The following is a 72,089-nucleotide window of genomic DNA, read 5'->3' as shown; positions in this document are numbered from 1 at the left end:
TCCTCTGAAACTATTTTACATACATTTAGATTTTAATTTTTTTTTTAGACTGCATCAGAGATTTGAAATGTTTTTGATTTATTGACTCTAAGAAATATCCAGAATCCACTAGAGCAGATTCTGTGTCCCCAGGTTGAAAATCTTGCTGTATTTTGTAAATTAAAAGTAAATTATAGTCTTATAATGTGCTATGAAATTAAAAAACCTACATACAAAACCAGTTGTATTTCTTTAAGGAATGATGCTGTGGTTTTCACAGCAAGGAACAATTCCCAGTGTAATTAAAGTAACAAAGAAAACAATAAAAGAATGGTGGATGGCTATAAAGTACTTGCAGCTGAGGTATTTCCATTTGCTTGATGCAGACCTCTCATTCCAGATGCTGGCTGAGTCCTCACCCTCAGTCTCTGATCCTTTATGAGTGTGATTCATTAATTCACTTCTGTTCTCCACACTGTTAATGGAATTGCCATCCCTTGAACCAGTCTTTGTGTAACCAAGGTTCTCTATTTTCTTTTACTCTCTTAAAATGGCATTCAGCCAGTGATGAGTACACCTAGATTCTCCATCTCTCCACACCTTCTCTACTGTTCTTTACAAAAGGTATTGGTACTTGCTGTTTTGAAAAGACTGTAAAAAGAAAAAAAGAGGAAAAATTGAACAGAATCTGCTGACCAAATAGATTTCCTAAATCACCTTCATTTTGATTATTAAATATATTATAAATATAATATAGATTCTTAATAGATATCTTATATAATTATAAATATAATACAGATTTTCCTAAATAATGTTTCTTTTAAAGATGCTTTTCTTTTGTATATCACAGCACAGATTAAGTAGGTGCCCATTCCTCAAAATTATATTTTCCATGATATGGGAACCTTTGTTCTGAGGCTGTAATCTTTAGTATTAAAAACCTGATAATTAAGTAATGTTTGGTCCCTGATAGAGGTCTGAAAAAAAATAAATGACGGCTTTCTTTAAAGGAAATTATATTTTGAAATAATATACACAGATATACTGAATGTACATAGAAATACTGAAAAAATTAATTTTAAAAATAACATCATCAAGCTTTTTAATTTTGGTAGAAGAAGTCAGGGTAAAAAGAGCAAAATACTTATAGTTAAATTCTTTTTCTTGTCTTTTTGCCTGTCTTTTCTCCATGGAGTATATTTCTGAATTTCACATGTATAAAAACATCTTCTGCTGTAGTTTGGACAAGTCTGCTGAAGTTGTGGCTACGTGTGAGGAGGGCAAAGCCTTGTAAAAATATCCATGTTCATTTTAAATGAACTACTCTAGAGACTTGGTTCAGACGAGTTTCTTTAGTGAGATCCAACACTTTGGGAAAAAAACACATATTCCTCTCTTCCAGTAACATTTTAGCTCATTTAGGACTGGTTCTTATAGCTTAGCTGTGCACTGCCTACTCTGAGTTTACATTTAGTGAGTTTAATGCTTCAATGGACACCTCTTGTAGGACAATGTCTCATGGCTCAGTCCAAGCCTGCTCTGATGAATTTCAGTTCAGACTGTGAAAAGTTTGGACTGTGTCAAATTCCTTGATGAGATGACAGCTCATGGCACTTTCAATAGCACAGAAGGGAGGGCACTGCCTGTCCTGCAACCTGCTCAAGAAACTGCAGGAGCAGAGGGCAAAGAGACTGTCTGTGCTGACTCTGCTCTAACCTCATCCCCCAGCAGTGACAGGTTCATATCACACATACAGGTTTATGATTCCTCTGCCTCAGCTGCTGCCTTTAACCAGGATTCTGCAGCTAGACAGGCACAGGGATTTTCAGTTCAAGATTTTTCATATCATTATTTAAAGTAAGTGAATTTTAATTCAGCTACTGAATAAGTCAGGAGCAACGTAGCCAACCCCTTGATATTTTTGAGCAGTTGCAATGTTCTCACCACCTGCTGGGTCACAAATGTAAGTCTCTATCCAAGATACATCCACAAGGGTACATAGGTATATTAACTATTAATGTTTACTTCATAAGAAAATGGTAAATTTTTATTTTAAGTAACTGTTGTGTGTATCATGCTAACTTTATTCTTAATCTTTATCAATCCACATGCACAAATATTTGATGATCCTACTCAAGTATATGATTAAATCTCATATTTGTATTGAAGCATACAAATCAACATTTGATTCTCATTCACTGCAGAATTATTAAGGATCCTGAATACACAACATATACTATTCTTATCAGGAAAGGATACTATCCACTATCATGAGGAATGCCATACTTTGGAACACAGCTCTATCTCAATATCAAAAAACAAGATTTCAAATTCTATAAAATTGTAAATGGCATTCATCTCAACAAACTGCAGAAGGCAGGTACTACATTTGGGTTACTCAGCCAGATTCTTTTTATTGGAGAGCAAATGGCATTACTAAATCTTACATTCATTATGATATTTTAGGTCTGTTAATCAGGGTGAGATGAGGTGCTTCCTGGGAATAGCTGTTTCTAGTAGCAGTCTGAAAAAGGAGACTGGATTACCATTAGATATGGATTTCTGCAACACAGATACCTATACTAGAGACATTTTGAAAACTGCCATTGTTGTCTGACTGCAAAGGCACCTTCTGAAGCACAGCCAGAGAGAGCTATACTGGGGGGCTCTTAGGTACATTGGATAGTTAACTTTAATAATCTACTTACCCTGTGATTTACCTCAATTCACCCAACCTACCTCTTGGCCATATTTTTTCCTTATAATAATGCAAATCATATAATCATATTCCTCTTTCCTCTTTCCTCACATCATTAAAAAAAAAAAAAAAAGAAAAAGAAAAGAAAAAAAACCACAGTTGTATTTCCATATGCAAGAACTAAGCAGAAAAAACTAAATATAATGAATTCTGTGTAGCAGACATGTTCTATTAACATATGAGGGATAAATAGAAAGATACACAGATGAATAGATGAATGAACTTCTTGTATCCATTACCCTTCTCTGGTTGTAATATGTTGCTAGTGTAGCATTAACTTGTGATAAGAATGTCTGCTGCTCCAAGTAGATAGGAGTTGAAAAAGAAAATAAATTCATTTGATTTGCATTCTCAAGGCCAATTGCCAGCCCAAAATGCATTTTGCCCCCAGCCAATGGTATGTTAATTCAACAGAAACTTAGTCCAAAGACCTTTGCCTGTATATTTTCCCAGCTGCACAGCTAAATCATTCAAAACAAAATAAATAGGAGAATAGATCATAAAGGAATTACAGTCCCAAAGGTAATTGACTGAAGCTCAGATGCTCTTGGCAGCATGACAAATGGTGTGCATATGATCAACAAAAAGCATGGAAAAGATGCAAAGGATCATGACATATTTTGCTATTGTTTGTTTTTCATCTATTTTGTTCATTATGTACAAAATTAGAGGTAGAAGCCACAGCCAGAAATCTGCAGCACAACACGAAGTAAAACAGAATGCCTACCCAAATAACTGGATTAGATAAACTGGGAGCAGCACCAGGAGCAGCAACAACACAGAAGAGAGTCTGAGTCAGGAGAGAAAAAACCCAGACTCAACAAAAAAACAACAAAACAAAATAAAGAAAACCCTCATCTTTGTACCTTTTCAGACATGAAAACGTTGAGAAAATCATAATAAAACAAAAAGTATACCATTATTAAGTTTTATGTTCTCCTCTGAATTTAAACCCAGTCTGGACATATATCTATATATTTAACCTATATATCTATATATCTATATATCTATCTATATATCTATATATCTATATATCTATATATCTATCTATATATATATATATATATATATATATAGCTATATATTATCTACTCCCTCTCTATATATAGGTGAATATTCATATATATAATAGGTTTGTTGGCTCTTTCTACATGACCTTAGACAAATCAGTTTACAGTTTTCTGATTCAGTTTCCTCACCTGCATATTTTTCCTTTCTCTGATGCATTGATATCACAAGCTGGAATTGCATCATTGCCCATAGACCTATCACAGGAGTTTAGGAAGAAAATAGAATGGATGAGAGACTGAATCCCTGTGAAAATCCCTTAAAATAGCTTTGGTGGCTCTTCCAGTTTAGGAAAGGTTGCCCTGCTGGTGCTTATGGCATCCCTGCTGTGCATGTAAGGAGAGAAAATTGCTCTCTGGAACTGACAAAACCAAGAGCTATGGATTCACTACATAAACAGATAAAATGTTAAAACATGCTTCTCCTTTCTCTGTGCTGGTTGCACTTGCAGATTTTGTTTATCAGCTCAGTACTCTCTACACACAAAAATGGAAAATTCATGTGACTGTTAAAGACTTGGAGGTTAAAACCATAAATAAGCTACAGTCCATCAACAGGTATAATGTGCCCCATCTTTTTCTTTTATCAGCCAAGTGTGAAACACAGGCACAGACACTGAACACTGGTTTAATTGAATCACAGTTGCTTAAGTGCTCTCAAGAGGTGATAAATTAAAAAGTGTTTTATCGATGAAAGAAATGGGTTTTTGCAAGTTGGAGAAGCAATATGGCATGAATCTAGTAATAAATTGTTGGTTATCTACTAACACCAAATTGCTACCAATAAAAATTATCTGTGAGCTTTTTAACAAGGAAGGACCAATAAACAGAAGATTCCAGCCCAGACATTATTTTGTTTTCCCCTTTTTGGTCAAATTAATGTCAAGTTAAATGGAGAGTTGATCAAATTATTTCTGGAAGGCAATTATTTCAGTTAATCTGTTTTTTTTTCCCTGAATAAATGTTCCCCAAGGAATGCTGATTAGATGATTTTATGGCTGTTTTCCAACTTTTGAAACTATTCTGACCTTTTCTGCAAATTTCTTTTTCTGAAAAGCTCTTATTAATTTTTAAAATAGTTTGCTTTCCCAATTCATATTCTACTGGTTATGTAAAGTCCCCAAAAATGGCTTACTTGCAAAAATACTTTTTATATTTTAATACAAGTTTTTGTTTTATTTCCTTAGAAGTTACTAGATAAAATGCTAACTTATCTAAAGCTAGTTGATTTTAGCAAGGACAAGAAGCCATATTGAATGTTTCAGAAGTAACTAAAAATGCAGTGAAATAAAACAGAAAAGACATTTAAAAATAAATAAAAATTATGCTATCAGGTAAATATTTAAAATATTCCTTCCTTCCTTCCTTCCTTCCTTCCTTCCTTCCTTCCTTCCTTCCTTCCTTCCTTCCTTCCTTCCTTCCTTCCTTCCTTCCTTCATTTTTTTTTAGTCTACAGCTGATTCAGAAGTTCAAAATTTTTTTTCAGGATTTTCTAAACATGGAACAATATTATTGTTGGAAAAAAATTGTTAATCTCTTTTTCTATTCTGTATATTAAGAAACACTATAAGTTTTATTTCTTTATCTTGCTGGTAGTATAAAGTTATAAGAGTTTTACTGCACCAAAATATAATTCTCCCGTTCAGATTTACAAAATAAATATCTATCTGGTGGATCATTTTATAATAATTAAATATAATTATAAATATATTATATATAATATAAATAAATATAATTAAATACAGTAAATTAAATACAATACTGCTTCATGTTCTACAGCCTCACCTCTCAGGATTCAGAGTAAGACTGTATGTGTGAGGTCTTTGGGGAGTGTGTGATAAAAATTGTGCCTGTTTTCACATTTGTGTGCTTAAACAAAGTCTTTACAGTTCCACCCAGCTTAATGATGAAATCCTAGCTGTTGGAACCTCATACACAAATACATTTCTGAATGGGTGCTAGTGATGAAGTAGTTTCTCCATCAAGTGATCAGAGCAACACAAAGAAAAAGCCCAGGAGTGATTCTTGCCAACCAAGATGTTTCCCCAGGGCTGTGCCACGAGTACATTTTCCTGCCATTACAGAAACACAGACACTTCCAAAGGTGCACTCAAAGCACTCCTGCCAAGAGTTTCAGGAATGATAGGATGCAGTAAAAAATATTTACATTTCCTCTTTTAATTTGTATATTTTCTTATATTTTAGGTGGTTTTATGCTCAGCTGGTGAGGGGTTTGAATAACCTCTTCCATTAAGGAAGTATTAATGGGAGACTAAGAAATCTGTTGTGAGAAAACTGATTCCCTTTGGATAATGTTGGCTGCATAAAAGGGCAAAACCCTTTAGGTAATACAAAAAATCAAAAGTCAAACTAAAGCCAAATTTAGAAGTAACCACATTTTGAGTTAGTGCAGATTCATCTTGCAGCTGCAGAGCAAAGTCACCTCTGTCTGAGTTGTGAAATCATGAGGAGTGTGAAGAATCACAGGAAAAAAAGGAGCATTGGGTGCCCAAAGCTGGTCTTGAGGGGTGAAATAATTGAACTGAGGAACACTGCAGGCAGCTGTGAAGTTCTCTCTGCTTCCCAAAGGAATGACCCTTTTAAAGAATAACCTGCTTTTCCTGCTTGGCCTTTGCCCAAGTCAGGACAGACAGAAACAGAGACATTTCAGAAATGCCCAAGCATAGGAGCATGGTAGTCATTCCCACAGGAAACTTATAATTAAGCAATTATAAACTCAGAGGAAAGGCCATATTTCCTTCATGGTGCATCTCAGTTGAAAGCAAAACAGAGATAAGCAAAGAAACCAAGACCACTAAGATTTGAAGGGAGCTGCAGCAATGTTGAACATGGAGATCAGACCCACTAAAGTGCCAGAATATGTTCTTGCTTTTCATTAAAATTCAGGTTTCTGAGAAGTGACACATTTTGAATTTTTATCAAATTGATTGATTTCTATTAGTTGTAAATACCAATTAATTGCTTGCTGCATTAATGAGAGATTAGTTCATTTTAGTAGAAAGATCCAAACTCAGTGTTCTCTTTCACTGGCAACAGCCCCTTCAGTCATCCAATTCTTGACTGCTAGAACACTAATAAAATCCCAATTTAAACAGGAATATTATCACTGACTTCAAACAAGACCAACTTGCACCTAGTGTAGTCACCCTGTTTTAGAACAAGACAGAACCTTCTTGTGCTTCTGCTCAGCAGAAATTGATTTCTTCCTTCCTGGAGCTACATTAGTCAACATTTAATTTAAAGTTTAGAATAAAGCTAAGTTTTCAGATGATTGCCATTGTTGATTTAAAGTGATTCTTCATTTGATTTATAACTTTTAAGGAAAGTGATGCCCAAAATTTTAAGGAAAAGATGTGTGATATTCAAAGGAAAGTACAGAAATTTGGCTTCTCTAAACCAGGAAGGCAGAGAAGGAATATGCTTGGTCTCTATGAAAACATTGGAGTCTACACATTGGATACTGTTCATCCACTTTCAGTAACAGAAAGCTGTTATTCCAAAGAGGAAATATCTGTCCTGGGTAAATTTGGGCTGAAAATCAGAGAGACTCCAACATTTGTGAAAAAGCTGGTTTTAGCAGACCTTTCTAAGTGGATTGAAGGAGGAGACACAGACGTCTTTTACAAAGGAACACTTTCTGTAATCATTTTCTTGTCATAGTATTGTCAAAATAGACCCAACTCCATTCCTATTATAAGCATTTAAAGTCAGAGGAAAAGGGTATCATGTTAATGATCTCAGCTTCATCATCTTATGCAACAAATTACAATTAAATATCTGGGGTTTTTTTGTTAGCAGCTTCTATAAAGTTGTCTGGGGCTTTCTGAAGTCAGCTGAACTGTACTTTTTGCTCATTTTTAGTGAATAACAAAGATTGTTATAGCATAAGATTTACTGACCAGAAGTTGAGCTTTTAATTTGATCTGTTTTCTGAGGTTGTCAGCAGAGTTGTGGGCAGCCTTGAACAGCAGTGCAGCTCCTTCTCAGATGGGTTTCCAAGACATGGGGAGAAGCATTTCCTGAGATGCTTATCACACATCCCCTGAGGAAACCAAAACAGTGACCAGAGGCTACAAGCCCAGCCTTCCACCAGCTAAAAGGAATCAGGAAGAACCCAAGCCCTCACTACCACCTGTACCTGCTTGTAGGAGATAAAACTTCCTTTGCAGACTGCCTGCACAGAAAGGGCTTTTCATGGTGCACATGAAGATGTGAGTTATCTTTCAGGTGTGTGGTTCAAGTGGTGCTAATTCAAGACAGTGGAAGTATTTTTGTAGTGATCTCTGGCAGAAGAGATATTTAATTTTTTTCAGAATAGTTGTGAAGAGCACATCCTATTTTTGGCAACTGTTCAATTTTCTCCTTCCTCCCAACTCAACCAGCCTACAGACATGGCTGTAGGGATGAGCCATTCAGACCCTTTCTGCTGATTTGTTTGGACTTTCTCAGAGTTTTCAGGTATTCCTCCCAGTCCATTAATATCTCTATGGTCCACTCATATCCCTCCACTCCACACTTCTCCCTAGTCACACTCTTTCTGCATTTGCTCCCCTCCGCATCTATAGAGTCCTTCCACCCTAAGCTCCTGATAAAACCATACAAGCTGCCTCACACCACCACATCCTTGTTTCAGCCTTTGCCTTCTCTGTGCAAGCTTGAGGTCCAAGGCAGGAGTGTCACCAAGTGGGAGCCAGTCGTGGGTGGCTTCTCATCACTGACATAAAATGACCAGGAAGCAGTAACAAGGAAACACCAAATTATCACTTAATGGAAATTATATTATTTTGGGTCATCTTTTGGATCAATTTGGTTTAAATTATACAGGACCTAGAAGTATGCTACTTTGCAACATGCAGGGTAATAATAATTTTTAACAGTAATCAGCCAATTGTCATGGTTTACCAGGCCCAGCTCCTACCTTCAGCTGCCACAGCCTCCTTGCTTCAATTTGCAGGGGCACACTCTCTCTCCAAAACTTTGTTAGCAAGATTGTTTTGAATTTAATGAGAGTATTTCTTTTTCTAATTTGCTTCAGGTAGCTGAATTAAATAATGGAAGTGGTGAACCACCTAGAGGACTGTCCAGAGAGAATAAGTACAGGCCACCTCTACATCCCACCCTCTATGCACACACATGCACACAGGCACATACACACACACCTGCATCCATTATTTGTGACTCTTTCCACCTGTGCTGACATGGATGAGAATTTACAACTGCTTCGAAAAAGTTACAAGCAGTACCTCAGAAATCCCACATTTTACTGGGCTGCATTATTATGGCACATTTGTCAGCCAGCCAAATGCTATGTCAGCCCTGCAATTGATTTACAGCAACATCTGTAAGAATATTTGAGGAGAGGAGGAAACTAATGTCCACTTTCTATTCCAGTGTTCCAAAGAAACTAATGGTCATAGGGCATTCACAAACAGAAAACACAGAAATAAACAGCATGTTTGAAAGGTTATGTGCTCAATGTTACAAAAAGGAAGGGCAAAAAATAACAAATAAATGCAATACTTTTCAGACAGGAAAATAACCACAGCCTTTTCAGGCATGTCTCAACTTAGCCATATAAAACACCTGGCCTTAAAAAAAGCAGACCCATTTATTTTTTTCTTTCCTGACAAATATATGAAGCTTGAGCAGGAAGCCCACATAAAACTCCTTTGTGAAAGACCTCATTAAAAAAAAAAAAAAAAAAAAAAAAAAAAAAAAAAAAAGGAAGAAAAATTCCACCAAACTTATAAAATAGTTGCTTTGTAATTACTATGAACTATATTATCAAATTCCTATTTTTCCTTTTAAGAATGTATGAGGAGAAAAGAGGTTTAACAGCTGTAAAGCTTTGGGTGAAGGGAAGAGGTAGAAATGCCTTTCCCAGACCCTTCTCCTCAGCCTCTGCACCTGATCACTGACCAGACATTACAGACTCAAAGATGTTTCTGATGCAGCCTTTTCTTTGCACTTCAGTTTAACAGAAGAGATCATTCTGGCATTGCTTGCACAGCTCCTGGATCCGAGGTGCTGCTTGAGATCTGCTGGATCCAGGCACCCCCAGGGTAGGAGCCAGGCTGCCCTGTGGCTCCCCTGCCAGCAGCACACACAGCAGTGCTGAGAGGCTCAGGGCTTGCCAGACCCACCTTGGGACCAGCCTCCTACAGCTCTCAAAGCACACAGCGAGCAGGACATTCCTAATCACACAGAAAAATATCCAGCCTGACTCTTTATGATTATAGAACCTTGTTGAGTCAGTACTTTCAAGAAGAAATCAAGGAGAGAAACACGCTCTGGCAGGAAGGAGAAACAATCCACAGGGACCTGCCAAACTCAGACCAAACAGATTAGGGAAGAGGGATGTGCAGCAGGGAAAGAACAAGCAACAGTTTTGCACACTCCAGCTGTGTGCCTGGTCTGTGCTGCCCTGATAACCCAAGGGGCACTTTATATTCCAGATCTGAATGGAAAAGGCAGAATTCAAAAACAAAAATGAAAATAATTTTGAGAAAAGTCATTTCAAAGTGAAAAAATCAAAAGATTTCTGGTTTTTCACACTTTTTTCATATTCTGATTTAAGCCACTTAGTAAAACAAGTTCAGTGACTCAGTGTCACAGAGCTGCTTTTTTACTTCATCTTCTCTTCTTTTTTCTTTTTTTTCCAAAAAACCCCATACTTTGAATGTAAATACTGTTTCAGACCAAACTGCTAGAGTGTGCTGGTAGGTGAAATAACACACTTGTTATAAGCTACAGAACAATAAACAAACACATTTTTAAAATAAGGCACTTAAGAACCTCAGTTTATGTTAAAGGATAATTTTATTCATTAAGTTAATGCAGCTTTCTGATTAGTCATATTTTCCATCATCACTGCCATTTTACTGCTTTACCTACTGTGTGGTCACATTTACGTGAAATTTAATTCATTCTAAGAACATTTTTACACGTGGGTTTTTGTGCCCTTGCCAAAATCTGAGAGCAGATTAACTTTCCCCTGCTAACAGCAAATACCTACGAGGCTGCTGCAAGCACCCCTGACACTTTCCATTCTTTAGCTTACATGGAAGGCTGTGTGAGCTAATTACAATGGAGGCCGTGTTTCCCCTTTCCTGAGGGAAGGTTAATAGAGAAAGAACTTTACACTAATAAAGAATTTGATCACTCTGTGGCAGAGGCCAGGCTACAGGCAGCTGGCTGCTGTAGCACTGATGCTTTCTCAATGCTGCTGGTGTACAGACCCACAGCAGGTAGCAGTACAAATAGAGTTTATTTTAAGCCAGGAGAGTGGCTAATTTCAGTTATGAGTTGGCTTAATTATATATGTCTTCTACCACTTACTCAAACAGCAGCTTCTTCATTGCTGTGCTAGTCAGCCACAGCTATTAAAAAACATAGAACAAAAGACTCATTTGGAGATGTGTTAAAAATTACAGGGTACCAGTGAATCAAGTATTTTCTTGTGTGAGCTCTCTGGTTAGTCACTAGACTGCAAAATTCTTCTGCATGCAGTTAGGCACATCATGAGGGACATCCACATGCCAAATGAAGTACCAAGTCTTTCTGCTTATATTTTAGAGTCTAGAATCACAATGACATTGAAAAGCAGCTCAAAAAACTCCAATGTACATTGTCCTGCAGAAAATGCACTCCTTCCACGTTCAAGGGCTAAATGTTAAAACTTGCACAAGTTAATTCCTTGGAACAAGGGAATTATTCAAAACCCCTTTATGGAGGGGAACTACAGCCCTCCTCCCCTGAATTCTCTTTAAGGTACCTCTGCAGCTCTGCCTTACAGCAGCTCTGACTACTCCCCTAACATTTAGCACGCCAGCCCAGGACAGAACTAGATATGTCTGTCTAGTGCTGGCACGTCTGTGAAAATCAGGATGAAAGTAGTCCACATTTGTTGATGAACAGAGGCTGAATGGAGCCCCGAATTCTCCATGTCACAGCAAAACAAAATGCATTTTGCAAACATTTTGCAAGCAACCAAAGGACATCAATGTCTATACCTCCATGGCAGTATTTTTTCAGTGATTTCTACAATAAGTAGGCTGAACATCAGGAACAGTACCAAAAGGTCGCTTCTTCTGGATAGGAACTAATGTGGTTTTGCATCATTTTGCCATAAAAAAATCTAAAGCCTCACTGTCCAAAAAGATGTTATTTCACACACCTCTGTAATCAATACCTCAATTTTGGCAATCCAGCAGCAGACCCAAATCATAAGCTTCTGCATGCACATCTACAAAGGAAGTGCTGAAAATCAAGTAGGTTTGTTTCCTTCTGTACCCCCAAAACAGTTACAAAATAGGTGTCATATTGCTATGGCAAATGAGAGTGTCTTTAGACAATGTTGCATACCAGTCTTTCAAGGTAGAGGTCTACAAAATACCAAAGCTTGTTTTACATCCAGGGGGTCTTACTACCTCTGTCAAGTAAGTTAGATCTTCATTTCCAACGCCATATTTGAAATTCATATGCCTTAAAACAGGCCACCATTAATTTCAGAACAGAGTACATTCGTGTACTCAGACTGCCAACTCCTGCACTGAAATTGCTGTTAAACCACCCACGGACAACAGCCGTTGTCTGAATAGAAGAACACCAATGCCCTTGCTGATGGCTGAGGTCCAGGGATCATGCAGAAGTGCTATTCAGTAGTCCCTAATCTAGAGAAATTTATGGTTCTGTTCTCTGTTTTGGGGGAAAAAAAATTCTGAGGTCACAAAGTCTAAATTTGTTTTACAAGCAGTGAATTTAGAATTGCTACTGACTTCACCCTCAGGTCCTGCTGTCCCATGGCATTCTGGAGTCACATCGATCACACACATTCTGACACAGTGGACCCCACAGACCACATGACTCTGGGAAACTATGCACTGCACCAGCAATATTCAGTCTTGAACCCAAACACAGAAAAACAAACAGATCTTGTTTCTTGTCTACCAGAAAAGGAGATTCTAAATGCAGTTAAGAGGTAACTCTCCAGATGATGTGCCCTTTGGTGCATTGCTGCTTTTGGCACTTGAAAGCATAGAGGGTGAGTGGAATTAAATAAACAAAAAGCATTGTAAAGCTTGTAAAGTACAAAAATGCTCCTTATTATGCTTATAACGCTGTACTATAAATATTTTATCCCTGTCTCCTGAATTATGCATTTTCTGCACACTCGATACAAGTCCTTCCTAAAGCTCTGGCTAGCCTCTCTCCAACACTTCCCCTCCTCTCTTCCAGCACACAACTGCTGCTGACTTACTGCCTGCAATTGCACTGTGCTCTGTAAACTGAGTCCATTTGTCCCAGCCTGTCACCACAGTAACAGGGCAAGCAGAGAAACTGGAAACTGAGGAGTGTAGGTTACCAGAGAGGGTCCCCTAAGGACATGGGAGCAGTATTGTGCTATGAGAAAAAATGCAGCACGGGAAACAGGAGAGGCCACCTGTGCCTTTTGGTAAGAAGTTGGTGTGTACATCTATTTCAGGGGAACAACTGACCCTTTAATACTTAAGCACAACAAAGGAGAAGCACCTTTTGCCACACATTAGTGAGCCAAGATGTTGCTTTTATTCCACCCTGTAGCACTCCCCTGAAATATAAAGCAAGTTCTTAATTGGAGTAAAATGATATGTACACAAACTGCATCTTGTTATACATTTATTTTTACCTTTACTAAGCAGGCTGACATTCCCCTCTCTCCCTATTTTCTTAATGAAATAATTTCACAAGACTTGTAAACTAACATCCAACCAGTCAAGCCACATTCTCTATGACAAAGTAATATACTAAGTGAGCAAAAAACTTCACTGAGAAGATGCAGTTCTGAGATGTGCCATATCCACAAGAAATCTTGCAAGTAGCTAATAGAATTTCTGCTTATATTCAAGAAGGAACACAATCCCCAATTATAGTCCTGGTTTGTAAGGCTGGCAGAACACAAATGTTTGCAGTGCAAAGCTAAGTCTTAGTTTTAAGCTTCTTTGAAGCAGCTCAAGGAATAAGGCTTAAGTGTTCAAGAGACTGAAGTAAGAAATGCTTGGTGACACTAATGAGCCCTTGGCTGGAGAAAGCTTTGCACCTAACTCTTTGCCATTTTTCAAGATCCCCTTAAGTTAAGAATTCTAAATTAAAGCATTTGCTGCTGAAATACAGCATACAATACTCCATAAGGCTGTGATTGAAATTGTAACACCCTTCAGTACTCACGTATCCCTAGTGTCATCTCCTACACACTATTTAGGTTACTCACTTAGGAAATGCTTACAACAGAGAGATTGTGGTAAATAAGTAACTCCATTTATCTAAAACTATTTAGGGCTTACAGAAACTATACCTCAGCAATTGCTTGTGTGAGTTCAACAGGCAAAACATTTTGTTGTGTAAAGCATTAAGTGGATACTGGCCCTAAAGAACATTCTACAAGTTTTAAAGTGAGCCCATGGCAAGATTCCAGCTGCTGCTGGTCATAAAACTGCAAAATGTCTGTTTTGTCATTCAGCAACACAACACTTGTTTCTCATTCTAATTCTTGAGATGCAGTGTAAGCTTTACTCAGGGTTGGCTGCAATTTATTTCCCCATCACATCAACTTACGATTTAGCTTTCAGTTGGGTAAATACCCAACTACCGGCTCAATAACATCTGTACCTGAAAGGGGAGAAGGGGGGAAAAAATAACAAAAATAATAATAAAAAAAAATAATTTAAAAAAAAAAAAAAAAAGAGAGAGAAGGCAAGCAAACTTCCAAGCCTTTAAAACAGGTGTTTAGTTACACCACTGATTTAAAAAGAACTAATATATTGCAACTATCTTGCATTTTACAGATAGCCACTGTATTTAAGCACAATTCACTTATAAAACACAAAAGCTATCAGAAAAGAGGACTTGGGAGCTTTCATTTCCATTTCTGGGCATTTAAGGCATCAAATAAAATTTTAAGTCATTCCTATGTCAAGACTGCTAAATTCAACTTGATGAAAGCATTTAAAATTCAGTCATTGACCCTGAATATTTATTTAGGTACAGACATCCAAGCCTTTGGAAGATTAGTATCTAAGTGGGGGAGATGAAAAAGGAATGACACTGCGACTGTTCTCAGCCTTCACCCACTACAGAATTTAAAACTTGTTTTTCACCATGGACCTTTAACATTGAGTTCTTAAGGATAAACACTAAATCTGGAGTTACTGTTTTTAACTTCAGTATTTTTTAATACGTCAAAAAAACAATGTCTGGTTATAAACAGGAGCTATCACAGGCCCTAGCTCCCCTCTCCCTAAAAACAGGGTCACTAGGGAGGGGGGCTTGGAGGGATTAAAAGGAGAGATATTGAGTGAATCAAATTTTAGGTTCCTTGCCTTATTGACCTACAGGTCTGTGCTTAACTGAGGAAAAATTAATCTCTTTCAAATGCACTTAATTATAATCAAATACCCATACCAATGTCTGTCACCACATCAGCACATCTGGCAGCAATGAAGACAAATTAACAATAAGTCAAAAAATCTGGCAATATGATCAACTAAAGCACGCAAAATCCATTCTGTACGCTCAGACCACCAGTGACTAAGGATGGATTAACTTCCTGTCTCTAATACTGGTGCCTAAATTAAAGGGAAATTGCATTGCAATCTGGGTACCAGGTTTCTGGCTGCAGACAACTAAAAGCCCTTAGTTCAGCTACACCAGGCAACAAAATCTTTGCTCTCGCTTTAGCCCTGATGCATGTGATGGCCTATTCCAACAGCTGCTTTTAATTTAGTTTAAAAGAAGCCATTTGGCAACCATGTAAGTTTGCACCTTCAAAGCAGGCAGATTTGAAAAGCCAATGTCCTGTAGAATTAACTATTTTGAAGTCACACTGTTTTAGTGCAGTGATGACAACAGGATTCACAGCTTTTTAGACAACAGGCATCTGTACATGGAAACACAGAATAAAGACCATTTTCTATCAGTTTTAACTACTGTTTTATAGTAAGCAATCCTCTTTCTCTATCTTTGTATAGTGTAAGATACTGGGTTAATTATTACAAATATAATCCAGCAAGATCTACAATTGCTCAACTTGACTGAGCAACTAAATAAAGCACAGATCTCATCTCTAACCAGAGAAGGGCAGCCAAGTAAGGAACAGAAGCATGAATTAAACCAAAGAAAACATTATCTTGTTCTTGGATTACCTCCTCATGTTGAGCAGGGAGTGGTTGCAGAAGCAAAAGAGGGAGAAAGGGTATGGGAAAGCAAAGACTCAGGCACGTACTGCATATTTGGCAAACACTTGACACTAATCCACTCAGAGAAGACCTAGGTTACCAGGCAGATATCCAGGGCCTCATTTTCTTCTTTTACTCAATAGCTTGATATGAATTTGTACATCTACTGTGTATATCCCTCCACCAGATGCAGGCACATTAACAAAGGCACAGGCTAACTGCTGGTACCACAGCCTCGTGGGCATGCAAACTGAGGGTGTGTGTGCATATCTGACAGGGGGAACTCACAAACTGGAGGATTTACAGCCTTGCTTTGGTTCAAATAGCCACAACCCACCTTCCAGGTAGCTGTGGCAGGATCATACTCACTCCTCGAAGATGAACATATTTTACACAGTGAATTTAAAGGTACAAGTTTAAGTCAAATAAAGGTGCAAACAAGCATCAGAAAGCACCTACATTTGCAACACTGTCTACAAACTTAATTCACACTTTTTATTCTTCATACACTAATGTGGGTCACAGACCACATGGCAGCATATTTTATTAAAGTAATGTGCAAATAAGATGCATGATACCTGCAAACAGCATGGAGTTTCCATTTGTAAAAAGGCACAAGTAACAGTACAAAATTAGAATGCTTACTACTCATTTCAAGAAAATGAAGTCTGACATAGAAATACATACGCTGTATTATTTACATCATTAATTTACAAAACATATTATTTGCATAAAAAAGGTATAAAATAATTACAAATATAGTTTTTTAATAAGAATTTTTCCCTGTATAACCAATGTAGACCATCTTGGAAATTATGCTTTATTGAAAAAAAAAATATTTTTTTTCCTTCTGATTTTCAGAGCATCATGTGGTTTCTTTCTTCCCTTCTTCTCCTTATTCCCTTTTTAAATAAAGTTCCATATTGAGGTAGTAGTATGTCAAATTATTTCTTTGGTTCCAAAAATCATTAGGTCCAAAAGGAGCTATGTATCCGAATCACAGGATTGGAAAGTAGAAGTCCTAAAGTTTTCAAATGACTGTTTGCAAGTATAAAAGCTGTTTTCTCCTCCAGAAACTGTCCTTTCCTTTCTGTCTTCATCTGCCTCTGCATCAAAGTCCAGTGAGACATGATGATTATTATGGGAGGTTTTAGGTTGGCAATTTGCTGGCTGTCTACAGCTTGAAAGAGAGTCCAGCTGAGGCCTCCATAAAGGCTTTCCAAATGTTCCTGAAAGACAGTAAAAGAGTAAGCACAGAAAGACTGATGCTAAAAGCTTTGTGTCTCACCCTGGTGTACATAAGTGGCACTGAAATGCAAGCCAAGGATTGACAAAGTTCACCAAAGTGAGATTTTACTTAAATGTTGCTTTACCATTTAAAAGCAAACATCCATGTGATCATAAGCATAAGGCAAGATTCTGCCACCATTAAAAATATTTCCCAGCAGTTGCATAGCCACACACAACTTCATTTCTTTTGTTTTCATGACTACTTCCATACACATTTTTTCAGGGGGAGGCTGCTGAGAGGGGAGGTAGCAACACAGACCAAACTGCAGACATGTCACAAGACACTTTCTAATGCAAAAGTCACTCCCTGTTTTGTTCTTCAATAAATAAATGGCATGTGCAATTGGCCATGCAGTTCAGAAAAACTAAAACAGGAATTTAAAAAAAAAAAATAACCCCACAACCTCTATCAGGTTATACAATACTGTCCCACAGTGCAATCTCAATGCTAATGCAATATTTTTCTGGCTAGCATCTCCCATTAATAATAAAGATGGGAGATCCACAAAGATGCAGAGAGCCACATGCTCCATTTGCCACTGATCATCCAGCCACTTGTGGGCAAAGAGAAGAGCAGCAACCCAAAGAGAATTATACATTTCAGTTCAACTGTTACTAATAATTATCTGAATTTACTAGTCAGAAAACAGTGTGTGTTACTCTTCACCACTGGAAAGCTGCTATTATCAACAACTCTACAAGAAGGACAAGGACCACCTTTTTTCACTGAACAAAGTCACAGGCATCCTAAGTCATAGCATCCGTAAGGACTTGCTTTCAGAGGACAACGTGCCACAAGGCTGACTTTGAAGAACTCAAGTTTTTATTAATAATTTAACACTACATCTTTTAATAAATTTTGAACCCAAAATACAACACTTCTGCTTTTGTTTAGTTATTATAAGTAAGGGTTTCAAGCAAAACTGTGATCTGAGAAATTACTAAAAAAGTAATTGGACAAAATCCCTATTTCCATCAATGATTCGTAGAGCAGTTTTGACCTAAGATATTCCTTACCAAAAGCACCAAAGCTACAAATGAACTGTCTTAAAAACAAAAATCCAAGCTATGAACTTTCTGGCTAGTGTATCAACTGTGATGCTAATGCCAACTGTCTTCTTCACTATGACTGCACAGGCAATTTGATGACTGTGCTGAAGAAGCGAATTCCCAACTAAAGACAAGAAATCTCCCACATCTTCCACAGCCACCACCTCTAAGATCTAGCCATAGGCTCTTTTGGAGAAGAGTGCTAATGATTATGAAGCACCTAAGGCAATAACAATACAGCGTAAGTGGGGTAGCACGCTCAGAGAGCTGATGAAAGAAATAACTCTGCATAGATTTTTAGGGCAGGACCATGTGCCCTTGAGGTGACATTAACTCCTGGACACATGAAGATACAGTTGGATTGCCTTCTGCAGGAGATTGCTAAAGCCCTATCTGCTTAGTCCCACCACAGTAATAGTGGCAGGCAGCCAGGAGGCTGGCCATGTGCAGTCCCAGGGTCTCTGCCAGATGTCCTGGCATCTGCAACACTTTACAGTTCAACATCTGGCGTTTGAAGGGGGAAAACTTCAGAGCTTGTGCCTCCCTCCCCACCCCCTGAGAACAAAGAGCCCAGTGATGCATATTCCCCCAGGTCCCCTTCAGAGCCAGCAGACCCAGATCTAGATCAGCCAGTGCTGACACACCAGCCAGGAGACAATCCATGGTACCAGGGCTGTTCTTGGCGCTAAGATATCACAAGGATGAAAGCAGTATGTGGTTTTATATGCATTTTAAACCAGGCAACCAAACCAACATCCAAAATTTAATGAGCTTCAAGGATAAAGCAATGCTTTCTCCTTCCCCCACCTCTCCCTGCAGTCTGGATTTAAATTGAAAACCATAAACTAAACTTTGGGAATTCTTTTGTCATGCACATCATGAGAAAACAACAAAGGAGGGTATTTTTACATAGAGCCTTATTTTGAAGGGCAAATAATTCTGGCTGGGTTATACAATATATACGCAGACTGGTTCAAGTCTCCCCACCTAAGTTCTCCTTACATACCTTCTGCCTGTCAGGCAAAACTTCTGGTATGCCTGAAGTTTGTTAAAGTATATTTAAGTTATGTATGCTAACATTTACAGAAGTCTGCCAGCCATATTACGACAGAAGATAAGAATCGCATCACTGATGAGATATTTACATAAGTGTGAGCTATTAAGATCTAGTAATCTAATTATTCTCATTAGACAGTTTTACTATAATCACTTTTCCTCAGCTTCAAACATTTGGGAAAGAAAATCAGTTTTGCTTAGTGTTGTAGGTAGGAAACAAGACAGCAAAGAAAATAGCAGCTTGAATAAAAAAGCAATAGCTAGAACATACCCATGAAAGTGCTGTTACTCATAATAGATGAGGGTTCCAAACTTCTGTTTAAATCAAATGTGTCTGAGTTGAGACTTTTGCTTCTCAGTCCAGTTCCTTCATTTTGAGTATAAATAGAGTTCATCAATCTGCTACTTGTAGCCTGTGTCCCAATAATGCCAACACACTGGTCAAAGGGATCTTCCTGTGGAGGTGAGTATTGATAGCATTCCTTTTTCTTTAAATATCCAGACTCATAAGGGCCCAAGCCTGCTGTTCTCTGATCAGGGCTGCAAGCTAAACAAAGTGAAAAATTGATTTTATATAGATTCATCATAACAAAGATTGAGCTAGGACTAAAACCACCCCCCACCAACTTACTTGTACTGTATGTTTCAAATGTGTCAGAACTGTAAGCACTGCCTTTTAAATACAAAGTCCCTGAAGTCCCCAGATAGTGGCACAGGAATGGATCTGCAACACCCTCCAAGTCTGTTTCACTGCTGTTATCTAGATGGCAAATGCCTTAAAAATAAAATTGATGTGTCAGCACACGGTCTTTTCTGAATCTTCAGCTTCGAGTTTCTTGACTAAGTTTTAAGAACCCCACATATTCAACTACTTTTCAGAGTGTAGCTTAGAGTTTGCTTACGTTTAACCTAACCTTTGGATGAGAATTCCAATACCACAACTGTTCAATTAATTAGCTTGACAGAGAACGTGTCACTTCACTGTACAATCCCTGAACAACAAAACCAAACCAATCACATGGATCAGAACCAGGGACTTCCTTCTTCCAAAGAGCAGAAGACAAATTCATGATCTGACAGCCACCTTTCAAAGCAGTGTGTCAATGTCAAAGTCCTGGCTGGAAGAATCTGAGGGAGTCACTGGCTGCTAAACAGCTATAAAGATTTTCAGTTCAATGGCTCCTGAAAGCTTTGCACACAGTCTCTGCTTCTTGATCCACACAAAGGCTGCTCCTCTCACTACCCTACAACTGAAAAACTCTCTCACCATCACTCTGTTCCCACCTGTCTCAGCTCCTGATTGTAAGTCAACCCCAAGCCCTTTCCCAGAAAGGTGCCTTTTCCTCCCAAGAGCAGGTATGTACAGGATTCTTCGAGGCCATATGTATAAACAGCAAGTACTGCAGCTTTTAACTTGCAGTCACCTTTGACTCTGACCCTAATGGTTCTTTTAACCAGCAAGTTTAAACACTTACACTTAAGTTCCACATGTATTACCATACATGCTTATATTCCACTAAAAGCACCCTTTTCAAGCTGTAAAAGAGGAAGACGTGCTGTGGTAGTTTCTTTTGGACACTCTTGTTTTGCTCATGTCCTCATCAGTTTAAATTTACCCCTGAGACTAGAGAAAAACTCCCTGATTTAATAAACATTATAATGACATTTGGATCAACAGAACCAAGTTCCAGTTATTATAATGTTGAAAAACTCCCAAGCAATAAATTTCACATCCTCTATTAAATTTCTAAACACGCTTCTTTAGTGTTATTTCTATTAGTTAGAAACACTATACTCAATCTGCAGCTCCTCAAACCATGTGAAAAATCTGCTTAGCGTTTTCTACCTACCATTACTGTCCCTCTGCTGCAGGAAATACCCTCCTACAGAAGATGAGAGGAACTGATGGTGACTACCATTTTCAGATGAGCCATATCCATCCTGTCTTTCAGCCAGTGTCCCCTGGGATGACAGGTAACTTGGAATGTCAGCAGGCAAATTTGTTTCATCTGTTGGGAAGCAAAACACATACAAAAGCCATCAGCATACTTCAGTTTGTAGAAACATTTTTAAATTTGTCAGCAAGCACTGAAAGTAACAAATAATTCACCTTTCTGCCTTCTGAGTCAAAGCACACAAATGTTCCTACAATAAAGTCACTGCAAAGCAACCACAAACATTTTTTTTCCTTTCCAAGGTAAACCTTCAGTTTACACACCTGTATTTGTGATGCTGCAATCTTCATTTCTCCTTCTGGTGTGGTAGATGATGACCACCCACACCAAGGAAGTGCCCACCACACAGCAAACCACAGCTATGATCACAATGCCAACTGTGGCCCATCCATCATCATCAAGTGATGGGGCAATGTTTTGAGGAGAGTCACAGGTGGGAGTAGGAATTACATTAAGACGGATGTTGCCTCGTTCAGTTCCAAGTGTATTAGACATTTCACAAGTGTATTTCCCAGCATCCTCGACATCTGTATCCACAATAATTAGCAACTGATTGCCTGCAGCAAAGAAGTGTCTTTCTGTTACCATGAGAGGGCTGTCATCCTTAGTCCAGTTCAGTCGGGGTGGAGGGCTGCCACCAGCAATGCACTGCAAGACTGCAGTTTCACCTTTTGTCACAGTTCGATCCAGCAAAGGCCGCAAAAATGATGGTGTTTCTGAAAAGAAAGCACAAGTCTTATATTCTAAATGATCGTGCAAGAGTAAGAAGTGTCTCTTTCCTTCACAGCTCAAGAGGAAAAACTAAATTAAATGCATCAGCAAGGCCTAATAAAACTTACTCTCATTCTAAGAAGAAACTCAAGAATTTGTACTTAAAGCCTACAACTTACTTGTCAATTGACCTGATTTACATGCTTGACTACCTTACAAAGTAAAAATGCCAAATCATACATGCTTAAGATTGCAGAGAACTACAATAAAAATAGTTAATAAAATGTCAAGAAATAAGAAGTTAAACAAATCTACTGTCTCTAAATGAAAACAGAAGCCCCTTCCTCCATCCTATGTGTACCAGATGTGTATACACTTAGAAATGTAACTAACTTTCATTATTTTGAATCATAACATTGATTGTGCTGTTAAGATTTGCCAATATCTTACCTAGTACTGTTAATGTTGCATTAGCTGAAATGCTTCCAGCAGTGTTTTGAGCTGTACAGCTGTAAACACCTGTGTCCTCGATCTTCACATCAACAATAAAGAACACATCATCTTCAGGCATGACATGCATGCGCCTCTTGCGTGCCGCAGGGAAATCTGTTCCACCATCTTTCTGCCAAGCAATCTGTGGGATAGGATGCCCAACTGCAGCACATTCCAAACGTGCCATTGCCCCAGCTCGAATGGTTAGGTCCATGGGGATCTTTGTAAATGAAGGCAGCACTAAAGAAGAGTGGGTGATGCCAAAATCAATACATTTGAACATACTTTTCCTTTTTTGTACAGCATTTTCTTGAACATCCTTCATGGGCCTAAAAACACCAGAGAAACTTACAACCTAAATTGATCAGTTGCCAACAGAAAGAGAGGGAACTGTGAAGTATGTGAGACCACCTAGATCAAAATCTCATTTTTGCTAACAGCCTCCTAACATGACCATTCCACAGCATCTTGAAACAGAGTATACACTTACCTCCTGTCAGAAAAAGTTAATGTTTTTCCATCTTGTAACATTGATTTTTCCAGATTTACTATGAATTGGGTATGTTATTTGTTTTTTTCCTATACTATGCTTCAGCACACTGGATTCACAGGTAAACTGAATGGTGACCTTGGAAATGGATACATTTTTAAGAAATAATCTCATATTATGGATCTTCTAAAATATGCAGAAGAATGGAAAATCTATGATTACCTATCTTGATGAAAATCGTTCTAATTCACAAGCAAAACATAACATACTTACTGTTTACTGTAAGTTTGGCTTTGACAGAGTAGGATGAACCAAAATGATTTGAAATAACACACTGGTATTTCCCTTCATTGCTGAACTCAACATTGCGCAGTCGAAGGATGGTGGTGTACTCCATCACTTCTCCACCCTGGGCCCGGAGATGTGCATAATTCTCCATTTCAGCATCTTGCAGTAATTCGTTGTCTTTCTTCCATGCAAAAGTCATTGGAGAATCACTGCTGCTGGCTGCTGAACACACAAAACTCAAATTGGAGCCTTTAATTGCTGACTGGGTTTCTGGCTGGACAGTGATCTGCGGTTTAGGAAAATCATCTGCACATAGGAAAAGAAAAAAAAAAATATATGTGATGCCTGAGGACTCTTTCCAGAGAGTTAGTAAGTCTTGTTTTATAGGTTTAGAGAAGAGTCAGATAAGTATTTATTAAATGGATCCACAATGCTTTTGTTTTAAATTTTGTTAGCCTTAGGGCATTTAAAGATGCTGTATTTATGAGTTTATTGTACCATCATGAGTTATAAGTCATCTCTTATTGAAGAGAAAGCACATTTAAAAGCAGACTATGTGCATAGTTTCTTCAATAGAAGCACTAAAGATGGAAGAACTACCCCCTGACATCCATAGGAAGTATTCTGAACATCAATCATGAAGCCTACCTCTCATCTTTACAACACCTCAGGCTGCTGTGAGTTCTTCTTTATTGAAAGAATAGTTCTTATGCTATCAGAAACTGCAAGTTACAGTTGAGGCTTTTACCCAAACCCACAAAAAAAACCCAAAAACAAAAACAAACAAACAAACAAACAAAACAAAACAAAACAAAAAGAAACAAAACAAAAAAAACCAAAAGTCAGTCTTCCAGTGATCTGAGTCTGGAGCAGGGCAGATCACTGAATTTCAATAATTCCTGGAGGTCCCTTTACTACAGGAATGCTACCTTCGAAGTGCCATTTGTGCCAAACATCTGTGAGTTTACACAATTAGCTGCCTTCTGAATTATTTATTCAATTGTGTGTACATGGCATGTGCAAAAAAAAGTGGGCAAGTAAATGGCTGGATTCACAAAAGCTTTAGTATATTCCCAACTCAAACCCTAAAACTCCTCCCTGCAGACACTGTTGTATTTCCTAGTCCCTTTGTCTTACTTATTAAATCTCAAATGATTGGGAAAAAACTATGTGGTCAAAGTGTTATTTCTGTGAAGAACCTCCACTCTGTTACAAAAGAAAATGAGATGTGCAGATAGCATAACCTTGAACTGTCTGCAAAATTCCTGCAGGTATGAAGCTGTGCTCCAGTGCAGGGCAACATGGATCTGGGACTCTAAACATGGGCTTTAAGAACCTCCCAGGCCATTTTCTTCATACCCATGACTAACCATTTTCAAATTTAGTTAATACATTCACTGACTTTGCACAGGAATAACTAAAACACTCTAAGTACTTAAATTAGCCTTGTGAAAGGATGGGAGAACATACTTCAATCTTAATTATCTGACAGGAAGGGGTGATAAAAAGGTCACTCAAATAAGCATACAATACAGAATAAAGAACACACTAGGATAAGACTAGCACTATGTTTTGTCAGAACGATAATATGAGAGTATATTTGAATGAATGTATCACAAAGACATCCATATATATATATATATACACCCTTTAATTTCAGACAGCAGTCAACACTTAAAAATCCTATAAAAGCAAAAGTAAAAGCAACCACTGCAAACTTGTAAGGCAAGGTGTATACACCTGAAAGCCTAGTGATAACACACTTTAAAGATATAACTGAAACACTCAATGATTGTATTAGGAGATTTTAGTTATTTCTGCATGGCAATTGTGTTAACTATCAAGCATAACAACTGACTCGGTACATTTCTTTTTGCTAATACATCTTATACCCTTTAAAATTAATAACTTAAAAATAGCATTCAGCAGCCAAAAGAAAGATCACAATTCCCCAATTTAACAAATAGAAGATATATATTTAAATCCCCAGCTTAGTTTTTTGACAGAATGCATTTAGAATAAATTAGGATGTCTATTTCATATCTACTCCTCTAGCCACTGAGTAATCTGTAATTCCTTGCTTTATATCAACTTCTCCTTCTCAGCAGTAGCTAGAATCTGCTTACTATTTAATTTATTAAATATTTGACTGCTAACAGGAAGGGAAAAAACAACATTTTGGTATGCTATTTTATATTCTGGGCCTGCTTTCCCACTGAAAAAGGGAATGAGTAGTAACAGTAAAAATTAACCAGTTATATTTGCTAAGAAAAGAAGTTATGGAGAATACACCTTTTTGTCTCCAAATTTAACAAAAATATATGAAATGCAGTTAGCTTTTAAATTTTCTGATATTTTCAAAGTTCCCACGTTACACAGCAGAGTAATTAAACACACATCTTTACTCTGAATTCTTAGCTTCACTTTCCTTTAATTGAGAACAGAACATAACAGGTGTTCATGAGTGCTGCTAAAAACACACAGAAAAATTTCATTCTTAAGGCTGATGCTATCAACCTCAAACTCTCAGGTCCTAAATTAAAAATATTTTACCAGCATTTACTATCTGGCAAACTGAAATAAAAAATACCATTATCATAACTGTGGTAATCAGGTATTTTTTTGAACACAGTTTCTATAAAGGCAGTAATTTACATACTCCAAATAACTTTAAAAAGCAGACAACAAGCACACACAAAAAACATCAGAGCTGAGCCACACTGGTTTTTTTACCTTCAAATTTTATCAGCCCTTGAATAACCTCAAGACTAATGGAGTATGAAAAAAATTTATAAATAACCAAGCCCAAAAACTACACTTGAATTTTGCCAAAATGTCTCATTTAAAAATGACAGTTATCGAAACAGTATCTTTTAAATCTAGAGGCACATACATCTACCCTCACAAACTACTGAGCTTCCACTCGCACACTATGATATGTTCTGTGTTAGCAAGCTGTACTTGAAATAAAATCACTCTGTCTTACACAAAGCCACAAGCTTTGAGCATCTACATCATGGTTTGGGAATGGAAGAAAATGTTAGTAACATCACATCCTCCCCATTTTGTTATAAAATCACAATATATCAAGGAACCACAAAAAAATCCCAAGCACGCAGCAAAATTTGTTTTATGGAGTGAGAAATAGATGCTACACTCACCACAGACAAACCCATCCAGGCTGACAGCAAAAATACTTTTCCCTTTTAGCAGCTGAGGATGGGCACAACTGGCATTTACAAAGCTCTGAAAGTTGTTCTCTGACATCCACTGTGGTAGCCATTTTAACTGGCAGTCACACAAGAGACTTGATGTGTTGAAGTGCCTAAGAAAAAGCAATTAAAATCAAAGCCTGTTTGTTTTTTTCTGTTTGTAATACAGATCTGTCTGTATAAACATAATTTTGTAACAAAACTAAGGTTTTAGGTCAAACATATTGCAAGAGAAAGATGGCAATACTGTTCAGCTTAAATCCCCTCCCTTGCCCTGCTGGTGATGCTGCACATGATGCCCCCCAATACAAGGATGGCCCTCCTGGCTGTCAGGGCACTGCTGACTCAAATTCAACTTGCCATCAACCAGGACACCAGATCCCTTTCCACAGCTCTGCTTCTCAGCATCTCATTCCCCAGGCTGTCCATAAACCCTGGGCTGCCCTACCCCACCCCAGGTGCAGAATCCAGCACTTTCTCTTGTTGAGCTTCATACAGCTGCTGACTGCCCAGCCCTATCATTTGTTGAGGTCTCTCTGCAGGGCCTCCCTGCCTTCGAGGGAGTCAGCAGCTCCTCCCAGGTTTGCACTATCTGTGAACTTGCTCAGTGTCCCTTCCAGTCCTGCACCCAAGTCATTTACAAAGAGCACAGGGGTGAGGATGGAACCCTGCTGAACCCCACTAGTGACAGGCTGCCAATTTGATGCCATCCTGTCCAGTATAACCCTCTGCACCCAACGCATGAGCCAGAGTTGTTCTGCACTGATCAACAGAAAACAAGGGTGACAGGACAAAAACCCATCCTCACTAAAATACATTTTTTGCAGTGACCGCTTCCTGACTTCTCTGAAGATCTGTCTCTCTGCTACTACAGGAGAGAAGGACCCAATTACAAGCACTGACAACCAGGTCTTTACAAAAGAATTACAGCACTGCATTTCACTGGTCCAGCAAGCTTTAGCTCAGTGACAGCATTGCTGATCTTAGAGCACATTACATCAAAGTCTCCCTTATCTAAAACATGTTAGAGATCACCCAACATAAAATAAGGACTTTAGAGACAACAAATATAGCAGAAAATTAATGCCTCCTATCCTACTCCCTCTCACTTAAATACACCCATCATATAACTAAAAAAAAAAAAAAAAAAACCAAAAAAACAAAACACTGACATAAGCTTTTTATGTTACTTCAGAGAGATTACAGCAAGGGTTTATCACTGCATCAGGCAACGTCCTACTAGGATTACTTTTATACATTTATCAGGATATATATATACTTAATAGAGATCACGTCTTTTAATAGAAACTTACAATTCCTTGAGTTTCTTCATTTGTGAAAATGCATTTCCTTGAACTGACATAATTGCATTGTTACTTAGATCTCTAGGAAGAAAAAAGAAAAACAGGATTAGAAGAAAAACAATCATTTATTATATTGAATGGATTTAGGACTCAAGCAACAGTTTGCTATTTTAGTGATACACAAAGGACTCTCAAGCTCAAAAGTGAGACATAAATAAGGAGTTTCATGGCATGCTTAATATGTAATAACTACTGCATTAATTCCAAAATTCCCACTCAGCAAAACTCCAAAACTGGAAAATCATCTGAAAATAGCAGTAGCAACCATAGTAAGTGTATTTCACCCCAAGTCATAAGTAAAGCTTGTTAATCCTACTTTAAATTCAGTTAGCAAAATTATTTTTTTTTCCAGTTTTCAGTTAAATGTGAATTTCTACTACTTACAAGTGTTCAAGTGCATCCAAACCAGAAAAGGCTTTCTTTGTAATGGATCTGATCCTGTTTCCTTGGAGTATCCTAAAAAATTTAAATGCATGATAAAAACAAAATGCAATTAAATGGGAGCATTTTTGAGCTGAACAATTGCATTTTTGGCATTTATTTTTGAACCGGGACTAGCATGCACCACTCACCCATCCCCAATGCAGCAATATGTATCACATCTAGAAGATACTAATTTATTCCCCTTGAATAAATATCTAGATTTTACAGTGACTTTAGAAGACATTTAAGGTGTACAGCTAAGTGACATGGATTATTCTAAATGTACAGCTATAAAAATCTTTTCATTTCAAAAATCAGCATTTGAAAATTTCAATGAGATGGAGCCACTTTGACTGGATGCTGCTTTACCTTATTGAAGACTAAGCCTGTCACTATGCCTTTGTCAAATGATACACTTATTATTTCAAAGTATGGGAAATCCTCATTCTTTGATAATATGTCCATAAATATTAATAATATTTAAAATATTTTAAATTAGTTTGACTTGGAAAATCTTGCATTTCTTTTATTGAAAAGGAACATGTTATAGAGAACAAAGTGGTGAGGGACAAAAATTATGTCTGCTATGGAAAACTTAATATCCTTAGGTGGTGGGATTGTCCCTTGAAAGACACATAATAAGCTAATTTTTTTAAGGCACGATGAGATACAAATATTACAGCAATACTCACAGCTTCCTAAGTTTATCTAGGCCAGAGAAAGCACCATTCATATCTTCAATAGTCCATGATATTTCATTGTTTTTCAGATCCCTGTTTAAGAGGGGAGAGGAAATCAAACCACAAAAAATATTAAAAAGAACAAGGCACACACTTCTTCAACAGCATGTATTACTTAAAAAAACCCACTCTAAAACACCTTTCTGTAAGGATGGATTTTTATTCAGTTGTTTTTCCTGAGTTTAAGAGAAGTTTTACCCAATTAACTTCATCATTTCAAATTTTACTGAGAGACTTTGAAGACTATTAGTATTTTTCCCACTGATAATTAAAAAGATTAGAAACTCAGTGATTTTTAGAATTGTGAGCAAACCAACCCACAGAGCCTCCCAAAGGTATTTAGATACAGGACTATCTCAAGAGACATGCATCACAGGAAGGGAAAGGACCAACTGTCGTCCCTTTGAAATGAAACACCCTCACGTCTTTTTAAATCCGTAACAGTAACACCTAGATAATCATTTTAACATCCCAAAACACTCACTTCATTATCTGTGAAGCATAAAGAGATTAGAGATTTGTGTATAGAATGGTGTGTCAGCAAAAAAATCTACCAGGTAGGGCTATAGGAGAAAGAAAAATCTAGGAGAGAAAGCATAATACTTAATACCTAAACACCTTGCAATTATCTAACTTTCTCTCTTTATGATCTCCAACTCTCTAAAATCTTAAAAAACATAGTGTATGCTCCTCTAATTTGCATCTTTCCTAGATGCCCTAAGTGTGAGTATGTGAGAAAACCCCTGAAAATAGAGCCTAGAGGGAAAGGCAATCCTTTTGCTCATATGGCTGACAGATGGGTCAGTGGTATGCAATGGGAAGGTTTTAACGAAGAGGAATGTATTTAGATTCGTTTACTTTGTTGTTTCCCTTCCTTTAAGAAATGTTATTTCAAAACATGTTTTAATACTTAAAGCAGTTGTCCAGTCACGACAATGAGTTTTATTTTCTTATTCCTGTTATGAGGGAAAATTATTCAGTTAAGACACAACTAACATCTACATCCCTAAAACTGTGGGTAGCAGTGCCCTGCTCGCTGCCTTCAAGCAGAGATGTACCTCTCCTACAATAATGCTACTGGAAGTTTCTATCACAGTTACCACCATCTACTGTGCACAGCCTTAACAAAAGAGGAATTCCTCCCTTTCTCAACTATTCTAGAAAGAAATATTACTTTAAGAAAATCATACACTGATAACAAAATATTCTTGTCTATTTCATAAAGAAAAGAAATAAACTATAAAAATCGGATTTTTCTTAAGGTTTTTGACCTTACAAATTGAGTTTGTCAACTTACAAAATCTGTAGACTGGAAAGTCCCTTGAAGGCACAATCAGCAATGTAATTTACTTTGTTGTTTCCAATGTACAGTCCAACCAGCACACTTAAACCAATGAAGCTTGAATCATCTAACCTTGCTAATTGATTGAATGTCAAATCTCTGAAAAATTAAGGGGAAAAGAAAGCATTTTAATGTTCATGCTGCAGTGCTTATTTAACTTAGTTCAGCCCACACAAATTTTCAGGGGGGAGCACAATTTTTCCTCTTGTAATTACCACAGAACCCACTACAGCACTTCTGACCAGCATTTTGCAATTGTTTCGAACAACTCACAAATTACCACAGAATTAGTTTCTCTCATTTGAAAATTACTGTATTACAGCTTTAGTACAACTGCTACAGTGAAATGCAGCAATCACTGTTAACTTCAACTTCTTTCAACAAAACTTATACAGCAAAGTTGTTGTCACCTTGGAAACTTTGCTAGGAAAAATTCACAGATCAGTGCTAAGAAGCTCATGCTTTGGCATGTACCCGACTTTTGAAACTGGAAGAGAATAAAGGTACTCACAGCTCACTGAGTTTTTGGCAAAATTCCCAGGCATCAGGATTGATCCTGCTGATGGCATTTTGGCTGAGATGGAGTTGCTGCAGCATCAGTAAGCCATAGAGCCAGCCTTTGGTTACCTCTGTTAAGTTGTTATGGTCCAGCTGCCTACAAATACCCACAAACAGAAAAAGATATAAGGTTCAAAAACTCAGCAGCATGCATGCTATGCCACAGGTCCACATCTGGCCTCACACCACTGCCTATATAGCTGGAGTCTCTATTTAAATCTTGAATTGTATGCATGCATTTAAAATGTGCTGCTCTACACATTTGCCACTGACTGCTTTTTAGACCACAACAAAACAATTTAATTCAAAAATTAAATTAAATTTAAATTTTTACCATGCAATGCTATTAATTCTGTGCAAATCTACTTCATATGTTATCAGCAGAACTTACCAGCAAATGCTTGATACTTACAAGACTTCCATGTTGGTCAAACCCCAGAAAGCACCATCCATGAGTCTTGTAACTCCATTTCTCTGTAGCTTTAATGATTTCAAAGCAGGAAGTCCTTGGAAAGTGAGCCCATCTATTCTTCTGATTTTGTTGCGATTCAGCTCCCTGCATCAATAGAATTTATGGTTACAGCACAGTAATTTTACCTACATGCCAACAACCTTTCTTCCCTCTCTGGAACCAACTTTATTTAGACATCTTTCTTGCACATGAAACAAGGACAAGAAGTAATAAAAATCAAATGCCTTACTGTAACACATTATGTTCAACCATGTTAATAATGTTCTCCCTTTCTGATACTGAGGATAAGTACCTTGATTTTCAGACTTAAAGAATCCCTGTAGACCTAGAATGTCATGGTTAATCCTGTTTCAAAATTCAAAATTGAAGGTGGTGTTTACCCAGCAGTAGAGCTGTTAAGGTTGGTTTGTAATTGCAATCAATAAACAGTCATGAAAAAGTTAAAATTTTAGTTGGGATAACTAGACAAAATTGAATATCCTGGGTGATCTCCTTCTGTATCTGCAGCCAAGTACTCATTACATATCTCCCTCCTCCACAATCAGTTACACATTTCCCTCTTTCTTAAGCGGTCTTGGCACTTGCCCTTCTGCCACTTCTACACTCACCCTGTGCAGGTCAGAAACTGGAAGCAATGTGCATCCTGTGAGGGAGATGTAGGGCATAACTACCTGGAGGGCAAGATGCAGTGACAGGATTAGACAATACTACCAGAAGGTAGTGATCATCTGCCCCTTCAAGGAAATCTTACGTCTACCAAACTAGGAAAAATCTCTCCTTTCAAAACTTATTTCCTCATGTAAAGTAAAGGTTTAAATAATGCTCTCCCCACAGTTATACCATCATTATCTTTCAGAGACATAGCCCTGTAAGAATTCAGCTTTCCTCTGTGGCAGTCTGACAAAAAAATCTACCCGATAACAGACCTGAGGGAGAATGCTACTTTTCATCCTGTGTTTAAATATTAATAAAAAGTGAAGAATATTCGGTAAGAACAGGCTTTAATTCTTCCTCCTTCTTCTCAGAATACCTTCATGTGATAACACACATTTTTGGCCCTCCTTGCAGATAAGCTACCTAACATAACTCGGTCAGCATATTGACTATGAACAAGTGGAACATTTTTAGGCAAGAATATAACCAACATCCAAAATTTAAGGTGAATCAGAAAATCAGAAAGTCTACCAAGATCATTAACAAATCCCGAGCTTTGCAGGACTATTCTCACACTCTTCTACTGAGGCTTGAGTAAAACTGTTCCAGCACAAGTATACAGAAGAAACACAGTCACTCTTTCCAGAAATGTCAAGTGTTCTTATAATATATCGCTTTCAAGGCTAACCTAAGAGACTTTGTTGTTTTTAACTCCTGACTCTGTGATGTGGAAAATAAGGATCCAGGATTTGACAAAATGCAACCCCTTCTCTTGTCCATTTTCTGCACTTTCTAAGTTTTCCAATCATAAAAACCCCCACAGTCTCTTTCATGTAACTTTATTATTTATCCAGTAAAACATTTATGGACAGCACTGTATCAGTCAAGCTGAAAGTCTATTTATTCAAGTATATTGCTTATTGTCATGCTACCTGAAAGCAAATGAATTTCCTTCATTTCACTGTGAAAGCACTAAGTAAACGACTCCTGCAGTGAACTATATAAGTTTACTTTACTTACTATTTTCCTGATGCATTTTTACAGAAATACTGCTACTACTCCTTTTCTAGCCTATTTTTTTTTAGCTTTTAATAGGCAAACAAAATTTTAAACACAAAGACTGTTCACATCTCACCAACATATAAGACTAGTTTTGTTCAGTACAACGCTGCAGTTAGTAAGGGTTGTAGTAATGTTTTCTCTGTCTGTCTCACTCTGCCTCTGGTTAAATTAAAGGCTAAAGTTCAAGCACTGCCAGTGCTTTGGAAAACCTGAAAACAATTAGTCAATTGTAGGTTACACTTACAGGTGCTGCAGATGGGACAGTTTAAACATCTTTTGAGGAATTGCTGAAATTTTGTTCCTGTTCAGTTTCAATACTTGAAGTGTGGTAGACAAATTGTCAAAGGTACCCGGCTCCATAGAGGTTATTCGGTTACTGTTAATATACCTGTTGAAACAATGTCTTGAAGGTTAAATTTACAGTTATTTAATAAATTCTTAACACCAAATAATGAAACACAAACCTCCTGTGGTGCTTAGTCATTTATAAATAGAGTTTTTTTATATTAATTAGAGCTCTTGACAGCTTATTCTATAGTCAAACAGTATTTCACCACTACCATTTTACTCTACTCTGCCAGAGTGTGATAATGGAAGAAGATATGTGGCAATCCTGCTACTTTTTTATCAGTCACTATATATGCATTGCAATATTCCTGAATAAGAATTAAAGTGTATTCACAAGAAGTCTGTCAAACTCTTTTTATATAAAATATAAATACAAACTAGTCTATCCATGGGGAACTTAAATTCCTTTTATCACCTAATTATTTCTCAAGAGACACATCTATTTGTTTCATCTCAAGATAATGGCCTTACCTTTTTTTAATGAATTAAAACATCTCATCGTAACAACTCATATGTTCAAGTTAGCAGCTTATGTTAAACTAGACAGGTGAAAGTAGGAATACTTAATGTCATTCCAATTAAAATAATGTAGTATTAAGATACTAAATCTTAATGAACAGCTGCCAATCTAAATTATCCAACCAGATCTTTGAAAGTAACCAGAAAAAAAAAAAAAAAAAAAAAAAAGTAGTAATTTTTACTTACAGATACTTGAGTTGCAATGATGGAAATGATGACATTTTTAGCTCTGATATATTGTTGTTGCTCAAGTCCAAAGTTTCTAGCCTCTGAAATGGCTTCAAATGTTCAGCCAAAATGTTGGCAATCTTGTTACTGGTTCTGAAATTTAAGGGCAGTAGGCAAAAGACTGTCATTTCCAGAGTAAAAACACCTTAACTACACAACTGGCAAATGTTAATTTTTAATTCCCCTATTTGAAAATAATTCTGAGTTACAGAAAAGCAATAAAGTATGTTCTCTATGCATAACATTAATCCGAAATCACAAACTGGAATAGTCCAAATAAATTTTCATTAATAGTTCTTAAAATATAATTCCAGGAAACAATGAAAAAAATGCAATATAATGAAATTACTGCAATTCATGGCTTTTAAAAAGAGATGTAAAACTCTATAATCACCTATTTCTGAACAGCAGAAATATGTGGTACTTGCATGAAACAGTATGTCACAGTATTGTAATGAAATAAGGTTAGAGCTGTTTTTTTTTTTTTAAGCAAATTAATATCATAGTAGCTAAACACAGTGTTTGAGGTTTTTTGAAAACTCCCTTGGCATGGAAGTCCAACTGAATTTCCAGAAAAAAAAACACAGAGCTAGATTATAAAAGACGGTTGACAGTGCAGCGTCCTGATCTCTAATTGTGGAATTAGACCTAGTATTCCAACCTACAGATTTTTTCAATGAGTTGGCAAAGAACAAAAATTCTGCATATCAGAGGTCACTACAGGAGTTTTGAACTTCATGTCTGGCCAATCTTCAGCTCAGAATCACACTCAATTCCACAACAAAAAGCATGCAACAATCTGAACATGTGAGTATTGTAGTCTGCCTTAAGGAACACGCCTTCTTTCACTTTCACACAGGAACTTTTTCCAGTACCCTATTTCATGTTCATACACAGCAACCTACCAGTTTTTCTATCTCAGCTGCATAATGTACAGAATCACACACATATCAGCAACATTATTGCTGAAGGCTACCGGTACATAGGTGAAAGTAGATCATGACCAATTACACAAACGTAACCTGAAATTATTCTTGTTACCTTGTAAGTTCAAGTCAGTTCCAGCTGTGGTACATTCTATACCTTGTTTGATATTTACCAAAATTTAAGAGCTTTCCCCAGATCCTAGAGATTGCAGGCAAATGCAATTTTAGTAAAACTATCAACAAGAATATGAATTCTGGAGGGCGTTTACCTTTACTGGAAATACTTGCTCTGGATCAAACAGCAAGCCACACATTAGGGTAGCATGGACAACTCTCATGTATTCAAGGGGTGTGGGGGAACTACCACTCAAGACAAAAAAGTCCTAACTCACAAACTGAACCAGAAGTGAGATTAATGAGCTTTCTGACCACATATGGGAATGGGTAAGTGATCCTGCAGCCCCACCAATGCTGAGCTTGGATCACATTTCATTCCTTAGGCTGTCTGGTAGAGGTACACTGCATTTTTTAACTCTTAGCTGAAAGTATTTATAATAAATGGAACAAATTACTTTAATAAAGAACAACAAACACCACCACCATGTGTCAGTTCCACCAGCCAAATAAGAATGTGAGTTAGATAACAGGTCATAGAGCCTTGCCTTTATGCATTAGTTTGTTTACAAGGTAATTACTAACAAGGTATTAAAACTGCCAATTACTTGAGTGACGAATAAAATTTTCCTTGCAGTAAAAGTGTGCTCCAGCAGAAGCCAGCAATTTCCTGAACTGCACGCCTCCTAAATTGCAGTGTGAAAGTGTTCAGTTGTAAGACAGCTTGCACAGTACTGTCTTTGTGTCAGCACTGCTCCATAAAACAGAAATTCCTTACAACTGGCAGGATAATAGCCCCTGTATTACAAACTTTAGTTGGACCTAATGGAACCGAATAAAACCCTTATACTGTCCTCAGAGTAGCACTTAAACCAACTGGCAAATTACCTGACACAGACCAGGTTACAACAAAAATAACCAAACAAAAAGCCCGCAGTTTGTTTGTTCCAGGAACATTTTTCTTTTTTGGAGATGGTAAGGCCATATTGACGACTAAGGAGCAACTTCTTTTGCTCACTGAAACTGCACTACATATCATAGTCCTAGTCCATCTCACAATCAAAATCAAACCAACCCTTACCGCACCTTCCTGCTAAATCACATTAATAGAAGTTACTCAGTTGCAAAATAGCTGAATGGTTCACTCCCTATTGCTCCAACACCCTAGTCCAGTTTCTCTTCAAAAGAATATAATTATATTAATTCACACCTGAATGATTATTCAGCACTGAAGATATCCAAACATTTCTATTTTAAGATCCAACTTTATTTAATATGAGAAAGTTTAAATTTGATTTTTCTTCATAATCATCACTTAAGCAAATTGCAAAAAACAGTGTATCATCCTCCTAACTGCCAAATCACCATCAAAATTAGTCAAGAAGGACATGTTTGAAAACACAAGCCTATCTACTTGTCAAGATACAACCAAAGAGTATGCATGCAGACACACTGACATGAAAGTTTTTTCACTGAGAGGAGTATGGGGGTAAAAAAACCCAGAAGAAAATCTTTCTTGTGAGATGTCACTATTGCTGTGTTCAGACAAAAGGAGCTGCATGCACCCCATTGGTTTTTTTTCACAGACCTTCAAGTAGAGATGAGAGAAACAGAGATCCTCTGCAACAAGAAAACTAGCACATCAAGTTCTGCCAGAAAAGTACCTGCAGCAATTTGGTAACTATTTTTTCGTTTGGAAGGAACAGCAACATGCTACAGCTTCCTTACAACTTCTCCTGTTACAGCTAAAGCAGCAGGAGCACCAAGGAATGCAGATAAACCCACCAAAAATATCTACATGACTTTGAATGTGCCTTTTGCAATTTAAGTGCCTACCCTGACTTGCAGCAAAAACCTCCACAAACCAATGACGATGAGTGCATACAGCCTGATTTAATTACTTTTACATAAGCCTGTGTGAATACCAGGTTAAGAGAGAATACCAGTTTTTCATTATTGGCATGAGAAACCTGAGCTTTCTCTCTCAACATTCATGACTTTAAATGCATCAGTAAGCCAGAAATCTCCTAACAGCCCTCTCAATCCTGATCTTAAGACTCATTCTATATAACCAGTTACCACATATCTGACATAATGGCTTGTACTTTCCTTACACTGGGGAAATAGAAAGCAGGTCAGAAACTTCTGTATTCTTTTTGTTCAGCATCTAGTTAACACCTTTCAGATATAAATGCTCTTAAGTGATGAAACATCCCCCTCCCCTCAGTTTTTAAAGATATGAGATAGTCACACTGTCTCTCAATAAAGATAAAATGTATACATATATATATATATATATAATGTATATATACATACATAATGTATGTATAAAATGTTTTCTACCTGAGAAAAATATCCATGTAAGCATCATGGTTCTGATGAGTTATAACACATTAATGTGGAAAATCCAAGGCAGGAACAGATTAGGACCTGAAGTCCTATCTTTTGTTTCTCTTTGAAATCTCACCACAAAAAAAACCACTCCTGCACTTCAAGCATAACTTCTTCTTCCAGCTATATCCAGATCTGCAGTGTGTTGAAAACTTCTTAGTTAGATCTCCCCCTACCCTAACAAGGAGTATGTGTAGGAGCCTGGAGGTAGAGCAGCCTATTAAAAAAAAAGTTGTCCAGAAAGATAACTTCGGAGAAGAGCACATGCAGCCTGTACCACTGTTAGATGTAAAGTAACTATCTTAACACATGTATATCTGGGCTTATACACTACCTCATGTCCTTCAACTAAGCCCTGAGAGGCAGAATAATCTGCATCACAAAAAAGCAAATTAAACCAGAGTGTAATCTCCTGCTGGAAAACAAGAGGATACATAAAGAGGAAAAAAAAAAAGCCTCCTGCTAGGACTAGATGTATCTTTATGACCAGCGCTGAGGCCGAGACACGGAAATTCATGGATGCCTAGTCTGATGGGATTAGAGCTCTTCTATCAGAGTCTTTGCAAAATCAATGTGACTGTCCACATCTGAGCATGTTCTGGGTGGTCTCCATGGCATGCCACTACAACTCACAAACTCCTTTTAAATTTTTCTGTGTTTTTCACCTGTTTTTTCCATCCCTCACTAACTGACATCATGTTCATACAGCTGGCATATTCTTTCTTGAACTCCCCCTCCTCCCCTCCCAAACTCCTTTGGGAGTAATGATGTAAACATACTGAGTGGAAGAAAACTGAAGCAAAATGAAAAAAGCAAATTATATTAAATACAAAGGATCAAGACTGTAATTGGAAGTGCTGGAAGATACATACCTTGTGGTTCTTAGGAAAAAACTGGACAATTTTAAGGAACTCTTATGAGAAGAGCCTCAGTAACTACTACTTCAAGAAGAGCAAAAATGTTCTTTTTTTCTTCAATTTCTATATGTTTGAATACTGATCCATATTGTAATGAATAATTGCATCATTTAAAATAATGAAATTGCAATTTTAAGCTCAACACTACCCTTACAAAAAAAGCAGCCTCTGATATGAATGGGACTACATGCTCTTCTCACCATTAAGACACCCAACTGGACTGAATTAAGAAAGCCTGAGGGTTTTTTAATACTTGCAACTGTTAGTCATAGAAATATTACAAGTGAAACTGTTTTTCTCCAAAAGTCAGCAGAAATAGAGCCCAGATTCTGGCTCACTTCCCGTTCTACTGGTAGGTTTACAAGTCTGATGCCTCTTTCACACACGAGCTTCTTGCCTTCCTTGCGGCAAGCAGTTGTTCTTTGAAGGTCTCCTTCATTCCAGGATCCATGCCTCTCATTCCTCTTTCAAGCCAGATGTCAGCAAGACTCTGCTTTTATATTTTGTGTTTTTTATGGTATATAGGCATAACACAGAAAATGAAAACTCAGAACTCTGTAGGCTACTGATACCCTGTCCAAAACTTGAAACCAAAGGTTTATTGATTCTCAAATCAAACATAAACCGGGAAAGGGGAAAGATGTAGACTGAAACAACTCTGTGATCAGACATGTTTTCATCATCAAAAAGAAGAAAGAGACAAATCCAAACCTTCAAACACATGATACTTTCATAACAATTCTCTTCTGATTCCAGTCATAGTACCAATATGCAACTAATTAAGCTTTCCTTCCAAACTCTCTTAATACCCTGATGTCTGTTTCCAATTCAGTTTTCTGTCTTTTCCAAAATAATCACAAGTTACTTAACATGTGATAGGCAAGTGAATGTGTAAGTTCATCCCTTTATTTTAATAACTATGAACAAAAGCAATGCAAGCATAACTATTTTTGCAAGAGCTGACAACAGTAATAACAGCCCATTGCACACTTGGTGAACTATGTGACAGTTAATACTAAAATCTTGGAAAATTTTAAATATTACCTAGATAACACCAGCATAGTACCCTCCAGTATTATATATCATCTTTCTAATCTAATGTATAGAGTTCCCAATTAAAGCACCTATTCTTTATTGTTACAAAGCAACCCTCCCTTTTAGAGGGTGCAGACCAAAGGCTAGGCAGTTTAGACTGCACATCCTTCTAGAGGTACCCCAACTTCAATCATCAATGCAAGGTGAGAAATGTTGTCCCATTCACTTTCTCTTTCACTCAAGGCACAAGTGATTTCATTGCTCTATTGCAATCACCACCACCAATTCACTAAAACAATTCCAACACTTACACCTGACCTTTCAGTTTCATTCTCACCTTTCTCATTTTCTGTATCATATGCCCCACTCCTCTGTAAAATTCCTACCACTCTTCCATTCTGTCATATCAGAACAGTGTTCTCTATTTTTCTAGTCCATTACTATCTTTTTTAATTCACCTTTTCTTTTACCACTATGATCAGAAAATCATGACAGATTTATCCACTGCAAATAGATCATAAAATTTGCATTCTTTTCCATTCTCATTGCAAAAGCATTAATCTAGGCTCTCACTCCCTATATTTTTAATACAACAAACTCTGGGTTTCTATGTACTTCTTCTCCTTCCCATCATTCAGCCCAAATTGGTGCCATAAAAATAGAGTTTCCACATCTGTTAAGTCTGACTAAGTCAGGTTCCTTTTCAAATTCTTTCATTTACTTCCTCTTAAGTCTCCACAGCAAATGTCAAAGACTGCAAGAATTAATTCCAGTAAGTTCCTTGCTCTAGCTTTTTGCTCACAACTCCAGACCAAGTCACACATGGTTTACCACCACTCTCAGTTTTGGGACATTCTCCAAGTAGCCTTATGCCTGAAGCCCAGTCTGGCATTCCTCTATCCTTTCTTTCAATCCTTCAAAACAAACTCTTCCAGGCAGCATCCAAATCTTAATCCTTCCCATAATAAAGTGGTAGCTGAAGAGATGACAAGGATGTAAAATATTTGACCAACGTTTTTTTCATACTGGGATCCAGACTCCAGTTTAGTATGCTAGCTTTATAAACAAACAATACCACTTTCTCTGGCAAGCACAGCTGGGAAAGGCATCCACTCCTACTGAATGTAAGCTTTCATTTTCAAGAGTTTCATCTAAACATCTTTCTTGTGACTGCAGCTTTCTAACTGCATACCGACACAGTGTTCTCCTGAATTTTGCACACAGCTTTTGCTCCCAGACCACTGTGAGATGACAAAGAGGCAAACCTCTCATATGTACCCTTCTTGTCTTTCCTGAAGGCCCTTCACAGGGGTTTAAGTTACTGCCACAAAGTGCAAATCATCACTCTTATTTCCAAACTGTCAGCTGGGAAAAATTCATGATTTGAGCGTTTGCTTCAATTAGGTGAATTTTATTTCTCAATATGACTATCTGAAGCCTGATCTGGGATGCCCATTATCACATAACATACATAAATACACTTTTCCACATTTTAAACAGAAAGGGACACAAAATGCTAAAAAAAAAAAAAAGCCAAACCAAAACAAACAAAAAAAAATTTTTAAAAAATTCCTCTCAGTAGTAGAAGGGATTAATTGCCACTTTTCTTCAGTAACAGCGTTTCTGCATAAAGTAAGATAACGAATCAGGCTAATCTTATAGTGGCTGATCAGAAAGCTAAATTTAAAGTTGAAATAGATTTTCTTACTATGAAAACTTCTGACCTGTGCAGTCACCTAGGACTGGCTACTTTACAGTTCTTTTGTCCTGTTTTTGTCTCCTGACCTCTTCTGTTACTTTTTGTTCATTTACCATTTTAAACATCCAGGATACAAGACACATCTTCAAAGATAGCGAATTTAAATTTAGCACATATTGACAGAAAGACATTACAAACTAAAGGCTGTAGACAACCTTCAGAGAAGTAACTTTTGGACTCTGCTCATCATCTAACAAACACATGGTCACATTTCAAAAAACTGCTTCAATTTTGGCAGCACTTTGAACTATCTCAGAACTTAAAAGTGAACGGTCTCTGCCTTAAAGGCTTCCTGTACAGACAGAGTTGGAGGATTCCCCCAGTGAAAAACCTCTACCACGTCACATTTTCACTGTGTCTCTTATAAACAGAAGATTTTACATTCTAAAAAAAAAAAGAAAAAAGAAAAAAAAAGTGAAGCAGGAACCTAATATAAAACACACATTAATGTAAGACTTGAAAAACATTCCTGAACTGTGAATCATTCAGGCACCCTTTAACTTCCACACCATGACTTTTGTATATTCCTCTTTGGTTTTACTAAGACCAAATATTTGTTTGTATTCTAGACTAGGATGATCAGTCCTTACAATACAACAATTTGAATCACCTATGCCATATGCTTAGTGCCTTTACATAAAATCTCCCCTATTCAATAAAATGTAAAATTACCAGTTTTTTTAAAACACTCAGTTCTTGAAAACTAGCCTAATGTTAGAATTTCACTATATGCACTTGGGCTTGTACATCTTTTCTAGTCCCTACTGACTTCAACTGGATAACTATGGAACATATTCTGGATGTGGGAAATGAGAAAACATGGGGTTTTCAAAATTAGTTCTACACATCTGTTTTGATAAGAACAATAAATTGTAGATGGAGAGGCATAATACTTTAATACTCAAAGCTGTTCTGTCTCTTCATAGTCACTGAAACCTTCCATTTTCCACAGTACTCAAAGATACAGTGTACTGATGATGTTGGGTAGTGTCTACAACTACGTGTTTCTTTTATTCTGCAAGTAAAAATAGCATGGGTTTCTTATTTCAACTGCATATCCTTAAACAAAATCTTATATAACTTTGCTGAATTTGCAAATCAGTGTCTCTTCCTCACAAAGTACTAGCAACATTAAAAACAGTTAACATTTTTGGAAGAATTTTAAAGCAAAAATCCTATGCAAATAGTAGTTGGTAGTTAAACACCAGAAACAACTTCTAGACAAGGCTATTGTACTTACACTATTTGGTTTCAAGCTATTTCTGGATTTTTACCCTCGGTCCACAACTACAACTGCAATAGACCTAAAAGTTAGTATTAGTTTTCTTCCCATGTATGAAGATCACTTGTTCAGTCAGATTTTTAGGATAAATAGGACAGAACAGGTACACCTTGGATAAGCAATGTCATTAGAATGAAAACAATATTCAAAACTTTCACGTGTTCTCCTGGAATGAGGGCGTTAGTGCTCATTTTTGTACCTGACACAAAAGCAATCCACCTATCTTGGGAAAATAAAAAGTAAATTGTTTTTTCTCCATGAAATGAAGAATTTTCTACTACGACCATTTAAAGCAATTCTCCATTAATTTAAATGATTTTACATTTACTTCAGGAACACAAAGTAGAAAACTTCTAACATACTTTACTTCTAGGGATAGATAAATACACCTACATTACCCTGTGTGGTGTCTGCACATTATATACCTGTGATAAGCAGCTGTTAAATCCAATACTCTCCTTGAAAAGTCAGCACAGGGGGACCTGACCTCCTGGCTAGAGCTATTGTGGTAACAATCTCTGGCAAATACCTGAATTTCTCTCTTCCTGCCTTAACATACTGCTCTCTTCATGCCTTTTCTCATAGAAGGTATATAAAAGGGCTTGGTGACTGTTCAAAAAGAACACCCTGAAATGTCACTTTCAGAGACTTGACCCAAGCCTCCTGACCAGATACAACCCAAACTACCACCCATGTAATTACAGTAGTATCCAGATTCCCAGAAGGCTCACAAGCTCTCCTATGACACGTAACAAGATACGTACTTATCACATGAATAAAATCATAGATACATCTCCATCCATGTAATAACAGTGTGCCTGAATATCCTGGTATACTCACTCCTTCACACTGACACATCTCCCAGGGTGGTGGTGAGGGGGTGTGCCTGATACTTTTCATTCCCAAGATGCTCAACCCTCAACTGGCATCAGTAAAAACAGAACGTTAGCATTGTTGTTTCATGTTACAGACAGACTGGGACCATGAGATTGGGAACATCTCCTGCTCTGGGTATGTTTATACTGAATAATTCATTAGTATGTAAATATCTTATTTAGATAAAGTATCAACTAGATAGCTAGAAATTAGGTAGCTCCAGAAATGGAAACTGGACTAACATGATAATCCACCCATGCTTGTTTATATTCTTCAAAGAATTCAGACATACATGGCTGTGTGGGGATACCTGCAGTATTGTGGAGACAATACCAGAAGTTATTTCCTCTGCAGGGCAAGAAAATTCTTGCAGAACAGGTAAAATTCTAAGGCTTCCCAGCTCAGTGAGAATTCTTAGCAAGTGAAAGGAAAAAATCTTGTAACAGAGATTCTTCAATAATGAAGATATTGGCAAGAAAAGAGGGTATCACTTCTATAGCATTACTCAAAGAGTCTTTGGAAAAAAAAAAAGCTGACTTCTCAACTGACAGTAATGAACCAACATATATACATGTATCTCATAAGAAATGTAATCAAAACAAGTTTCAGAAGGCTATCACCACCCTCTTTTTGGCTATTATTTGAAAACAAAAACAAAGACTCAGCATGGAAACAGTGGTTTGCTTTGGAAAGGCTTCACAACCTCCTTTTTACAGAAGTTTAAAATCCTGGAGAAAGTCATCAGATGTTTTTCTGAAGAGTGGTTCTAAAACTTATATTCTAATTGTTCCATATGTGTTCTCTTCACATGACTTAAGATATATTAACTCAGTTTGATTCAATCCCTTCCAATAACATCCACTACAGAAAAACCAAATGCATGTATTTTTATTTCTTCTAAAAAAGAAGAGTCATTAGATTGAGTATTTGTCCATTTATGCTACCAAAATACTATATATACTTTTATGCCAAACAACTCTTTATTTATTTACCTTTATTTATACAATTTTCTATTAAATTAAATTTAATATCTTTACCTAAATAACATCCAACCAGTAAAAACAGGAGGCTCAAGGGAGACCTTATCACTCTCAAAACTACCTGGAAGGAGGTGGGGGGTCGGTCTCTTCTCTGAAGTAATAAGCAACAGGAAAAAGAAAAGTTGTGCCATGGCAAGTTTACAATGATATTAGGAAAAATTTCATCATGCTGAAGGTTGTGAAACATTGCAACAGAAGGGATTAAGCCACCATCTCTGGAAGTATTTACAAGATGTGCATATGTGGCTTATACGGACATGGTTTAGTGGTGGCCTTGACAGTGCTGAGTTAATGGTTGGACTTGATGATCTTAAAGGTCTTTTTCAACTTAAACAATTCTATGATTCTACTCTATGTTTTAAAGAAAAGCTGAGCAAAAGATGTTTTATTTTTGAACAATACAATGCCACTCTAATTTTGTGTTCGATCATCATCTATTTTGATATAGAACAATTATGTTAACTACTGTAGACTGGAATTTGTAAGTTAGGACAAAACATTAAAATAATTATTTCTGCCATATGAAACTCCAGGAATCTCTCCTGTAGTAGTAGAATAGGTATTAAATCTCAGCTGTAGCACAGTTACATTCAGTAATCTCCTTATCCACACACAGAATTAGAATGAAAATACGCTAACACCCAACCAGAGCAACTTTAACTGCATTAGTAGTGTGATAAAAGCTTTTAGAAAATACTTTTTTTTTTTATTTCAAGTATTAGCATATACAGTGCATAGCACAGATCTAACAAAGATTTTTCCACGTTTGACCACCTAAGCAAATGCCCCAAGCCAGGGACCTAAGGATATGAAACAAACAATTCAACAGTGACTGATAATCATTTATTCTCTCAAAGGAATACCAAAACTTTTGTACAGCTGTACAGCTGCATAAGAATGATTTTAGTTTCCTCTAAATTTGTTGAATTTCCATGAGTAGGAGAAAAGTTAAGAATTCAGAAGTAAAGTAAGATGATATAAACTACTTTATTATGCTAATATTTCTAGCCTTGTGGTAAAAAGGACCTTAGCAAACTGGTAACATATATATATATATATATGACAAATAAAATCTTTAGATCAATTAGATACTTCAACTACAGAATGCTATGCCAGTGTAAAAGTAATGCCAATGGTACTGCAAAATAAAAGATGTGCTTAAATTCAACAGTTATTTTTCAGACCCCATCTGCTTTTTCTTTCATTCTTTTCTGATTTTGATCTGTAAGAAACCACATCAGTATCAAATGTCACTCAGTTCTTATTCAAACAGAGCAGCCCAGACACAGCGGCTGCACCAGCTGACTTGGCTGACCTAGGCCTAGAGTAAAAACAAACCCCTATAAATCACCAGATGTAAGCAATTGAATAGTGATCAATTTAATTAACTGAACAGCTTTGCAAAGTTTATTGTATTGTTTTAACCCTTCAGGATTCTTCAAGAAAGGTAACTTGCAATTTGTATTCAAGGACAGCATTTGGCCAGAGGGCTACATACTAACAGTTTCAGACACTTTAGATTCCCATTGATAAAAAGCAAATCCCACACATGAAAACCAGGTATTTTCTTTTTTCCTAACTGATAGTATAATAGTAACTACTTTTCTACACCTTCCTTCAATGGTTTATTGAAACTAAATCACAGAAAAAAAATCCAACAAATTTATCATGAAAACATCAGGAATAAGATTTCCTTTAAAATCAAGTTTTTTGGTTATGGGCCCTATATGCCCTTTACAAGTTTATAATCATATTACAAATGAACACCAAGTAACCTACTCATTTCTTTCATGAACATGGACACAATCATCTGTCACAATGTTATGTATTAACTGCACTCATAAAAAGATGTGCCACACATTAAAATGGACTCAAAATTTTTTAAGACATTGGCAAAACATCTTCTAACCTAGATACTTGTTCTGAAGCTGCATCCCAAGAGGATTTCCCTGGATTGGGCAGTGAAATTAATGCAATTCTGCCTTAACACGTCAGGATTTCAGCCAAGATCCATAATGACAGAGTATAAATCTTGTTTTAAAGACAGCATTGTACAAGTTTGTGTAACATTTATGGATGCTTGTACAGTGCCTAGCACAACAGGACTAAGGCTTCTGGGCACTACCACAACATAAATTAATTCTAATGCAGTCTTTGTACCTGGGAAGCACAAAAACTACAAGGATTAAGCTCAATTATATACATTTTAAAAAGCTACTAAATAATAAGACATAATCAACTTCCTAACCACAAGCTGCTCTATTTCCAATTATTTTACTTTAATCTCTGTAATGCACACATTTCCATGAGCCCTGTAGAGTTACTTCCACTAACCAGGGACAAAAGTAAGATCTACTTACAAAGATAGAAGAGTTATATTTGCCGAGACTGGTCCCAGATCTGGAATGATCTCCAGTTCATTGTTGTTCAACTTCCTATTAATATTACAAAAGGGAGAGATAGCTTTGATGTTAATCAGAAGTATGTACACTGGACTTGCTAAACTGCTGAACTGTGTCACCTCAAAATTAAAAAATAATTCCAGTTTCACTTAATGTAGAATATCAAAACAGCATCTTTGTTGTTCAAGCAACCAACCCTAGAGAAATAACTATACAATTAGCATACACAAATACGGGTTGGGTATTTTTGGTTGGGGTTTATGTTTTGGTATGGTTTTTAATTAAGACAAATTAACTTACACTTCCTGAAGACTATGAAGGTGATCCAAGATACCAGTCTTGATTGAAGATAATTTGTTGTGACTCAAGTCCCTATGAGGTTACAAAAATAAACACCCTGTCAGTTTTGCCATACAATATCAGGTAAAGCAGTACAATTTCAATCCAAATTATGTTCTCACTTGCTTCCAAGTACATAAAACAATTTTTATAGTAGTAAAATTGTAATAGAAACTCATTTGCTTATACAAGGTATAAATATACAGATACAAACCCAAATACCTTGATCGCTGCTAGCAGTGTCAAAGAAATTCCTACCATCTCTGAACAGAACTGTTCACTGGAATGTGCATAGGACCCACAGAAAACATCTAAAGATTCTGATTTAGATGCACCAACAAGCCCTCTCCCACATTTCCTCATCACAACAAAAGATTTGGCTAAAACAACCTCTTGGTTACTTCAATAAGGAAAATTAAAAAAACAGTCATTGCAGTCTCATTCCTTGGGTTAATCATAATATTTCACTCTTTTCACCCATGTCTAAAAAGCAATGCATAGCTCACAAATACCCAATAAGGATTGCCCGTAAATCGCAATTGTATTTCCATGCTTTCACAAAATTCAGGACCATTCCCATATAACCAAATTTAATGGAGATCTTAAGAAATAGCAGAAGAAAACAGACATAGCAAGGGCTAATTCTGAGTTTTAAGATGTGTGTGTACAACTGATATTAATACCCTACCTAATTACACCTGAAGAAGTAGCTCTAACACTTAGCTTGTGCCATGCTGTATTGAAGATCCCCAGTATATACTGATGCAGTTTGTAAGCAATTGTTAGCACCTTTGTAGAGTTTGTTATGAAACAAGCAAGGTACTAAAAATGCAATACTTCTTGTTGACCACAGGAAATACTTTTCCTTACAGTGCCATGCATCTTTACCCTCTCAAACACTTGATGCCATGCAAGAGTGCTAAGAAAATTTTGCTGTAGCATCAGAAGTACTAGAAACATAACAGAAGTAAGAGTGACCATAAAGCAAAAGACAGAAAAGTTAACTGCAGGAACTCAAACCTGCACATCTCTAAATGGCTGCACAGGTGGTACAGATTCACAACTCATCTTGTAACCATGACTAGATCTATTGAAGACCTCCCCTTCTCATTCACTCATCCACCAAAACGAGCGCTTTTCTATTCCCTTAGTACAGATTATAACTACCTCACCAGCATCAATCCAGCCATCTGCAAGTATTTGTTCCAAGCTAGAATACTGCATTTATCCAAGCCAGCTAACAAAACCAACATTATTTTTAATGAGTCCTTAAATCCACTTCAGTGAGTGTTTGTAATGCAGATGTATAAAAAAATTATTCAGCACACCTCAGCTGTGAGCAGCTGCACCATCAGGTAAACGGTGCTTTAAAAAGCACCCTTTTGGAAAAAAATTGCTCACACTCCATGATACTTTTCCCCATGCTAATTAAGCACTGAAGAGTCATCCACCATACCTGGGGTCCTCATCAAGCCACACAGGCATGAACTGTTATTTCAAGTTGAACCTATGAGGAAACAATATGATTCCTCACTTTTTCTGGGTAAGATGACTCAGTACAGTCATCCATGCTGAGGATGCCAAACACAGGCCTGACTGCCATGGACATGTCTACTCTCCATCCACAGTTCCAGAAGTGAAGAAATCTGATGAAAAGCATATCCCTGCTGCGCACAGACCAGAACTGGCTCAAATGAAGGCAAGTTCAGGGTCTGTGCTAGGCATTCTGCTCTGTGACTAAGTCCTGAAAATCCACAGATCCAGAGAACTCCAGTTTCCCTGGACCCATGACTCCACATCCTCAGATACAGGTGTAATGCTGCAACCCAACCAGGCACCTAGGTTTCCTCAGCAGAACATGTGAGTAGTAGAACTGTTTTAGATTCTCCCAACTGACTTGCTCAATATTGCTAGGACAGTTCCATTGTCGCTTTTGTCCCTTCCTACCGTTGGCAGTTAAAAAAGCCCCCAGTAACTATAAAAATTAAGTATAAAAAATAATCCCAGGCACATAAGGGTATTATGAGGGGTACCAGCAGTACTCAGCTGTAAGGTGTGCTCTGAGCCAGCCAACTGGACCAGGCCCAGTGTCTGAACTGCAGCACCAGAGCCTGGCTCAGGGCCACAGGCAGGGAAAAGAGATGTGCTGCATTTCCCAAGCCAGGGCTGCACAGGAGAGTGCACATAGAGAGCTGCAGGTGTGAATGGCATTTTCCAGAACAAAAGAAGGGGGCTGAGGGCTGGGGGAGAGCCACCTACAGAAGGGGAACACACTACTCAAGTGGCTACAGAGGGGATGTTTTCAGAGACTCAACTCTGGCCTCAAAAACCTAATATATATATACATACATACATGTATATATATATATATATATATATATATGCCTTCTTTCAGGTGTCTAAATCCCTACAGATTTTCCTCTTAACAATGGAAAACCAATATAGTGTCAATATTTTCAAAAGCCTACTAATTTTAGTTTCACTATTATGATTTTGAGTTCTCCTGCATGTTAGGTTAACTACACTAAATTTGGAGGACTGCATCTTTCACTGCTTAAAAATCTAGTGCAAACATTCTCCAGGCCATACACTGGAGAAAAATCCCTTTGTTTAACATCTGAAGGCATTAGCTTCACAGATTTGAAATTCTCACACTGCATTCTTAAGTGTAAACACTGAAAAAGTATGCTGCTACAAAAATCTAGACAGCAATCTAACTTGGTTCTTTTAAAGGCAGAGACAGTTTTTGCCCTCAAACTTAATTCAATATTTGGCTTTAGTCTGAAGGGACTGTAAGAACTATGCAACTGAATTTTGGCTGTTTATTTAAGTTATGGCTGTTAGTGCCTAACACATTACTGTTGTTCACGCTTAAGACAAGACTTAGGAATTGGTAATTACTTCAACAAAGAGTTTTCAACATCAGTGCTAAAAATCTGCATTTCTTCATTTCACCTAAAAACTCTGCAAAAGGTTTATTTAAGACATGTTTGCTTAAAGGACCTACCAGGCAGTAACAGACGTGAGTAGATTTGTTCTGCTGGAGTTATAACATGTTTAAAAAAAAAAAAAATCTGGCAGAGTCCTTAAACTATAAAAATTCTGCAATTACAACCACTGCTGTGCATGATCACCACACTGGAGCCAGACACTTTCACTCATAGCTCAAGCTCACATCCATCTGGAGTCTATCAAGGCAACCGTGAGCGTAACTAACACTAGGTTTCAAACTACTTTTTTTTGTGTTTGTTTTTTAACACTAAAGATACATTCACATTTTCCAAGTAGCACCTACTTTAAAAAATACATACATAGAAATTGCTTATGCCTGGTTTACTTACAGCAGGTTGTCCAATACAAGATGGAAAAAAATCCCAAAGCAAAAAGCCAACAAAAAATGCCCAACCCTCCAGACAACACTGAATTGCCTGTTTCATACAGTATATATGGTTGTCTACCAATAGTTGCATAAAATACGTATTATAAATATTTTATTAAACATTACTTCAGTACTACCAGCACAGAAAACTTCCTGAAAATTCAGGAAAAAAAGTCTTCCAAGTTGCATTTTAAGTTCAATCAGAGTGGTTGGAAATGAACCAATACTTAAAATATTTGCCTTTTACTAATAATCTAAGTGAAGCTTAAGACGGTAGAAGTTTCTCAAAGCACTGGATTGACACAATTTTTTTAAAATACAAAAATCTATCATCTCAGTTGAAAAGCTACAAGCTTATTTCAGTCCAATGCATTTCTCAAAATACATAAAAAAAAGTACGGAGAAAAAGTTGGAGAATTAAATTTTATTTCTCCTTCACAGAAATGGAACTGACATTGTTCAAACATTATTACTCTGTGTTTTCCATTCCTAAATTTTCCTTGTATGTTAAAAGCAAATTGCAAGGGAGGAGAAAACTCCCTCTGTGATTACTTTTGCTACTAGAATTTCAAAAGTCATAGAACAGAACACACTCTGAAAAGTCAGAAACCAGAAACATATTAAAAAATCCTTTACAGCAATAGTAAGCATATATACCTGTTCTTCACCTCACTTATTTCTAATAGAAGTGATTGCACATTTAAGTAGAATTGCCTCCACTTGAGAAAGCATGCCATAGTTTTACCCTCTGAGAACCTGTTCTATGAAAGAAACTATTTCCCATGTTCCGTTATGTTTGTATGACCATCTTTTGTAACTCACAAGTCTCAGCATTAGTTGAAACTTAACTCTGAATATCAATGTGTGATTAAAAACTGAAAGGAAGCCTAATGCATAGAGGGAGAAGGCAAGTGCTTCTTCACACTTTTTATAGATACAACTTTTAGACTCTAACTTAATTTACAACGCTTAGTTACAATTATCGTCCTCTTCCTTAGAGAACTCAAGAAACCTGAGCCCCAAGTCAAATTTTAAAATGCAAATCCAGCAACAGTTCCTTAATCAGTCCCACTGGGGCCTATAGAGCTGCTAATTCAGCAGAAATCAGCAGAGCTGAAAAACAAAAAGCCAGGCTGTAGCCGTTTAAAGACACTGATCCAAAGTGACTCATAAATCAGCTTGCTATGTTCAAGCTTTAGTCTGGAAAATATTGAAAAACAGCTGTGAAAACTATACAGCTTTTTTTCTAGCAATTCTGGTAGAGAACTAGAGGATTTATAAAATGTAAATACTAGAGATGTAATACAAACACAAGTGAAAACCATTTCTCAGACTTTCCCTCTTGCCCCACTGACAGTTCTAGCATTCCTGAGTGAACCTGGCAAAGGGTACTGCAGTGCCAGTGGGAGTTTGCACACATGGAGAACGCTGGCCAATGCTCAACACTCTTCCTCCTCCTCAAGCCCTAACGCCACATTCTTACAATATCAGGATACACACCCTGGAACTAAATGGAAATCCAACTTCAAAACTATCTGTACACAAAGCCATTATAAATGTTTATCAGTTTTCAGCAGACTGTTATCTCTCATGAAGACAAGGTAATAGAAGAAGCTATTTTTTACTCAAATCACACTGAAATTGGCAATTATACCTGTTTACACTTCACTTTGTGAAGCCGCTTCCATACAAAGCGGAAGACTCACACCTGCCACCAAGAACAACTCAGATTCATTTTTTTCCCCCTCTTTGTCCACTCTAAGGTCACTCTCATTTTATTTCAGCAGGGAATTTGAACAAAAGAAGGCATGAAAGAATGCAGCAGGAGTTTCAAAAACCTGCTCTCCAGATGGGCGAGTACAGATGGGCAAAGGAAGGTGTAAAGCCAAAAACGGGCCAAGACCTTTCTCAGGCAGAAGGGGCTTCACTCTCCTGCTTGGGGGTCTTGCCTGTGTGTTGAAAAAGTGGTAAAAAAACTTGTTTTCCCAAGAGGGCTGGAAAGGCTGTAATTAAACTACCAGCCTTTGCCTAAACCCACTACAGAGCTTCATGGAAAACATGGCAGACATATAGCAATAAAATTCATCAACAGTCCTTTACAATTTGTAACGTGCAGTTTGCTGCAACAATAATCCAGACTAGTCAAACCTTTTTTGTGTATATAAAGCTGAACACATTTATTATCAGATTGCACAATCCCAGGTCCAGATACTGGGGTAGCTGGAGGTAACAGACAATGCCACACTCTTCCTTGTTCTTATTAAGAGGGGAAGGAAGAAAGAGCTGGGTACTTCTAAGGCATTTGTCACAAACAAAAGAAATATTTACACAAAAGCAGCCAGACCACATGGTTTGGTGACACCTACAAAGATGTACTTCTGTGAGTTTAAAAGCAAGTGACACAGCTGTCCAATGAGTAATCACAGCAGGGTTTCTTACAACAGACCAAAGCTTATTTATACAAGCGGAACTTATTTTCTCACACTTTTAAAGGAATGTGAACTTACATAAGGGCAATTTACACTACCAAGGGAATTCTAATTAGAAAAATGTCCCTTGTGCTAACAAAAAAAAAAAAAAGCCCTGCAATGTGTTTTATTGTCTCTCGGGAGCATAAGTGGAAAAGACAAATTTGGATTACTGCTAATGAAAAATGCTTTTTAAAGCAACTCTAAAAAAATTAAAAGTTCTGTGATTTTCCCCTTGTGTTTTTATTTACCACATCTGAATTTCAACAGCACTGATGTATGCCGAGAAACTAAACTATAAAACTTGCCTTGTATCATAATAAAATCCTTAGGTTTTGTCAAAAAACTTAAGTGGAGATATACTGAAACAGTTCAAAAAATAAGAGGGATGAAATATAATAGAAAGCAAAACCAGTTGTAGAATGTAAAGCAGATGCAGTAGTAGATCCGTATGTTTCAGTCAAATAGTCACATAAGTTTAAAAAAAAAAAAAAAAAAAAAAAAAAGTTTCTTTCCCCCTCACACTTTCCTATACCAGTCCTGGAAATATTCAACTCCCAGAGCCATGCCTGTGTTCAGTTCCATATGGTGTCAATACAGCCATCCACATTCATGAGTAAAGCAGCATGACCTCCAGACGAGGCAATTGAACAGAATTAGCCACAACTAATTGAAAGTCTTCCTGTTTACTTTAAAGCCCTTATCTCGATCTACTTTGAAAATGTAACAGAAAATTAATACCACTAATACAGAAGATTTTGCAGTGACAAGCGATTAAAAACAAATGTGAGAAGTCCCTTGACCATTTTCAAGCTTTTAAAAAACTGACCTAATTTATGCTTTTGCTATAAAAGTTTGTCACTGAAAGTAACTTTTCCCCAGGTAGCACTTGGGTTCGCGCTGCCCTGAGCTCGGCCCCTGCGCGCTACGGGCCGAGCGGGCCCGCACCATCGCCAGCCAAGGAACTACCCAGTTAGGCTGCACGAAGAAAACCCAACAGGAGCTTTCCCGACACACCGATCAGCGTTAACGTGATGATTACTGCACGTTGTCCAAGAAACTCCACAGAACTTTTTCCTCGCCCTTTCCGACAGAGCAGCACTCCCGGGCCAATGTCAGCAGGGCGCTTATCGCCACCGCCGTTCGGCCGCAGCCCGCCCCGAGGGACGCTGTCCCGCTGCGGCCGCTGACAGCCCGGCCGCGGCCCCGGCCCCAGCTGCCCGCGCCGCACCTCGCTGCCGCCACCGCCACCACACCCGCGCTCCCCTCAGAGCCCGCCCGCCCGCGGCCCCGGGGGCAGAAGATGGCGGGCGGACACGGGCCGGTGCCCCCAGCCCGCCACGGTGCCCACCGCCCCGATACTCACAGCTGCACCGCCCCCCGCGGCAGCCGCTCGGGCAGCCGGCTCAGCTCCAGGCGGCTGCAGGCGACGAGGTGGCCAGCGCAGCGGCAGGGCGCGGGGCAGCGGGCGGCGGCGGGGCGGCCGCCCAGCAGCAGCGGCAGCAGGAGCAGCGCCGGGAGGACGGCGGGCGCCGTGCGGGGCCGGCGGAGCATGGCGGGCTCGGAGCCGCTGCCCGCGCTCCCGTCCCCGGCGTTCCCCCACTGACGGAGCCGAGCGCGGCACGACCTCCTGCTTCTCAGCGCGGGTGGCGGTTGCCGCTCATGCCCCGGAGCAGCCGCTGAGGGGGGACGGCGATGGGAGACGGGGGAGGTGTAGAAAAAAGTACAGACAAGAAAGCGGGAGGGGACCGCAGCGCCGCCACCGCCGCCAGCCACTCCGCAAACTTTCCGCCACCTCAGCCCGCCTCCGCGCGGCCGGGGGAGCCCCGAGCGCGGCCCGCCCCGCCGCAGCCCCCTCCCCTGCCATGTGACAGCCGGGCCGGGCCCCGCGGGGCCGGCGGGCCGGGGCTGGGCCGGCATCGTGCCCCACGGCTGCCCGGCCTTGGCGGTGGCGGCCCCGGCCCCGCCCCGCCCCGGGCCGCAGCACACGGCCGGCCTCGCAGCACGGCGGGCGCTGCTGTGGGGTTTTGCTGCCGGCCTCGACCTCTCCGTGGGCGGGCGGGCCCTGTGTGCCCGGAGCGTCACCCACCAGGCGCGGGCACCATGGCCGTGCTGGCGCGGGGTTTGCCTCTGCCATCACACCAGGCAGCGTGTGTCGTGGTAATCCAGAAGCTGCTCCAGAGGCCCCAAGGGCTTCCCAGCCAAGCCTGGGGTCACTGGCATGTAAAAGGTGAGCTGAGGTTAACTCCTGCCTTCCGGGTCCTACACGGCTAGTCCAGACACCGTAATTAAACCCATTATGTTCCCCACAGGATCCCGGCTCCAAAGTTCAGGGAAGTGGGCAGAACGTACAGATTCCACATCTCTGAGGTAATCGATGTAATTTAAGTAAATACCTATTGTTCAAGTTCCATATGTAAGACTGGACCCTGCAACGGATTCAATTACTGAAGGCTTCACACCCCCCAATCTGCAGCAGCAGCAGCCATCGAATTGCACATGAGTCTGCTTTCCCTCCCACATTTGTATGTACGCCTGAGAGATGGCAGACATCTTACACACTGGGAACCTGCAACTCGAGAAGTTTGACAGCTCCAGTGTCAAGATTTGTAAGGCTGTAGCTTTGTCCCGGTTTTTATTGTTTCCATGTATATCTCATGATACGGGGATTTTTGCAAAAGAAACAAAACTACATTTTAGGCAGGAATCATGAGTTTGCAAGCCAGACTGACAAGTCTTAAGAAACTACAAACATTCATGTGCCACTATCAACATGACTGTTTCAGACATATGGGGTGTGCAGAGCTGTGCAGTGTTTTGTCGGCTTGTGCTCCATTGATCACTGCTGTTCCTTAAAGAAATTACCATGTGGAAACAAACAAATGCTGTAGGAACACACTTTTTTCTACATACAAAAGCAAGCAAACAAGCAAAGGAACAAAATATAGGATAGACATTACTTGTAAGTCTTTGCAAGTTACTGCTTTTTATTTAAAGTAAATTAAGACTGTCCTGGTACCATTGGCATTCAGTATTGCAGTTCCTTTTCCAGTCTTCCTTTGGAAAACATTAGGGTGACATTAGATCAACAAAGCCTGTGAAACACTGACCTGTTCTAAACAGACAGCAGGACAGTGCCAATTTTGGATGTTTGAAGCTATCCAGCATTAGTCTGTACCTTTTTCCATGGAAGTCAGTGGGAAAGTTCCAACATTTGTTCTAGCTGTCCAGTTGTTTCACTCTGTACCACCAAGATACAGAGACACTTGAGCATGGTGTGTTTATACATAGGTAAGATAAGTTATACTTGCTAATTTGCAAGTTTACTTTGCTGATCAAAAGTAATCAAAAATTCAAGAGAAGGATCTTTATGTTGTTTCAGGTAGTTACTGAACAATCTACAAAAATTAAAATAGATTTAAAATAACTAAGTTTTGTATTATAGTTCCTGGAGTGCATACCAAAGGACCTCAGTTTTCTGGGAAAAGTGAGCTTCTCTTATCTTGAGTGTTGGTAAGGGTGGTGATTCACTAGTAGGTGGCAAGAGAGTCATTAAACTGTCAGTTTTAACATCCAAGGAAAAGAAAAATTAGAAATAAAGCATTTTGAATTTAATTTATCATAGCAGTCAATAATACATATGGTGCATATGTGAACTATGAACGAGAGAATCTGAGAAACAAAAGCAGAGGGAAAAAAGATGAAAAGGGCAGGAACTTTTGGTTTTGTAATTTTGAAAACTACTCATGCAGTCAGGGAATACTGTGTCCTTAGAAAAACCTTATGCATATTTAGTGCTAGTAATATATGAAGCTGTTTTAAGTTAAGCAAGGCAAATCAATTCAGAAAATTAGTTCATTTATCTTTGCAGCTTCTTTTCTCAAAATAATCAATATTATGAATCCTACAATGCTTATATATACACTTATACGTATGTGTACTTCAAAGTCCATGACAGAAAGTCTTTCTTCCCACAGGAAGATTTGCTCTCTTTAGAAGTGTCAAGGACTGATTCTTCACCTCATATGAGCACTGCAAGCTCCGGCAACCCTCAGTTCCAGGTGTCTCTTCATCATTGGTTTTAGGTTGAGTGTGCACTCTGACTGTACATAAGCAAATAAAAGTCCCTCCTTCACGAGTTTGGCTGGACTATATCTTACCTTAAAAGTAAGCTTATATCAAAATAAGATGTCTCCCATTCATGTACATGGTTATCTCCACAGGTAGCAAGGAACTTCTGGTGACCATTCTTTGGCATTGGCATTAGCGTAACTGCGGATTCACCAGGACTAGGGGGCTGATTTGACTGAAACCCCTTAAAAATAATACCACACAAACACACACACACACACACACACACCTTAATTCTGAGTTGGAATAATTTCCTTATCCAGTTTTCCATTAGCTGCACAAGGAAGAGACTTTACTTGTGGTTATGCAAAGGCAGGTCCTCTCCATGACAGCCTGAATACAGGTCAGCCTGAGGGAATGATGTCGAGGAGGGGGAAGCATGGCTGCAGAGAAAGATTCTTGTAAAACTAGACCCTCAAGCTCTCTCTTTGCCTAACGAAATTAGTTTTCTCCACAACACTATCAGGCATAGTCCTGTGAATGAGTTGGGAGTGGAGGACAGGGGATTGTGTAGTGAGATACAGCCCACTGTTTGCTTGATTCTATTTGTATTATTTTCAATCTCTTATTACTTTAAATCAGATAAACACAGGTTTACAGATTCAAGTCCAAACATACGTTGTTTAAAATATGTATTCACCTCAGGCAAAAGACACACCCAGAAGCTAAGTATGATTTTTTTTTGCATATCATTAGTACACTGAAATCAGGCACTGCTTTCAAATAATGTACTTCCAGAAAAGGTCAACCCTAAATCAGAATGGGTTTAGCACATTATTAAAAATAATTTACCTATTGCTCAATTAAGCAAAACTAAATTAAGGTGCTATACATTTTCTGTTCTGAATTGAAATTAGAACATCTTTTATAACATTAGTAGGAGTTCAATTAATCTAATTACAGGTTTTTTGTTGATTTTGCAAAGGAATCTTGAGTCATTACATCAGACAATTACATACAGTTGTATATAGTTATGTGTAGTTAGATCTGCAGGATTAATATCAGAAGGTCAAAAGGACTGAACAGTTACATCTACTAAATACTACGTTATTTTGTCTTCTAAGGCCACCTCAGGAATTAAAAGTCTTCCCATGCACTCCTGGATCACCTTGTAATCCAAGTCAGTGTCTGGTATTCATTTCAGATTTTCTACTTTTCATGGGTAAATGAAGTGATTTGGGTAGGGTTCAGCAGCAAAAAGCAGAAGCAAAGCAGGACAACATTGCTTACACTCTGGCACATCTCACTTCTGATAGAGTGAGATAGAAACCAATGGCCCATCCATTTACTTTCCTGTCAGTAAATAACCCTGTAGGAGCATTGACAGAATTAATGTCCTGTCTATTTATTCCTAAACTTCCACAATTCAGTTTTATTTATTGTCAAAGAAGATGTTTAGAACTAATTGAGAGAAGGAAATTAAGAGTTCATGCTCTCAAGATTATTACTGCCTGTTGGAGATTCACCAGTTTAGTCCATTAAAAAGAATAATCTTAAGGCTAACAAAGCTTTTTTTCTAAAACCACAGCTGGAAGGAGAGAACAGTGAGACCCATCCTGCTTATAAACAAAAGTGGAGCAGGACATGCTTTTTGGTGAGGCTGCTTGCCTATGTGAAATGCCTTGCAAAGAAGAAGAGAAAGTTTTGCCTCAGGCACCTGTCTGGAAGTTACTAGAGTCCCACAGAACCTCTGTATTGTATGCAGAAGAGCCTTTTCACTTCTCTGTGTGTAAACAATAATCACATCCAATATCATGGAATATTTTTCATGGAAATTACTGTAAATGATGAACTTTTCCACCTTCCTTTGATTCTGCCCATTTGGTATAACAATTGATTCTACTTTTTAGATTGTATTTGCACTAAGACTTCATGACCATTTATTGCAAGCCCTGTGATTAACCACTGCAATTTCATTTGCATTTGAAGAAAATAATAAAATATTCTTAAATAATTTCCTAGCAATTGTGAATCTCCTTCTAGTGTGTCATAACTCCATGGTGAATATTCCAAGGTGCATACAGAAATTTATTTTTGGTAGTAATTATAATTGACTTTATGTGATCCAACAGTGAAACCATGAAAACCAAATTATGCATAATTTGAATGCACTGATTACAACCAGAAAAACCATATGAACTCTGAAAACTTTCCCTAGGGCAGAAAATGTTCAGCTTTTATAGAATTCATCCAAACAGTGAGTGTTTGCCTTCATTACAAATAAACTTAAAACATCCTAAGGCAATCCACATTAGTGACGATTGTTAATGTCTTCAAGTCATGTCCTGTGTAGGGCTAAGTAGGAAGTTAAGTGCTTGATTGGAAGGACAATTAAACAATCAACAGCTACAATGATGTAACTTCAAAGAGGAAAAAATAAGACATAGTTTTATGCCATTATGGAACACTCAAGTTGAAATGTTGTCAATTTGAATAAAAAATAAGTAGATGTAATTTCAGTATGGTGCTACTGTAATAACACACCTGCCAGGTCTGTTCTACCTGTTGTTTTAGTTTATGGAGGGTTTTTAAATAATCTTTTAAAATAAGTAAACATTTTGTGGTAAGAAAGATCAAGAAGTGGTCTAAAAGGGAATCTGAAAGAGTGTTCTGTTGAATCTAGCAGTGGCTCTTCCCTGCTCCCTTTCCTTGGGGTACCTAAAGCTCAAACATTAGTTCCTTTCTGCAGTAGCGAGGGAAGTTTTTGCCACAGGGCAAAGGGCTTGAAGGCTATTTCTGCTTAAATAGCCACAGGCCGATTTGTAAGATTTTTATCAGTGTTTTGCAGATCCGATGTTGAGTATTCACTACCTTTAGGTGTGTAACTCCTTGAAGTCAACTGCTTAAAGACTCTCACAGTGAGAAATCAATGGGAGTTAGGCCCTAAATCTTTGAAGAATTTATCTCTGATTGTCTGTTCTAGAGGGAGAATGAACTGCAGCTGGGACTCATCTTGTGTAATTTTAGCAATTTGGAAGTTTGGTATCTCTTCTAAAGCATTTGTATTGGCTTCTTCTGTAGTCAGTGGAAAAAGACAAATCCAGGAAGTGATTACTACCTTTCTAAAATAGACAATCAAAGAATTTAGAATCAATCAGTCTCTGGAGATTTTTTCCTTTTACCTAAAAAGAGCCATATGACTAGTTTAGTCTAGACTGTGTTTTTTCAGATGATTCTCAATGTCTGCTTTCAAATATACACATTAAGCTAAATAGAATAATAAGGGAGCATATTTCTCAAATTTCTTTGTGTAATGGAGATCTGTATTGTTTTTGCATGGCCTGGTTTTGGTAGTGGGGATGCTGCAGGAGTGGCTTCTAGAAGCTTCTTCCAGCATAAACAGTCCCCGATGGCTTAAAAATGGACATGCCACTGGCCAAGGCTGTGCCAGTCAGAAATGCTGATAATGCCTCTGTGCTAACATACTTAAGAAGAAAGGTAAAAAAGTTGTGGTAAGCAAAGTTTATCACAAATATGAATTGTAGTTTTAAATTTTATTATACCCCTGTTATAGTTTACTTTGTTTCCTGCTGATTTAACAAGTTCTACTAAGGATTTATTAACAGGTTAAATCTTACGGGATTTAGAAGACCAAAGGGGAAGTGCTATGTATAAGTGAAGTATCATGTACAAATACAAAATTAGGACCATAAGGAAGAAAGATCTAGTAGTGCATTACAAACTAAATAAGTATGTGTCAACAACAACAATATATGAAGCATTTTGGGGTATATCACCTGGAGTTTTCTATGCAAAAGAAAGAAATAGTGTTCTGGTGAAGGCTGGGATGAAGTATTATCTCCCACTTGGAAGTCACATATTAAAGGAGAGGAATGGAGTATGCTGCCAAAAGCAGGTAGTGAGGTCAGGAATACAGAGTTTCCAGCTCTCACAAAATGAATACCCAGTGTTGCAGTGCAGCAAGTAGCACTTCAGATTTTTCAGAAAGCTATCCCATTGCCATCATTGGGAAACCACTGAGTCATAACACACTGTAGTGTCATCTGGACTTGCTGCCCCCTTCTGCTGTCTGCTGCCTCTTGCTTTCCTAATTATTATATGCAACAAAATAAGCAAGCACTATCCTGGTAAGAAGTTGGCCAAACACACACTGCACCAGTTCCACAGCTGTTCAAGTGGTTACTTGAAATGTTTGCCAATAAAGTCTGACTTTCCGAGCCGGAGCATCAAAGAGCAGGCTGGATCCGACAGCAGCACGCAGCCTGCAGATCTGAATGGGCTGGGTGCCAGCTACATCCCAGCAGGAATTGCATCTACTACCAGCCCTGTGCACCAGCTGGCCAGATTGGTGAACAATGGTCTGCCACACACTCTTTGCTTTGATCTTGTTAATATGGAATCAGGAGAAATTGCAAGGGATCCTGGTATTAATCCTTTTGGGGAACCTTATACAAGCAAAAGTTCTTGTGGCCTCTTGTACAATTCTGACATTCAGGCAATATAGTCTGGGAAGTCTCTGATATGAAGTGTCACCTTCCAAATACCCTGTTAGCTGCCAGTGAACACTCAGAAGCTGAGGTTGGTCAATTTCCTAATGGTCATGGCACTTCTTTTGACCCTAAGTAACTTTATCATAAGCTAACCTAACCCTCAGCATACATTTCCCTAATGTTGTCAGTTGTGAAGTTTTTCCTTTGTTGTTTTCCCTGTTTGAAGCCTAGTCATCTCCTGTCACTAATTTCTCCCTTTCACTAACCTCTCTACACTCTTCAGTCTATCAAACAAATACTTAGCACGTCAGAGAGTTGCGTGTGTTGGTTTTTCAAATACTTTCCTAGTAGCATGCTGTAATCTCCAAAGAAGGAACTTCTGATTCAGGGACTCTCCTTGCACTTGAGTTCTCAATTGCTGTTCAGCTTGTGGAAAGGAAATAAATAGGATATAAGGGTGCAGTGCTTTAGCACTGCTGCAAGACAAACAGTTTAGCGTAGAGCTCTCCTTGGATGGTACTGACCTCAGCATTAGAAAAAACAATCTTCTAGAAAGATACCAACATCACTGTCAGCATCCTGCCACATCTGAGGTGTGAGGACCTGGGGATGGGAAGGCACAGTGCCACAGTGTGGGATATTATGTACCTTGGCACACATGTGCAGTGTCAATAACAAAGCAGTGCTATCACACACGTGGTCAGGCTGGGCACACGTCTGACAGTGGTGATTAAGAAACCATGGCTTTCACTGTGTTGCAGACACTCAATAATTGACTTATCCTCTGAGTGACTTATAATCAGCAAAGTCTCCATAAGGTTGGCTAAGCTACTGCTGCAGTATGAATTCCCCAATTTTGTGGGGGGATTAAATGAAAGAAGCTATAAACTAAAGTAAACAGGAAGAGGTTTGCTGATCATTTTAAACTTTGGGAAAATTGCATCTTGTTTTAATCATAATGAAAAAAATTCCACCACTAATACATCATATTACCACAGTAGTATTTTTGTTCTGATTTTTTGTTAGAAAAACAAAATGCTAATGATAAACACAAAATTACTTTTTTTAGAATTTTGATAAAATCATACATGCTCTTACTGAGTACCACATGTGAGTAATATTTCAATTATTCCACTGATGTCACTGAGTGGGAATTAAAAGTGCTGAAATTTTCAGTGATGGGTTTTTCACTGCAGCTGTGAGCAATGTGTTCCTCAGAGACTAATTCTCCTGGGGGAATGTTAAACCCTTGGACTTGCATCTTATTAGTAAAAACATACAGTTTAAAAATAGGATCAAAAGAGTCTAGCCAAGAAAGTTAGCCTTGTGTATATTTTGGTATATAAATTAATATAATAAATGATAAATAAATGTTGTATATACACATATATATGAATGCATGTCATTAAAAAAAAACCCATAAAGTATGGTAAAATAAAATCAACAAGAAGAGAGCATTCAAAGTTAAAAGTAAATGTGATTACCTAAAAAATGTCAACAGCTAAATATAAAACAGTAGAATTTTGTTAAAAATTTTTAGGTATAGCTGCCTGGCTTCTCTTGCATTTTAAATCTCTTGAACTTATTCTACTGCTTTCCAAATACTTCATTCTCTAAACTTTCTTAAACAGATAAAATTAAGTGTGTAATTAATTGTAAAATATGTAAAAGCAGTTCACACAAATGAATAATTCTACCAGAAAAGCTGCTTTGCAAATGCAAACAATCCTTTGTTGCCATCTTTATTTAGGAGCATACACTGATCTCCAGAGCTGAAATGGACTATTGAAAAATGTCGTTTATTCAAAGAGAACTCTAGCATGTATTTGGGAAGGAGGTTTGGACACAACCGTAAGCCCAGTAAGATGGATGGTGAGAACCCTTTCTGACCAGTTCACCTTCACGAACTGGACTTGAGTGTAAGACTTGTAACAAAGCAGACCTGAATCCAGGGAATGGGGAAGATCACTACAGCTGCAAGCATTCTGAGCATGTTTCCTTACACTGTCTCTAGCACTTCTCCCTCAGCAGAGCAGCTGTGCCTGAACTGCCTTTTGCCTGTGGCCTGAGGACCTTTGCATACCTAGAGACACATTTTCAAGTTGACAGGGCGAGGTCGTGGAGAGCAAACAGAATCCCTGTGAATGGTTCCCCACTCCATTTTCTCAAGCAGCTGTGGCTTCAGATTTTCCCATCCAGCACACTGCCTGCTCAGACCTGCCCTAACCACCCTTTCCACAGTGTGAGCACAGCTGCTTGTGGTGCCTTAGATGAAGCCAGATCATGACTTTTTTGTTAGAATTATTTTTAATCTGTCTCTGTTCATTTGTTTGGTTGGTTGTTTTGTCCCAGAAATAATGCCAGCTGCCACAGTATGAACCAGTGGCAAGGCATTAGGGGTCCTAGGTGCACCTTAAATGGTTGTTACCACTGAAAAGAGCATGTCAAATACATTGTGCCCTAAGGAGTACCATTTAATGTGGTGGTAAATCCAGTCATTGTGCACCAAGTCTGAGTCTAGAAACATAACAGTCCCTTGAACTTAAAAAACCTCACTTTACCTCTTCAAATGAATTAAATTTTTTTTTTTTCCATAGACATCTTTGATCTTGAAGCTTTGCTGTCTCAAACGTTGTCTCCCCTGGTTTTGCTTTATGCAAGATTAGAGTGGATCGATCTGTATCTCAAAAAAAATCTAGTGTAAGATCCTAAAGGCAGCATTAAAAATCTTACTGTCCAGCAGAATGCAGTTGTGTATTCAAACCTGATCTATCTGCAATGTGCACTTCTGTTTGCTCCAGTAATGCACAGGTGTGGTATTAATGATCATGGAACCCACAGTACAAGAAAAACAAGCTCATTTTCATAAGCCTGGCAGACATTCATAATGCCAGTAAGTAATGTGTAGGGGCTCAAAATTTGAAAAATAGTTAAAAACAAACCTGACAGCATGCATTAGGGCTTGTACTTTAAGTTCTTCAATTTCTAGTGCTGTCTAAAACTTGTCTAAAGCCACGAAGTTTGCATGCATGCTACAGTTCTTTAATGCACATTTTTGTCCTGGTTTCCTGAGTTGAATGCTCAGACACCCATTTGTATATTGCACTTGTAAATTCATATATACACAAAAATTTATTTTTTATGTATTTTAGCTTTCCTTGCACATGATATTTAACTTCATGTACAGCATGTGTTTTTGTCACAAGTACAGTAGGTTCCAAGCACAGCTAGTGCAGCTTTCAACTGAGACTATCTCTGTCAGCCTCAGGCTCAACAGCCTGGCAGGAAAACCTGCAAATCCTGCTGCACCCCACGGATTTCTGTGATTTGCAGTGTTGATGGAAACATCCTCCTTGCTGAGGCGTTAGAAGTTCCCAGATGAGAAACCTTTGCTTCACTCTTCCAAACTCACCAAATTGTTATACAACTGCAACTTTGAGTCTCTTTGATGCTACACTTGGAATATGTGTTATTGCCACACATACAGTTAAAAAAAAACAAAAAAAAACAAACAAAAAAAAACAAAAACAAAAAACCAACCCAACAAAACAAAACAAAACAAAACAAAACAAAACAAAACAAAACAAAACAAAACAAAACAAAAAAAACCACCAAAAAAAACCCCAAACAAACCATCAAGTAATGAGGGTAACACTGCAGCTAGTGGGTGTTTTATTACATGGTTTAAGAAAGGCTGGTATTTCTCCACATGAAAGAAAAGGCTAGGCATTTCTCATCATCAGAAAGATGCTTTTCTGTCTCCCAGTTAATGGTGTTATCTCATATTGTCTACCAGTGACCTTAACACAGTCCTACAGCTGCTATGGATTTGGTGAATTATTTTGGAAACAAATTTGGTACATTCTGGCAAATTAAATAGAGTGCTCAATAGACTAAATCTGATGTGGTGGTTTGGGGTTTTTGTTTTATTTTGTTGGGGTTTTTTTGTTTGTTTTTTGTTTGTTTTTTGTTTTTTCCTAACTGATCTATCACATATTAAATATTCAGCTGTCAAGACCTACAAATGGTCTGGAGAGACACTGGTAAAAAATATCCTGTGGGATCACAGAACTGGAATATCCTAGGTTGGAAGGGACCCACAAGGATCATCAAAGTCCAGCTCCTGATACCAAGGCTTGTCTTCTTTGGTTTAATTTGTGGCCTTAAAGAATGGGTAAAAAAAGTGTTTTGTATATATTTATAATTAGTAAAGACTGTAAACACAACGAAGGACAGCAAATAATAAATGCAACTTCTAGATGCAAGTAGAAATAGAGACATTTAATGTAGGCCTCATTCTGCAAACAATTATAGAGCTATTTAATTTTAAGAGTGTGAAGGTCTTTTAATTCCAGCAGTCTACTGCTGTATCTAAAGTCACAAAAGACATGAACACAGTGTTTTCTGGAGTTAATTTGTACAATATGTTAAATCCATATGTATAGTGAAGTGTACTTTGAAAATCAGATTGCAGTAAAAGAGACTACTTAGAATGCAAGAAAATTCAGACAAAAGTAGGTGTACAAGTGACAGACCAGGGAAGTGCCCTGCTTTAGCTAACCACGCAGCACAGGGGAAAGATTGGAATCTGTTTCACCCAACGGGACATTTGACACTTCCATAAAGTTCATGTGAAGGCGTGGGTGTGACAAGCCTCTTAAGAAGCCTTTGCAAATTATGTTTGCTTTTAAGAAAGAGGCAGAGCACTCCTATGTTTAATTGAATAATAATTCCAACTGGGCTTTTATAAGGTATTTATCTGCTATTTATTTGCTTTTGGGACTGGGAGATCATAAGAAGCTTTCAGGAGGCCAGACAGAATAGGTAGGCAATAAAGGTGTTACCAAGCACTTTTTCCTTTCTGAAAAGAATTCTTTTGTACAACTAAACACATTTCAGTTTTGATTTTACAATTTCACTATTTAGAAGCTGATTAATCAGCATATTAAATGGCACTAATCCTTTCAGAAAGTGCCATGGTAATTACTTTTTTTTAAGTTGCTGTTAGATTCAAGTCTGTTTATTCCTCTGAGCTCAGCACAGCAAAAAGCTTTTAGTATAGCAAAATGCTTGCACCTTTTCATGTTAGCTGAAAGAGGTAATAAAGATGAGTTTTAACAGAACAAATGAGACCTGTTGAGAAGTCTCAAGATGTTTATTCCCTAAGAAAGGGGGGGAAAACCCTTTTAACACTTTTTAGATGTTGTTTCATTTTAAAATTAATCTAGTATGACTACAAAACATTGAAAGGAAATAGAATGAGAAAATTAGACCCATAAAATTTTTGAAGTCAATGGGATGATTGTCACTGTATTTTTAAAAGCAGTCAACTTCTAATTTTTTTCTTTTTTTAAGGGTTATAGCAAAATATAGATAAAATAACTTCATTTACAAAGCTAAAGAAGCATGGTAAAACCAACTGAGGACTGCCAGGGCTCAGCCATGGTAGATTTAAAGGAAACCTCTACTAAGAGTTATTGAGGGAAAAGATTATTATGAAGAACAATCGTATCTCTAGTTGTGCTGGTGGAAAACTGCCAAGGAATATATTAACCAAGAGTTTCACTTTCTACTACTTTACCTCTAAATGGAAAGGACTTTATTTTAGGGGAACAAGGTTTTGCATTTAAGTAATGGAAAAAGAGAGCACACAAACTTTTGTTAAGAGTATCACTTATGAAAAAAAACCACAAACAAACCCACAACCACCCACCCCAAAAATAAAATAAAGCAAAAACCCCCACCCTGACCGACCAACCAACCAACCAACCAACCAACCAACCAACCAGAAAACCAAAACCCACAAAGCAAATGCAACAATGGATACCAATCAGGAACTTGCAATGCTGCAGTTCTAACTAGTTTATTTCCTTGGTTTGTGACAAATATCCTATCCATTAGACAGTGGACAATGCCTGTGAAACGAGTGGAAAACAGATCATAAACCAGCTCCTGTGCTTGCACTATGAACTGTGAATAGGCAGATGCCTGTTTGCTTCATGCAGGTTTTGGGACTTCTGAAAGGATGGAATTAATGGAAGGACTATGGCTTTATAATCTGATTTCAAAGGAACTTATCAAAACTGGAAAAGACATGTCTTTCTTTCTTAAATAAATCTGTTCACACCTTAGGAAGTAACTAATGAACAGTGGCAGGTCATATCCCTTGATCTGAATTGTATGTCCAGGCTCCTTTAATAACTATTCTGTGCTGTCTGTGAAAGTGTTCTTGACCTGTGGAGCCAGACCTTACCAGTGCACAGATGTTCCAGGAATCCATCTTCTCCCTCCACATCATCATGGTTGTGCTGGGCTTCTCTGTGTGATTGCTTGGGTTCTATTTAATGTAATCTTTTGATTCCTGATGATGTTTTTTGCTATTATGTGATGTTTGCAAATCTTGCAGAAAAATCAGAAGCACTGGGTGTCACTGACCAATGAGATTCATGTTAAGCTCAGATCCTGGCAAATACATGACATGACTGCATGTGACAAGGTCACTGATAACTCTTCATGGCTTGCTTACTGCAGGGCAATCTGCCCTGTGTGCCAATGCACTTTGTTCCAATGCAGTTTGGGTTTTGCATTCTTAATTAAAAGTACTTAAAAGAACTTCTTGAGAGCTGTACTGAGATCTGCTGACCTGAGTACATGGGCTTTGGATCATTATCATCCCCTATATTTTACTGCTTTTTTTTTTGCTCTGTCATTCATTCTCCTGCTAGTGTGAAACAAAAACATTGTTCTTTGATGCATTCTTTTCTGAGGTCTTTTTCACTGCATGTTTGGTAACTGCTGTGACACTCTAGGATGTCTTGCAATTCTGTCTTCCTTGCTTACAAAGCACCGATTAGATGATAATTTGTGCTTAAGTTCCCCATTAACACTGACTGATTTGTGTTCTACCGTGGGGCATGGAGGGCCTGTTGTCTCAGCAAGTCAGGTTTGTTGCACATCTTTCAAAGATCAAAAGAGTCTCTGCCTGAATTTGTAAGCAAGAATCACTGCACACAAGCAGAAATGATGATAGGGAAGTGTAAAGAAGAAATAAGAAGCTCTTGGTCAGAGTGGTGTTAACTCACAACACAACCAGAGTAAACAGTTGCTAGTCTTTATAAGCAATACAGTCATTTTTGCCTATGACCTTAGTTTTGCCCTCCATTCAGTGCACTTCAAAGAAAATGGAGTATTAATCTGCTACTAATTACAGGAATTACTACTAATTACTAGTTACAGGAATTGTAATTCCTGCAACTTTTAATAATTAAAACATATATGTTACATATCTTCTAGTTCTGTTGATTGCTGAACTAGGAATAATTTTTCATAAATCTGTGTATGCTACTGATTTAGCATTTCTGCTGGTGATGGGCCTCAGCTTATTTCAACCATATGATGCAAGCTTTTGTGCCAGCTTCCAAATCCTCCGGAGCTATTGCTTTACCCTGCCTTTTTAAACAAAACTCCATCTTATGGCTTTATCCATAATAGGGACTAATTTCCTGAGGTGTTTTCTCCTGAGATATGGCTACCTCTGGAGTATTCAGCCATTATCAGCACTCTCACAGGATAAACAAAGTGTTTTATTTTGCAGATCTTTTCTGCTTTATAGAGCTGTGAGGATGCTTGTCTCCAGAAGGCATGCTTTGATGTGTATCTCTGTCATTAGTAATGCTCTTAGTGAATTGTTCCTTATCCTTGCAGTAGCATCTCAGTAAGGTGAATTGCAGCATGTGGTGGTTTCTTTGTGATGGTTAATGATGATGATACCATGCATCCCAGTAATTCATCCCTTTCCAGAGAACTTGAACTTGGGTTTTCATGCAGTGCTACTACTGCTCCAGAAAGTGCAATTCTAGCTGCCCTGTACATTTGGAACATTATCTCTCTCAGCAAACATCTGAAATGATAGGATATTTTCTGAAAATCATCTAAAAAACCTAAAGATATAAAAATCCTGGACAAGTCTATCAGTGACCTCATCACTGAATGCATTGCTGCTTTCTAAGGTCTTAATATGACATTAATATGACATTAATATGACATTAAGATATAATGGAGTTCCAGTTTACATACTTTTAATATAGGTAATTTTTTCCTGTCTTTGTTTTGCATTCCACAATATGGAATTGTACCATCCTAGCCAAGACATTTGTAGTCAGTCTGTCTCTGTCTTGAATTTCTTTATCCTTGCTTGTTCTCTAGGAATAACTTCAAATTGGAATTTGAGGAAAGAAAGTTGGATCCTTGATTGAGAAAAAAATCTGTTATTTTCTTAGATAGATTAAGAAATTATCTCATTTCAAACCAGTCATATTTGTTAATGTCATCACTTCCAGATGTGTCCGTACTACTTTATTCTTACATAAATGATGTATTTGTAACAAATATTTGATGATCTTCTAGTATATGAACTTACTCTGACACAAAGTCAGGAATACCAAATACAGTGAAACTTTTGAATCATGGATTAAATATTTTCTAGTTGCTAGAAAGCAACAGAAGTGCCATTACAGAGGTATTTGAAACTGTCACATACAGCAGTAACAATTCTATTTTACATATGGGATATGCTTCTAGGACTTTATTCTCTCAGGTGTTAGCTGTGATTTCCAGATGGAACTTATTTTTCATTTACTACTACTACTACTACTACTACTACTACTACTACTACTACTACTACTACTACTATTCTTCTTCTTCTTCTTCTTCTCCTTCTTCTTCTTCTTCTTCTTCTTCTTCTTCTCCTTCTTCTTCTTCTTCTTCTTCTTCTTCTTCCTCTTCTTCTTCTTCTTCTTCTTCTTCTTCTTCTTCTTCTTCTTCTTCTTCTTCTTCTTCTTATTATTATTATTATTATTATTTTTCTGATTGTGTTGTTTCACTTAATGTAAAATTACTTATTCCAGAGAAGAAAATGTGTCTTTTTTGCTCTGTGGAAAACATAACAGTTCACATTTTCTTTAAGTTTGGAAACACTGAACTGTTACTTGAACTTTTTTAATAAAGGGGAATTTCTGATATTGGCAGAGAATAACCCTGTGAAAATGTCTTTCTCTCTGCAGTAGGGATTTAAATTGCCCGAGATACTCAACACTTTGAAAGTATCATTAGCATTTCACTTTTTAGATTTCCATTTGTGCGAATATGAGAAAATGAAGGAATGCTTTTTTCTGGTTGGTTCCTTTACAGAATTTCAGTGCCTCTTTTCTTCATCTTGTTCTTTTAGTTCTGTTTGCCCTTGTAACTTAAAACCAGAAGGGAAGTGAATAGTTTGAAAGAAAGATATTTGCTTAACAGCTAGTGGCTCCAGCTAAAAATTCTGCAGTGCCCCATTGCTCTCACACGCTGAGTGAGGCAGCCTGAGGTTTGATTGCAAAGCTTATGAAGAATTGTGTATTTCTTACTTTAAGCAGATACTTTTTTGAGATTTCTGTGATGATTTTGCTTTTTTCTGTGTTTTTCTAAGAAAATGAAGTTTAGAGGATTGAGCTGTCAGTCATGCCATATTTTGTCTGCCAGGTCACTAAGGATTAGGGTTGTCCTGTGCAGTGATCTTTGTGGGTCACTTCCAAGTCAGATACTCTATGATCATCTCCTATCATTTGGACATACTCTGTTTTAACCAACACATGGATATTCAGTCCCTAGAATCAGAGCAGAGGTAGTCCAAAGTGAATCTTTGAAGTACATACAATACAAGCACCAATTTTCTTCTACCTATCTACAGCAATTGTTTGTGTAGTGTGAATGTAAACCACAGTTTTTGCTTTAATAAATATCTGTAAAAATATCCTTTTGGAGCTCGCATCTGTGGCTAAATCACATCAATTTATAAGCAATTTTTAATATGGTTCTGCTGTGTTCATTCTACCTAGTATCAGGCAAACCAGTTGAAGTTAAACTCTCAGTATTAGGGTATTTTCCCATTTTCAATCACTCCATTGCAGTTGCTATAGGAAGAGGGGATATCTTAATGTAGTCCAATTAAAAATATTTTAACCAGTTTATTTTATATAAATTATTTTTATGGTAATAAATTTCAAGTTCATTTATTATTGCTACCATAACAGAATAAAAGTGAATTATTCTAATGTCAACAGTCTTCAGGGATGTTGTGGAAGAGACTTTTATTACCATAAAAAGTCTGAGATTTGTAATTTTTTTCATACAAAAGAGACCCCAGGGGAGTTTTAGAGCAGATTTTTGACTGTTTGAAGTATCTGATTTGAGTGTGATTCAAACCTACACACTGAAAATAGAAGACTAACTTTGTTACAGTTAATATAAC

At 37.8% G+C, this 72,089-nt stretch overlaps 1 protein-coding gene across 1 annotated transcript; it reads right to left on the bottom strand.

The window, feature by feature from the left end:
• Positions 1–16,511: 16,511 nt before the first annotated feature.
• On the bottom strand, positions 16,512–55,108 carry LRIG3 (leucine rich repeats and immunoglobulin like domains 3). Its single transcript, XM_056481896.1, has 19 exons — positions 54,586–55,108; positions 47,334–47,405; positions 46,992–47,066; positions 34,250–34,384; positions 33,441–33,584; positions 31,421–31,564; positions 30,962–31,105; positions 30,406–30,549; positions 29,061–29,141; positions 28,330–28,401; positions 27,895–27,966; positions 26,531–26,694; positions 23,355–23,675; positions 22,550–22,831; positions 21,652–22,104; positions 21,284–21,442; positions 20,065–20,208; positions 19,705–19,980; positions 16,512–17,266 (listed from the first exon to the last, which is right to left on the bottom strand). Exons 1-19 carry the CDS (start codon positions 54,771–54,773, stop codon positions 17,022–17,024), a joined length of 3,315 nt encoding a protein of 1,104 aa, XP_056337871.1. The 5' UTR covers positions 54,774–55,108; the 3' UTR covers positions 16,512–17,021.
• Between the last annotated feature and the right edge of the window lie 16,981 nt (positions 55,109–72,089).

This window comes from Oenanthe melanoleuca, chromosome 1A, assembly GCF_029582105.1.
Source record: "Oenanthe melanoleuca isolate GR-GAL-2019-014 chromosome 1A, OMel1.0, whole genome shotgun sequence".
Lineage (NCBI taxonomy): Eukaryota > Metazoa > Chordata > Aves > Passeriformes > Muscicapidae > Oenanthe > Oenanthe melanoleuca.
The sequence above is the reverse complement of the archived record's forward strand: the minus strand, read 5'-3'. Positions and strand labels throughout refer to the sequence as shown.

Excerpts from the sequence above, each read along its gene's own strand:
- LRIG3 (XM_056481896.1), bottom strand. The coding sequence starts at position 54,773 with ATGCTCCGCCGGCCCCGCACGGCGCCCGCCGTCCTCCCGGCGCTGCTC. Across the intron at positions 31,565-33,440 it reads CTGTCCCATCTGCAGCACCT|GGAGCTGAATCGCAACAAAA; the intron begins GTAAGTGTAACC and ends CTATTGATGCAG. Across the intron at positions 29,142-30,405 it reads CTTTCCAGTCTACAGATTTT|GGATCTGAAAAACAATGAAA; the intron begins GTAAGTTGACAA and ends CCTCTTAAACAG.